Source organism: Notamacropus eugenii, chromosome 2 (assembly GCF_028372415.1).
Source record: "Notamacropus eugenii isolate mMacEug1 chromosome 2, mMacEug1.pri_v2, whole genome shotgun sequence".
In the NCBI taxonomy this organism is placed as follows: domain Eukaryota; kingdom Metazoa; phylum Chordata; class Mammalia; order Diprotodontia; family Macropodidae; genus Notamacropus; species Notamacropus eugenii.
In genome coordinates this window covers 377,047,304-377,119,392 of record NC_092873.1, presented here as the reverse complement: position 1 = coordinate 377,119,392, position 72,089 = coordinate 377,047,304, and the positions used below count along the sequence as shown (strand labels likewise).

At 40.4% G+C, this 72,089-nt stretch overlaps 1 long non-coding RNA gene across 2 annotated transcripts; it reads left to right on the top strand.

The window, feature by feature from the left end:
* Positions 1-14,340: 14,340 nt before the first annotated feature.
* On the top strand, positions 14,341-39,402 carry LOC140528814 (uncharacterized). Of its 2 annotated transcripts, none has more exons than XR_011975310.1 (5): positions 14,341-14,458; positions 21,310-21,721; positions 34,606-34,915; positions 35,733-35,866; positions 38,694-39,402. It is a non-coding gene; the product is annotated as an uncharacterized lncRNA (long non-coding RNA). The 2 variants fall into 2 exon arrangements; XR_011975311.1 differs by having other exon boundaries at positions 14,410-14,536; positions 35,783-35,866.
* The last annotated feature ends 32,687 nt before the right edge of the window (positions 39,403-72,089 follow it).

The following is a 72,089-nucleotide window of genomic DNA, read 5'->3' as shown; positions in this document are numbered from 1 at the left end:
TTCAAATCCCAATTTTACTACTTGCTGTGAGTATGATTTACTACTTATGTCCTCACTCCAGGCCCAAGTTTCATCATCCATAAATTGTAGAGTTTGGAATATGTGATCTGTCTTTCTAGCTCTATATCCTATGATTCCAATTAGTTTCCTCTGTTCCCAACCCTCCAGCAAGACTGGAGTTAATCTGATTTAATAATGTCTAAGATGCAAGATTCCAGATTTCTGTAGCTGTCATTATTGGGATCCAAGGTGTCATTAGCCAAGACCAGTAGAGGAGACTCAGGCATGTTCATGACATTGCTGTTCTCATCCCCATTAACTAAACATAGCCTTTGTTCAGATCATAAAGGTTCCCAGACTCCTCTGAATCACTCACTCTGCCATGCCCTGTCTATATACGACAGGGCTGTGTTTCTGATAAAACCAAATGGTGCAGAATGCGGTCCTTCCCGTTTCACTACAGGATGAGATGCCAGATGTATTACAGGATGCCCCATGTGACTGCAGCATTTATGAATTCCCTGGGGGGAGATTCCACCATTTTATGTAATTCTCTCTCTCTCTGTCATATTAGAGTACCATTTTTTGAATCAGAAGGCTTTGAGAAGAGATCCATAGGAATCAAAATTAGAGCTAGGAAGGACTTCAGATCTTAGTCTAATCCAGGGGTGGTTAACCTGAAGCCTTGAGACCACATGTGGCCCTCCAGGTCTTCAAGTACAGCCCTTTGACTGAATCCAAACTTCACAGAACAAATTCCCTTAATAAAAAGATTCGTTCTGTAAAACTTGGACTCAATCAAAAGGCAGCACCCAAGGACCTAGAAGCCCACATGTGGCCTCGAGGCTGCAGGTTCCCACCCCTGATTTAGTCTAAGATGATCTGAGGGCCTTCCTAACTCTAACTATGATTCCTACAGGTCTCTTACTAGCATTTTAATATCGTGCACATAGCAAACACTCAATAAATCTCTTTAATTGAATGAATGAGTCCATTTTACAGATGAAGACACTAAGACCCAGAAAGGTGGTTTGCCCAGTAGTATTCAGATGCACACAAGAAGTCAGTAAGGACTTAAAGTTCAACTTCTTGCTTTTACATAGGAGGAAACTGAAGCACAGAGAGGTTTAGTTACTTGCCCAGGGTTACACAGCTAGTGTCTAAAGCAGTATTTGAACCCATGTTTTCTTACTGGTAATGGATGGAAGGCTTTTGGTTTGAAGTTAGAGATTCATTCTCACACAATTACTTTGTGTTTATTGTGGCTCTGGCCTTCTCTAGACTCAGCCTGGTTCTCAGTGGGTTAGTCAGGCCTTGTTTGGTGGGAGGGAGGATCTGGGTGATCAAAATTTTAATCCAACAATTGGAAATTCCATTTGCATTCAAAATGTCTTTTTCTTACCTCTCTCCTTCATCTACCCTCCTTTCCTTTTCCTTCTATAACAGAATTTCCCCTGACTTTCTCCTTGGAAATAAAGGGAAGAAGAAACTGAGGCCTGAGACATAAACATTTTGAACCATTGATGGCCTGTTCTCCTGGAAGTCTGTCTATTCTATTCTAGAGTAGTTCAATTCCCTCCATGATGAGGGTGGAAGGGTAGAAATAGGATAATCAATTCAATTCCATACAGTCAAGTACCTAGAGTAGAAGTCAAACTTATACTTCAAAGGTGAGAAATGACATAGTCCTTGCCAGTCAGTCAGTGAACACTTATTAAGTGCCTACTATATGCCATGCACTATGCTAAGGCTGCTGTTGCCCTAGAAGATTCCAAAATAGGGTTATGATACCTGATAAATAGGTATAATATTAAATAAAAGTAGCACAGCAGGGGCAAAGGATCTCTGCCCCAGGAAAATTTGAGGAAGAAAAGATCACTTTTTTGACATGCTGTTTTGACTTGATTTCATTTCATGGGGAGTGCAAGTCATCAGTAATTGCCTTCCCTAATAAAACCTGGTGTTTTGGACCAAGAGGATGGTATAGACAGAGGAGGGCATCTCATGGATGAGGATATTGCAATTAAAAAAAAACTACACCACGGAATCTCAGAGATAAGTTTGGACTTCAGATGTCATCTAATTCCAGGGGTTCTTAACCTGGGCATGGACCCCCAAAGAATCTGTTGCATGGATTTTAGGGAGTCTGGTTTGTGAACTTAGATGAGAAAAATTACCCCTTTATTTTGGTATAATGTTTTTTTCTGTAATACTATGTATTTTATCCTATGCATTTGAAAATATTAAATGCATTAAAAATTTGTGCATTATTCTTAGGTATCCATAGCACACTGAGACTACCAAAGGGGAACCATGACACAAAAACATTAAGAATCTTTGATCTAATTCAATTCCTTCTAGAGTATCCCTAACACAGTCATTCTGTTCTTGTTTAATCGTTTTCCAGTTGTATCCAACCCTTTGTGACCCCTTCTCTGGATTTTATTCACAAAGATAGTATAGTAGTTTGTCATTTCCTTTTCCATCTCATTTTAGAGGTGAAGAAACTGAGACAAGCAGGGTTAAGTGACTGCCCAGGGTCACACAGCAGGTAAGTGTCTGAGGCAGGATTTGAACTTAGGGAGATGAATATTCCTGACTCCTGGCCTGGCACTCTATGCACTGTGCCACTTAGCTGCCCTACAGTCATTCAGCCTCTTCTTAAACCCAACCAGTGACACGTATGCTTATTTTTACCTCCCTACTGGACAATGCTGGACAACTACACTTGTTAGAAAGTTCCAGCTTTATTTGAGCTGAAATGTCTCCCCTTAACTTCCACCCATTTAGTCTCAGGTATCTTCTTTATGGGATAGGCAAAGGAAGTCAAATTAAGATAAATCAAGGAACAATTCTGGGCTTGCTGTCAGGCCCCCCCCCCCCCAGTCTTTTTTTTAATAGAGATACTCAATGAAATACTTGATGCCTTATGTGATGCCTTATAGTGGAACCACTCTCTTCCTCCGATTGGAGATCCTCAAGTCTTTTCTGAATGACCATTTGTCAGGTAGAGGAGATCCTTGTTCATATCAAACAGTAAACATTTATTAAGCAGCTATACTGTGCCAGGCTTGGTGGCCAAAAATGGCAATGGATCCCATTAAAAAGATTAACATTTCTAGAAACAGGATGGTCATATGTAGGTCCTTCTGTATTCTGCCCTCCTCAGACCTCACCTGGGGTGCTGTATTCATTCTGAGGTGCCATGGCTTAAGAGGGGCATTGAAAATGAGGGGTGGAGAGCTCCTGAATACTCCTGTAGAAGACTAGGGTGTGTGTGTGTGTGTGTGTGTGTGTGTGTGTGTGTGTGTGGTGTTCTGATAAAAAAAATATCCACAAACCCATAAATCTAAGAACAAAAGACAAATGAATAAGTTCAAATACCCAGCACCTAAAGTTTCACTCATCCTCAGAAATATACACATACTCGCTGCAGCTAAAAGTATTCTGGTATGCACTTTAACAATTATTTTCTATCTCAGCATCTTAATGTGTTTTGCAAATTGCTTTCCTGTATTTACATATCTATTTATTTGATGAGCATCTACAGTTGTGACGTCTGTGTGATTAAGATGTATATTCATTAATAAAACCTGCAAGCATGTGTAGGTCAGTCCCTCAGTCAATTTCCCTGGGGCTCAGGACAGGTCTCTTTAGCCAATCCCCTCTGCCATGGTACTCTAAGTCTCCATGATAAGAGACCACAATGGGGATAGTGAAGGACTCTGGATATGTGTACAATAGAGAACCCACTGATGTTAGATAGCAGGAGAGTTGGTACAAAGCACATGGTTGAGACCCACCGTGGAGGGAGTATTCAGAAATTTGGGGAGGATTTTTTGACAGCCTAATTATTCCTTTCCACATTGCCTTATCATAAAAGACTATCTTTCCCAGACTCATCTATGGGGCTCAACCTCATTCCTGCTCCCAAGGTATGAGAATATTATAGAAAGAGTTGTGAACCCAAGTCCCTGTAGGAACACATCAAAAAAAAGTTAGAAAGCATTTCATAGAGATTCGTAGTTCAATCCCCTCATTTTACAGATGAGAAAACCGAGACCCACAGAGACCAAATGAATTGCCAAAGAATCTACAGCTAGTTTCAGTGCCAAAAGTTTTTAAAATTAAATTTTATTTTTTTCAGTGAACAGAAATTTCTCTCCCATACCCCTACCCATTGGGTAGAAGGAAACCCCCTTATAACAAATACGCATTTTCAAGCAAAACAAATTTCTTCATTGGCTATGTCTATAAAATATGTTTTGTAAAATAAATTCTGAATCTTGACTTCATGACCTCTGTCAGAAATAGGTAACTAGAGACTTGATTTGCACCTATGACTCCTGACTCCAAATTCAGTACCCTTGTTATTATACCACAGTGCCCCTAGTCCAAGCTCTGCTAATCCTCTCTGGGCCTCAGGATCATATACTCTATATGTGAAAAGAATTTAAAGGCCTCTAATCCAATCCCCTCATTTTTCAGATGAGGATACTAAGGCCCACAGAGATCTGAAGGTTGCCTAAGGTTTGGGTAAGTGGTAGAGTTAGGATAGGAACTGAGACCCTCCGATACTGATCTAGTATTCTTTCTGCTGGTACAATGGAAAGAGATATGCTGCCTCAGTTTCTGTATAAGGAGGAGTCACCAACATTTAAAAACATTTACTTAGGTCTCTTCTTGCTCTGACATGCTGTGAGTCTTATGATTCTCTGCCTCCGAGTTACTAATATTATTCGTGTTTAGTTAGCAGCATCATGCCTTCAACCTGACCTGTAAAACATTTAATCCTGGGTCATGATTCTGCTTGATTCGTTGGTGATAGGATTGTCACTTTAGATCTGGGAAAGACTTTATAGACCAATTAGATTAATTCCTTCATATTACAAATGAGGAAACTGAGATCCAGAAAAAGGATATGATTTGCCTAAGATGGTCATGAGTAGCACAGCCAGGATTCAAACCTGACTATATCCTCAGACCCCAAATCCGAAGCTTTTTCACTCTTCCACATTGTCTTTTTCAAGTAAGGGCAACTCATGCCCATTTAGAAAGGAGACTGCCCCCTTCTGTCCTCCTTAAGGATGGATGGTATTGCCTCTTCAAAGGAGTTTCCATTATCTCGGAGCCATCTGACTTTGCAATCACAAATTCTTGTGATGGCATTCTCCTGCTGTTTATTTATAAAATACTCTTCTACTTTGGGCTGGGTAAGAGGTTATTAATGTCCTGGCCAGGTATAATTATTGTGCACAGGAGAGAGATGACACACAAAGGGTGTTTCTTTCCTTGAATCTCCTTTGATCTGACTCTTTGCTGGGAAAGTAGAAATTAGCTGATAGTTATCTTGGGCTTCATCTGCCTGGGAGAATAGGGAACTGCTCCTAGGCGTCCTCAGGCTCCAATTGCTGGTAGTTCTCCTCAAAGTCTCTCCTTCTCCCCACCTCAGTCCTGTAAGGATAATAGTTTTAGAGCTGAAACTGATCCAGTAACTTCTTTTTACGAATGAATAGATTCAGACCCAGGGGCTCTAGTGATTTTCTCCCAAGACCAAATTCCCACTGTACCATATTGTCTCAGAACTAACATGGAGAGAGTGGGAACTGACTAGCCAGTAACTGGTCTGGCCAGGGAAATGGGTCAGTGCCACTGTAGAGACAAATACTCAGACTTAAGTCAGGCTTTCCTGAAGTTCCTCTTGTCAGGGAAGTGAGATGGATAAATGACTTGCAGGTGCTGCATAGATATTGGGTAATTTACCCAACCCGGACATTCTGACATCCGTGGAAAGGTGTCTTCTCAGAGACTTAGGTGACACCCTTGAGGAGAGTTTAATCAAACAACCTCATAAAAGAGGCTGAAATGAGCTTCCTCAGAGTCCTTTATTTGGCTCAGGGTGTATGGGTGCTCAGGGAAGACTAGCATCAGTGGTATGAGGGCTTGCTGAATCCTTCTCAGGACTGCACCTTTGGGGTCCACCTTCACCCAGCACTCACCTGTGGCCACACCCTAGCCACACTTTGTAAATCATCTCAGCAGATGAGCTAAAACCAGGATTTCAAACCCATCAGTGAGTTAAGGGGATGTCTACTTCAAGCAAGTGAAGACTTCCCCTAGAAGAACAGACAGATGAGAACAATTTGTTCTGATGGCCACAAAGGCATCTGAAGCAGGTGCTGTCAAGTGCTTAGAGCTTGATCAGACATCAAAGATGCCGAGGTCATCCACTGCAAGCTGGGCCATCACCAGTTGTTCTGACTTTTGTCCTGCCATTGACTTCAATGACTCTGGGAGAGAGAGTGAGGCCGATTTAAGCAACTCTGCCTGACTTAAATCCAGTTAATTTGTATGTCAGGACAATGTCATTGTTCTTCAAAAATGAAGACTCAACAGCAATCCAACCAACAAACAACAAAAACAACAGTTCATTCACAGGGAAGTAGCCCAAGCAGAGTCTGCCCTTGTGATCCTTGGATAATAGATTTAGAGACAGAAGGAGCCTCAGAATTCATCTAGTTTAACCCATTCATTTTACAGATAAGGAAACTGAGTCCCCTAGAGGTACAGTGACTTACCCAGGGTCACTCATCTAGTAATCTGAGTGGGAACCAGGACTCCAGCTGATGGTTCTGACTCCAGGCTCATTGCTCTTGCATCTGGTACCTCAATGACTCTGTATTTGAGCTATAAGCAGCTATGTAAAGAGGAGAAGTTCTACATGGGACCACTATGAATACATAGATCAAGTACACTTTCAGAATGATGTACTCTCCATGAAACTTTGCTAATAAGGCAGGAATAGTAGCCAAGATAATCTTTTTTCTTAAACATTTCAATTTGCTATTAATTTTTAATATTTTTTCTTTTTAAATTTTGAGTCCTAAATTCTCTCTCTTCCTCTCACCCTCTTCCCCACCCATTGAGATGGCAAGCAATATGATATCAATTATATATGTGAAATCACACAAAATATATTTCCATATTACCCATATTGGAAAAAAACAAGAAAAATAAAGTGAGAAGATTATACTTCAATTTCCACTCAGTTCATTAATTCTCTCTTTTTCGAGGTGTACAGCATTTTTCATCATGAGTCCTTTGGTAATGTCTTGGATCACTGTATTGATTGGAGTAGTCAAGTCATTCACAGTTGATCCTCATTACAACATTGTTGTTACTGTGCCCAATGACCTCCCAGTTCTTTTCACTTCACTTTGCAACAGTTCATATAGGCATTGCCATGTTTTTCTGAAATTACTCCCTTCATCATTTCTTATAGCACAATAGTATTCCACCATAACTTATTCAACCATTCTCCAATTGATGAGTATTCCCTTGATTTCCAATTCTTTGCTAATACAAAAAGAGCTGCTGTAAATGTTTTTGTACAGATAGGTCCTTTTTCTTTATCTTTAATTTCTTTAGGATACACTTCTGGTGGTATTGCTGGGTCAAAGGGTATGCACAGTTTTATAGCCCTTTGGGCATAGTTACAGATTGTTCTTCAGAATGATTTGACCTGTCACTACTCCATCAGTAGTTCATTAGTGTACTTATTTCCCCTTCACCCCCTGCGGTATTTGTTATTTCTTATTGGTGTGAAGTAGTACCTCAGAGTTGTTTTGATGTTCATCTCTCTAATGAATAGTAATTTAGAGCATTTTTATATGATTATAGACAACTTTGATTTCTTCTTCTAAAAATCTGCCTGTTTATATCCTTTTGATTATTTATCAGTTGGAGAATGGTTCTTATTTCTATAAATTTGACCCTGTTCCATACTCAGTATGTATTTCAAAAATAAGATCCTCATCGGAGAAACTTGCCTATAAATTTTTTATATTACTTTATTGTCTATGGTATTTTTAACATAACATATTTTCCCCTGATTGTTTCTTTAAATTAGGTCAATTTTTGCTTTAGCTTTGTCTGAGACCATGATTGCTATTCCTGCCATTTTTATTTCAGCTGAAGCATGTTAGATTCTGCTCCAGGTCTTTATCTCTGTGTGCATTTTTCTGTTTCAAGTGTGTCTTTTGTAAATAACATATTGTTGGATTCTAGTTTCTAATTCATTTTGCTTTCTGCTTCTGTTTTATGGACGAATTCATCCTATTCACATTCATAGTCATGATTACTAACTTTCTTCTCCCATTTTCTTCTTTTCTTCCTCTCCTTTTATCCTGTCTCTCCTCAAAACCACTGCCTCTCTTAATCCACCTGCTGTTTCAATCAGCACCCCCTCCCCCTTTCTCTTTATCCCCTTCACCTTCTTTTTCCATATTGGATAAGTTACATTTCTATACACAATTGAATGTGTGTGTGTGTGTGTGTGTGTGTGTGTGTGTGTGTGTAAAATTGTTCCCTCTATGAATCAGTTCCAATAAGAATGAGATTCAGGAATTGCCCACCGTCCCCACTTTCCCTTCCATTATAAAAGGCTCTTCCTTAAGTGACTTTTATGTGTGATAATTTCTCCCATTCTATTTCCCCCTTCCCTCTTCTTTCAGTGTATTCCTCCTTCTGACTCCTTTTTTTTTGAGATCAGATCATTCCAACATAATTGACTCATACCCATGCCCTCTGTCTATATAAACTTCTTTTAACTGCCCTAATAGTGATAAAGTTCTCAGGAGTTACATGTATCATCTTTCCAGGCAGGAATGTAAACAGTTTAACTTTGAGTCTCTTATGATCATTCTTTCATATTTACCATTTTATGCTTCTCAAATCTTGTTTGAATGTCAAATTTCCTCTTCAGTGGTGGTCTTTTCATCAGGAATGCTTGAAAGACCTCTATTTCATTAAATATTCATTTTGCCTTGAGGATTACACTCAGTTTTGTTAGATAGATTATTCTAGGTTGGAGTCCTAGATCTTTTGCCTTTTGGAATATCATATTCCCAGTTGTCTGCTCTTTTAATGTGGAAGCTGCTAAATCTTGTGTGATTTGGACTGTGACTCCATGATATTTGAATTGTTTCTCTCTGGCTGTTTGAATTATTTTCCCTTTGATTTGGGAGTTCTGAAATTTGTCTAAAATATTCCTAGGGGTTTTCATTTTGGGATCTCTTTCAAAAGGGGATTGGTGGATTCTTTGGGTTTCTATTTTACTCTCTGGATCTAAGATATTAGGGTAGTTTTCCATGATAATTTTTTGAATATGATGTCTAAGCTCTTTCTTTGAGCATGGCTTTCAGGTAGTCCAATAATTCTTAAATTATCTCTCCTCAGTCTATGTTTTCCTTGTCAGTTGTTTTTGTGATGAGATATTTCATGTTTTCTTCTATTTTTTTCATTATTTTAATTCCATTTTGTTGTTTCTTGATATCTCATGGAGTCATTAGCTTCCACTAACCCAGTTTTAAATTTTAAGGAATAATTTTCTTCAATGATATTTTTTTAAGCCTCTTTTCCCATTTGGCCAATTCTGCGCTATAAAGAGTTTTTCAGTGAATTTTTGTGCCTCCTTTTCCATTTGATTTGTAAGGAGTTCTTCCCTTTAGTGGATTTTTGTGTCTCTTTTACCATCTAACCAACTCTATTTTTAGGTGTTATTTCCTTTTAACATTTTTGTGCCTCTTTTATCAAGCTGTTACTTCTCTTTTCATAATTTTCTTGCATCACTCATTTGTTTTTCCAGTTTTCCTCTACTAATCATCTCTTTCCTTAACTCTTCCAGCAATTCTTGTTGGGTTTGGATCCAAAATAGCATTATTCTTTGAGGCTTTGTTTTGGTAGCCGATTTCACATTATTGTCTTCTTCTGGGTATATGTCTTGGTCTTTCTTGCAACCATAGTAAGTAGCTTTTTATGTCCAAATTGTTGTTAGCTCATTTTCCAGCCTATTTTTTTACTTTGAACTTTATGATAAAGTTTAGCTCTGCTCATCTGGGGATGGGACACACTGTCGCAAACCTCAGGAATTTTTTTATGCTGCTGTTTTCAGACCTGGTTCTGGGGATCTGAAAATTTTTGGTGCTTCCAAAGTGGTGTGATCTTGGGAGAGGTGCAATCACTGTTTTCCTAGTCTGTCCTTGCATCTTTACCAAGGAAAGGCCCCTGTTCCCCTGTAGCTGCACATGCTAGTGTTCCTCTTTGCTTTGGTGCTGTGACCAGGATCCCTTCTCCCTTGTGACTGATCACAAGTGCTTCTCTACACTCTGGACCTACGTCTCAGAAATGTGTATGGTCAATAGAGTTGCCAATCAGTGCCAGCTATACCAGTGCCAGTAAATGGTCCCCTGTAGTCTCTTTTTGTGCAGTTGTCTGACCCACTTACTGACTCTGAGTTTTGAGTTCCCAAAGTTTCTGCTATTTCTGCTAGTGCCTCCGTTGTTGTTGCTGCAGATTGTGTGGGCTTGGAACAAGCCTTGATCCTGGTGCCACAGACTTCTGCTAGCCTCTTCAGTTTTCTTGGTCCAGAAAAATGTCTCCCTCTGACCTTTTCTGTTAGCCTTGCCTCTCTAAAATTTGACTTGAGGCATCATTTTTTAAATTGTTTGAAGGGGAATGTTGGGAGAGTTCAGTAAGTTGGTTGCCCCTAATCCACCATCTTAGCTCATTGATCTAACCTAGATAATCTGACACAACAAAGACTCCTTTTCTTACTTGGCTATGGAATGAATTGGACTGAATCTAATAAAAATTCTAAATAAAAAATTCTAAAAAAAAAATCTAATAAAAATAAATGTTAAACCTTTTACTTCAGTCCAAGAAACTTACTTCATAAGTATAAAAGAGAAGCATGGATGGATATCAGTTTGTCTGAAAAATTCATTGGTGTGTGTGTGTGTGTGTGTGTGTGTGTGTGTGTGTGTGAGTTAATGGAATGTAATTCTCCATGTGAATCAACAGAGAGGAGATAAGTACAACCAATAAAGCTAATGCAAGTGTGGGGCTGCCATTAAAGACAGTCATAACTTCCAGAAATGATGTGTTGATCCACTATATGCTGTTCTGGTCAAATCTCATCTAGACTATTGAGTCCAGTTCCAGGCATCAGAGCTAAAAAGATACTTATAAGTTGGTGAATTTCCAGAAGAATGAATCCAGGATATTGAAGGGAGCCTATGCCATAAAAGTATCGCATTGGGGGAATTTAGCCTAGAAAAGATGCAACTTGGAATGATTGTGGGGTGGGATTGATGAGTCATGATAACAAATAGTTGGGGTGGTGAGACCTGTCCTCTGTTTGGCCCTAGAAGGAACAGTGAATGCAAAGAGACCAAGTTAGGCTTGAAGTCAGGTAAAACTTCTTAACAAAGAGAACCATCCAAAAGTGGAATGGGCTATCTTGGGGAGCAGTGGGTTCTTACTCACTGGTATTTTTAAGCAAAATCTAGATGACCACTGATAGGTGTTGCTGTAGTAAGCATTCTGTTTTGGATATGGATTGGACTTGACAGTTTCAGAGATTCCTTTTGATTCTGAAACTGTGGTATTTTGTGGAATTTGGTGAATTCTATCATTCTCCTTCCCCAGTAATTGGTGTACTAAATTTAAATAGCTTGGGCTGATTTAACTGGGATTCATAGAGTCAGAGGATTTAAAACTAGAAAAAACAGACCTCAGAAATCTCCTTTTGCAGATAAGGAGACCCAGAGAGGGGAACTGAATTTGTTCAAGGAATCAGAGTTAAGACAGACAGAAAGCCAGGATTTAAGCTCTAGGTCTTCCAACTCCAAGTCCTGTGCTCTTTCATGCTGTGTCATTCCCAGAATGAACTTCAAGTGTCATGCAGTTTTGTGTGGTTTAGGAACATATCAAGGATGAAAGGAGGCTGAGGTGGAAATTTTCCAGTGGATAATACACTGGAGGGGAACATAACTGAGAATTACTTCCTGCCTATTGGTCATCTAGAGCCAATCCTGGAAGACAAGGTTGAATATGGAAAGGACAAGTTGACCCCAAGTAATTTGGCTTGTGCAATTTGGTTCATGAAAAAAAAGACAGAAAAAGGCATATTTTTGTTGCACAGCAGAGAAACACGTTTACTTGTCAGTTCATGGCTTCAGTTTACAGGTGGCCCCCAAGAGGGATAGAGATGGTGATGTTGGCAGTGTTGATGTTGGAGATCAATGTCCAGTTGTCCTTATTCTGGTGGGGGGCATGGTGGAAGAGGAGGAGGAGGGCATGGAGGAGGGGGACATTTTGGAGGAGGAGGACATGGTGGTGGTGGGCAGCACTTAGGTGGGCAAGGAGGAGGGCATGGTGGTAGGGGGCATTTAGGTGGGCAGCAAGGTTTAGGGCAAGGAGGAGGACATGGTGGTGGGCAGCACTTGGCTGGGCATGGTGGGGCGCATTTCTCAGAACATCGCTGTAGAAGTTTCTTCAGGCAGCTTGGTTGGCACCTGGGCTCACAACACTTCGGCTCACACTTAGGTTCAGTGCACTTGTTTTTGTCTTCTTCATTCGACATGGAGTTCTCCTTTTCTAGATTCTAGAAAAGAAGAAACATCAAACAGACTCATGTGAGGAGGACAAATTGGAAAGACTTTGTGCCGTTCTTATCTTTTGTCTTCTCTTGAAGATTGACCTCTTTCCTCTTTAGGTAAACCTTGTTTAGTTTCTTTTCTGAGCTGAGAAAGAAATGAGACCCTAAGGAGGTCTCTACAGAAAAAATAGAAAAAAATTTTTAGGCCCCCCCTCTCCCTTAACCCATGCTTTCTACAAACTTACAATGCTTCTATGGATTGCTAGACTCTTGTTCTAACTTCTGTACATTAGAATGCTTGATAATTTCAGCTTAGCTCTTGGGCAACTTTAATGCTACTGGTCACTTTTTGGCACCAGCCTATTTTTTAATGATAATATATGATAATGATAATAACCAGTTATCTATAATTTTCAAGATTAGCAGTGTTTCACATCTTATCTCATTTGGTCTTCAAAACCCTGTGAAATAAGTGTTATCATTATCCCTATTTTACAGAGGAGGAAATTGAGGCATAGAAAGTTTGTAGCTGAGCCTGTCAAGTTGGATCACACAGCTAATAAATACCTAAGGGAGGTTTTGAACTTGGGTCTTCCTGATTCCAAGTTCAGTGCTCCATCCACTGTTCTGCCTCACCTTGAAACTATTTTTGGCTCATTCTTCTCATTTCTATCACCCACTTGATTCTCTTTTTTTTCCATCCTATCCCCAATTCTCCAAGAAATTTGATGATGAAGTAGAAGATAGAGGGTAGGGACATAAGTTAATAGTCAATAGGAATCTGGTCCTGAAATATTAAGTAATTTATCCACCACCAATGCAGGGCAGGCTTCGGGAAGAAAGGAGAAAATGCCTTAGAGCTGTGGTTTGAGGGAGAGTATGAGATTGTTCTTCCTCTAAGATTGGGACCATGGTTGACAACACCAGTTGGTCCAACCCTAGCTGAAGTGCTTGGTGGAGGATAATCACTACTTATTGGAGAAGTTGTAGAGTTAATTCTATTAACGTATAGATGCAATCTCTAAGTTCTCTTCCAGCTCTGATATTCTATGATTCAGTGACTCTTCTCTTAATTCAGTTACAAACTTGATGATATGAGAAAACCAGAACAAGAAGAAATTATTTGGGGAATTCTAGTTACTCTGTGATGGTGGTCACTTAAGGGCTTTTTTAGGGTGGAGGGTATAAAATTTCACTGGTCAGAGCTAAAAGGAGTTCAGTTTTTACAAAAGTTTTCTCCCCACCTATGACCCTTGTCTGTGGTTCCAAGTCATTTTGTATGAACAAGTTAAATTTATCAGTGGTAGTGATGTCTAGTCCTTTTTGGCTTTACTGTGTGTCTTAGAATTAAATTCTTTTTTACTTCTAACTGATATTCAGAGAAATAAAAAAGAAAAAAAGAAAGGAAGAAAAGAAAGGAGGGAGGGAGGAGAACGAAAGAGAAGAAATACAAAAAGGAACCTTTAAATACTCAGTCCCACGTGACCCTAAAACTGAACAATGAGAAATTGTCCCGATTCTTAAATGGCTGAGAATCTGTGTGTTTAGTCAGAGTGGGACAACGTAATCTGTTACTCAAAACAACAATAAAAAGAAAACCCCAAAGTCAAATACACTTCAACCAAAGCCAAAATCATCTGAAATACATTCAGTGTCAAATATCTATTTTTCTGGAATACCGGACCCTAAACTCAGAAGAGGAGTCTAATATGAATGATTATTTCCAGTTGTCAAAATCCAACTTACTGTGATTTGGTGGCAACACCGAACTTGACAAGAAGTTGTGTGGGATAGATGGAAGATCTGACTGTGCCTGGGCTGATGGCTTTGCCCTCTGAATCCTCTACTCAGTCCTGCAAAAAGAGATTGGCCTTCGATTATGATATCATCACTGGCATCATCAATGGACAACTATTGAGTAAAGCCAGAGTTACCTGGCTCAGCTCAGGCCCTTGGGCCAGCGGAAGTTTATGTTCCAAGGAAGTAAAGCATAAAGACCAAGCTGTCTGATGCATTTGTGTATGTATGTATGTACTCATGGGACATGTGCATTGGTGCAGGGAAACTCCTACTAATTTAGGCTGGCATCTCTTTGAGGCAAGTACTGGTGATCATGGGTTTATCCTTTGGCCACTCTTTATTTCCTGCTTGATCTGCGAAGGAAGGCAGAGGTGATAGGATTTAAGATTATAGTATTTTCATATTTAAAAGTACTTCAGAGGCCAATTCAATCCAACTCCAACCAATGAGGAAATAGAGACCCAGAGAAGTGAAAAAATCAACCCAAGATTGCAGGGATTATAAGTAGCTGAGCCAGAATTCCAAATTGGACTACCTAATTTCAAGTCTGGTCTTCTTTTCCCATAATGTGCTTTGAAGTGGACTTGGGATAAAGATGGATTGGAACTGGGAGAATGGGATGAAGAAGCCTGTTTACAAACTGGAAATCTCTTCCTATGGAGATGTAGAATAGCAATAGTAGTAGAGTGCTGGACCTGGAATCAGGAGTACCTGGGTTCAAAGGCTGCCTGGGGCACACACACACACACATTAGCTATGTGGCTGTGGGCAAGTCAGCTAACCTCAGTGTTTAGTTTCATTTGTAAAATATTTTCTGTAGTTCCTCTTTTCCAGGGTTGTCATGGGGGTTCAAACAAGATAACACACAGAAAATATTTTTGCAGTCTTCAAAGTGCTAAATATAAGCCAGTTTTTGTCATCCTTTTGGGGAGCTATTTCTCCTTATTCTACTCTAGACCTACTTCTGGTGCTACCCCTTCCCCTGTTATCTTTTCATACATTTTTCATTCATCTTCTTTGAATTCTAATTATCTATGTTCTCACTTTTGGCATCCCTGTCCCCTTCCCTTGGCCTTCTCCTCCTTCTCCCCCTTCCCCCCAAACAGCACCAAGAAAATCAAATGAGCAAGAATCAGGTCATAAAACAATTTTTATTTGAGTTTTGAGAAAATGGATTGTAAGCCTGCCTCTGACATTGACTAGTAGAGAGACCTTTCTGAGCCTCATTTCTTCATCTCCAAAAATGAAGAGACTAGATTGCAGATGGATAGTCTCTAAGGTTCTCTCCAGCTTTTGAACTTTGACCTTATAATCTATAAGTGTTCATGGTGGGGAATATGTATGTGTATTTGTGCGTATGTGTGTGCATGTGTGTCCATGTGCATGTAACAGCTCCCTAACCATGCAGAAGAAAGTCCCTAGATGAGAGGGGGAATCAAAGAACCAGAATGCTAAGAAATGTCAGGGAAGGAGCCTAAGGGAGAGTTTTAAAGTCCTTTGTGATAGTTCCCTTGTTAGACTTTCTAAACCACATTTTCTCCCTCCAAAATTTGATCTTTTTTTTTGTTTGTTTTAGGAAAACACAGAAAGAACAGTGGGGAAGAATCAATTTCCTTTTAGCATTCTTGCATTGAGAGATAGGGATGGGCGTGGGGTAGGCATTAGAGAGATGGACCAGGAATTTTGGGGAATGGGAGCATGGAGTTAATAATTTGTAGAACTGGCCTTACATTGGCCACAACAGAACTGTAGACTAGAAGGAGAAGGAAAGGAATGTCTTTTAGCCTGAGGTGATATAGAAAAGCATGTTGTATCTGTCCAGATGCAGCCTGTCTTCCAAATTGAGACTGGAATTGGGGGAACTATAGACATGGTTAGGGTGAACTAATGGATAAAATGAAACGCAGCCAGATGGGCAGAAGATTTCCTGTTGGATCTGGTGAGTGTTTGCCTCTTCAAGAGGTGATGTTTGCTTCTATTCAAGAATGTAGCATTTCCTGGGGCGGGGCAGCTTCATTTTGTGGTTTGAGGTGGAGTGCATAGTTTCAGAAGATGTGAACTCTTTTGGGGTGGATATTTCTGCTCAAATGGGAGTGGTTGGGCAGATGGGCACTTCTGTGGGTTAAGTGGTGGGGGTCACTATGCTCTCTGGGAGGTCGGGTGGGCACTGCTCTGTGAATGAGTGGGCACTATTCTGAGAGCTTTGGAAGTGGCTGGCAGGGAGGTTTGTACTGATGCTGCTTCTACTGTTAGTGGAAGGGCATCTTCCTTGGCTCTTAGCAGACTGGTAAGAAACCAAAGAAAAGTATTTGATACCTAAACAGTTTAGAATGCAGCAGACCCTTAGGCCATAGTGTGATAGAAGTTCTCCGAAAGCTAATGTGGTTTGAATATACTTATAACAAGGAAAATGGAGTTGCACTGTACTGTGCCCTGGTCAGATACCCGTGGAGGATTGTATCCAATTCTGGGTATCACATTTTAGGAAAAGTATATTGACAAAACAATCTTGACCTAAGCAGGAACTTGTCAGGGTTGTAGAGGAATCCCTGTGGACTGACGCAGAGAAGACACACTTACCTGTATTTTACAAACCCAGAGATAGCAAAGACCATGAAGATAGCTTCTTCTGGGGACTTTTAATCCAGCCCTCCCTGCCCCAAGCTGGCAGAAAGGACAAAAAGTCCCAATCATGTTCCCAGCAATGGTGTTTCAGCTCTGGTTCCTGAAATGACTTGCCAAACTCACTCTTTGGATAGAAAACCCCAGTTTGGCAACTATCCAGTGACTAATGATAGTCATCTCTCTCCCAAAGTGACTGACTGGTCTGATATATACACATGCACAAATTGATGTTTTGTAGAAACCCTCTTCTTTTGAAATCAGTGGTGCTTTGTGTGAATTTTGTGTTGTTCTTGGGGTACAACATGAAAAGGCTGGCATGGTAGAGGACCTTGTGAGGGCCAGGAAATGGAGGTGGGTGGGGGGAGCTTATGGGCTTTTGATGCATAAGAATGAGCTTCGGGTCCATTTTTAGCACTTGCTGGTTAAATGTGACACCCTCTCCCTTATCCTGAGTCACTGGATGAGATCTAGCAACATTCCTTCTTTATGGGAGTGAGGATGGACATGGGTGGATTCATTCATCATGACCTCAGAAGCCTTGGTTGCCTTTCCTGGTTGCTTTCTGGAATTGGCCCTGAGCTTGTCTATTACATCATAGTCTTCCCTTTGTCTCATAATCTCCTTCCTGCCTCTGAACCAGAGGCTTTGTTCAAGTCTATCTTCTCTCCTCACTTGACCCATTGGCCTTCCCATTTTCCATCTTTTCCCCAGTTCTGAAACCCCTCTCTTTCAATCCTCACTGCTTCTAGGAAGTGCTCCTAGACAGCCAGGAAGGAAGGTGGAGGTTCCCCCCCCCCTTCAAATTCCCTCCCTTCATTATTTCTAGTTATTTTGTATATAACTTGCTTTTTATATATATTTGTTTATATGTTGTCTCTCCCATTAGACTACAAACTCCTTGGGGGCAAGGGCTGTCTTTTGCCTCTTTTTGTATCCCCAGCACTTAGTGCAGGGCCTGGAACATAGTAAATTCTTAATAAATGTTTTTGATTGATTGTTTGAAATTGACCCTTTCCAAATGCTTTCTCTTTCCTCCACTTGATGCTCTTCTGCCAAATGTACCAACCTGCTTTCCCAAGATATAATTCAATGGACCATATGTTAATTAATTAATACAATTCTCAATTCTTCTTGAAATGACAGTTTGATTCAAACCATGTGTACAAATATATTTATATTTCACAGAAACCTAGTCTAGTATCCTTGTGAAGAATCTAGTCTGGACTCAAGGCCTTGTGGTCTCCCAGGGCATCAGGTGCCTCCTTAGGACTGAGCCAAGGTCTCCTAGCCCATGGCCTGACACTTTCTCCTTTCATTACTCTCCAACCTTTAGAATCAATCTGTCTCAACATTCATCAACCCAAGAGCTGATTTACATCCTTAGCTTCAGAAATCTGTGGTACCCAAAGCCCAAGTCAGCTATTCCCAGCTCTTCTGCTGCCATTGCCAAATCTTGCCAACATTAATTATCTCCTTCCCTTCCTCTTTACCCCCACCATATGTTCCAGAGTGCACAAATGCCTTTTCTGATGAGTTTCTGGTGAGCCAACCAAAGTGAGTGAGGCCTTCCTCTTCTTTCTCCCAAAAGGTAAGGGAAAGGGTCAAGGGAGAAGCTATAAAAAACAATAATGCAATCATTACCTTCTCCTAGAATAAAGGCTGGTGAACTCTGACGCCCGGTTTAGTTCATCCCCCAAAGTTTATGGGAGACATTCTTTTCATTACATACCTCTATCCCTCTTAAAAATACAAGAGGAATCTCAGGATTTAGGTTTAAAGAGAACAGATTGGGGTTAGTAATGTCTCCTTTCTTTATCTGATATTTGCTCATTTTCTTCATGCCTCAAGAAGCTGAGTAATCCTTCATATGTCCTGAACTGAAGATAATAAAAGGAAAAAAAGAAATGTACATAGCAAATTATACATTTGCAATTTCATGTGCAATAATATTTTTATTATGCTATAGTAATGCTTGTTTTAGTCCATAAATTAAAAATAAAATAAATAAAAAAATAGTAATCTAATTTAACCTTTTAAAAAATTAATTTATTTTTAGTTTTCAACATTCAGTTCCACAGGCTTTTGAATTTTAAGTTTTCTCCACCTGCCCCCCCCAAGACAGCATGCAATCTGATATAGATTCTACATATACATTCATGATAAACATATTTTCACATTAGTCATGTTGTAAAGAAATATTAGAACGAAAGGGATGAACAACAAGAAAGAAGAAACAAAACAAAAGCAAACCAAGAGAGAGACAGAGTGACAGAGAGAGACAGTGACAGAGACAGAGAGAGACAGAGACAGAGACAGAGAGAGAGAGACAGAGAGAACAAATAATATGCTTCTCTGCATTCAGATCCCCTAGTTCTTCCTCTGGATGTGGATAGCATTTTCCTATCATGAGCCTTTTGGAGCTGTCTTAAATCGTTGTATTGCTGAGAAGAGCTAAGGCTATCAAAATCTGAGTAATCCAATCTTAGGAAAATTAACTTTTAATGAAAAGCCTGAGTTATCTACCAGTGGGCTATGGGGCTTTGGTAATGTTCTATGTTCATACTGTGCCTGACCTCCAAGATAATTTTAGGATTATAGAATTTAGTGTTGAAAGGGTTCTTAGAGGTCATTCTATCCAACCCCAATTATTTTACAGATGGAAAGACTGAAATCTAGAGGGATGAAGTGACATATGGTCAAGGTCACACAGTTGGGCTCAGATCCTTTAACTCTAAATCTAAGGCTCTTTTGACTGGAGACCATGATATAGCATTAATTATTAGCTTTACAGAATGGCCAAAGTGTAATTACAAGATCTCATTGTTGGAGCAGATCTCAGGGGACAAAGAGAGCAACCTATATCTGACCAGAAATCCCTTCTTCAACAAAAACATCTCTCCCAAGTGGTGGTCCAGCCTTCACTTGAACACTTCCAGGAATGATGAACTCAACCACCTTCCAAGGTAGCCTAGTTCACTTTTGGTCAGCTCTAGAAGGCAGGAAAATTTTGCCTCAATTTTCTTCTCTGTAACTTTCTTTCAGTGTGCATAGACTTTTCCCCATATGGGGCAGTCAGAATAAATCTATCATATCCTCTACATGACAGCTCTTCAAATATTTCCAGATATAACAATAATGATAGTTAGCATTTGTATAATGTTTTAGAGTTTCCAAAGTGCCTTATAGATATCTCATTTTATTCTTTCAACAAATCTGTCAGGCAAGTATTATTATTATTCACCTTTTATAAATGAGGAGGCTGAGGCAGACTTAAGTAACTTTCGTAGGGTCCCACAACTAGGAGGTGTCTGAGGCTAGATTTGAACTCAGATCTTCTTGATTTCAGTTCCGGTGGTCTATCATGGAATCTCCTCTTCAGATTACACAGCCTCATTCCCTTTAATGGAACATTGTTTGATGTTGTTTCCAGGTCTTTCTAATTGATTCCTTTGGACTTTATAGAGATGGTCAACTTTCCTCCTAAATGTGGCCCCCAGAACTGAATGGATTAAACATGATCTGACCAGGATACAATTGTTCTGTTGTTTTCAATTTTGTCTTCTTTGTGACACCCTCCTCCCATTTTTCTTTTAGTTTTCTTGGCAAGGATACTGGATTGGTTTACCATTTCCTTCTCCAGCTCATTTTACAGGTGGGGAAACTGAGGCAAAAAGGGTTAAATGACTTGCCTAGGATCACACAGCCTATAAGTGTCTGAAGTTGGATTTGAACTCAGGTCTTCCTGACTCTATTCACTGTACCCCCTAGTTGCCCCATACAGCAGGGCTGTCACATCCATCACTCTGGACACTGGACGTTTCTTTATCTGTTAGCTTTTTTGACTGCCCATGTCACAACATTGACTTATTGAGTTCACGGTTCACTTAAAACTTCAGATACTATTGTCTGGCCATGGCCCCCACCTGTACTTGCACATTGTTTTCATTCAAGTGTAGAACTTTACATTTATTCTCACTCAATTTATTTGCACCAAATTTGTCCCATCCTTCTAGGCTGCCGAGATTGTTTTGTAGACTGACTCTGCTATCTAATATGTTAGTTATCCTTTCCATGATTCTGCAAACATGGTTGATTTCTTGGGCTACAAAATTATTTGTTTTTGACTCATAGCATGTGGGTCTTTCTGATATCTTGACTGAGAGTAGAGTGGGAAAGAAGGGTAGTCTTTGCTGATGAGCTAACAGTTTTGCTTGGGAGGGGAGTGTTGCAGTGTGTGTGTGTGTGTGTGTGTGTGTGTGTGTGTGTATGGGGGGGGTACTATTTAAGATTTCTATACTTAGTAATGCCCTCTCTACCCTCATCCAGACTCCTTCCCCATCCTCTCAGGAAAGTTTAAAGAGAAGGCCTGGGTTAGACTTATTAAACCAAAGGAAGAGTTGAAAAACATCATAGAAGATAACTAGTCCAAATTTGCCATTTTACAGATAGGGAAACCAAGGCAAGCAAGAGGAATTGCTTCATCTGAGGTCACACATAGAAATTCAGAACTGGAAAGGACTTAAGAGCACATCTCATCCAGCACCTGAAAAGAGAATCCATTCTACAACTCAGCCAACAAGCCATCCAGCCCCTGTTTGAAGACTTCCAAAGAGTGAGGTCCCACTATCTCCCAAAAAGTCTTTTGTGCTTTTTGGACAGCTCTCCAGTTGTTGGGAAGATTTTCCTTCTGTCAAGCCTAAATCATCATCTCTGCAGCTTTCACCCAGTGGCTCCTACTTTTGCCCTCTGGGGTTAAACAGAACGTGTGTCCTCCCTCTTTCACGCGTCAGCTCTTCTAGGACCTGCAGATAGGTATCAGGTACATGGAGCAGAACTGGAACACGAACCCGGATCCAGGTAGGAGGCCCACACATATCTGCATCGGATTTACTGGTAATGATTCCTTTTGGAGACTGGCATCTATGCTTAGGCATTTAGTCAGCATATGTTCACTTCTAGTCATTGTCCATTAGGCATCTCTATTTTTCTCATTCCTTTTCATTCACCGTAGGTAAAAGACTCCAAGGCTATCAACATCTATTGAGGGCCCTTCTTGGTGCAGAGCACTGTGCTAATTGCTGAAAAGACAATCCCCGTCCAATTCACGAATTTGCCAAGCCTCTTCCAACTTTCCATTTATATATAACACTTGGAAGTTTACACAGCACTTTTATGTCTACTCTCTCATTTGAGTCCCATAACAGTTCTGTGATGTAGGAAAATGGTACTATCCCCATTTTACATAGGAGGAGAAACCAGGGTTCAGAGAGATGACTTGCCTGAAGTCATACAGAACAAGAACTCACACCTGGGCATTTCAGATCCAAGTCTAGCACTCTTTTCTCTACAGAATGATGCTTCCAAGTCTCCTGAGTACAGTTTCAGTTGTCATTTTTGTCCCTCAGAGTCAGCTCCAGGACTGAGTCACTGACACACATGCCTGTGATCTTGACCTAAATGATGTGCGAAGGTAAACAAAAGCTGACCCTTTTCTTCTCTTTTTTTCATCTCATCATCCTCGCACCCATTTATTCCACTTTCTTCTCTCCCTTTTTCCCTTTTATTTCTCTCTCTTATTCTGCTCTTTTCCCTTGATCTATTCTTTTTCCTAGTCTGTCCCTATGAGTTAACAGAATAGAGGGAGTATGCAATATGATTTAGGGGGGCACCTTGCTCCTAAATATCTGCCAGATCCTAAAATTCTACCTATCTAGGTGTCTTGAAGACTTCTGGTCTTCAACAGTCCATCATAAAATGCAAGTTTCCTTTGGGAAAAGTAATATTCAGTATTTGTTTTTCAGTCACATCCAACTCTTTGAGAGTCTTTTCTTGACAAAGATACTAGAATGGTTTGCCATTTCCTTTTCCAGTGTGTCCCCATTTTACAGATGGGGAACTGAGGCAAATAGGGGTTAAGTGACTTGCCCAGGGTCACACAGGTAGTAAGGGTCTGAGGCTGAATTTGAACTCAGATCTTCTCAACTCCCAGTAGGTGCTCTATCCACTACACCACCTAGTTGTTGTTGTGGTTGTTTAGTTTTCAGTCATGTCCAGTTCTTGATGACCCCTGTTGGGGTTTTCTTGACAAAAGGTACTGGAGTGGTTTGCCATTTCCTTCTCCAGCTCATTTTACAGATGAGGAAACTGAGGCAAACAGAGTCTCACACAGCTAGTAAGTGTCTGAAATCAAATTTGAACTCAGGTACTCCTGACCTAGGGCCAGTGCTTTTTCCACCATGCCACCTAGCTGCTCTACCACCTATAGCTTCTCACTCAGCACTTAGCCTCAGTTATTAGCTAATATTTTCTGGGGGATTAGGTAGTTGAGACTTTGTTCCTGTAGAAATAAGACATAGTTTACATGTGAAGGAGAGACTGAGGAGCTGGAAGGGGAGGTTGGCAGTCATTGCAGACCTCCTTCACTGTTTCTCCCAAAGGCCAGCTTTGCTTCTGATCTCTTTCTCCTCGTTCTAACAAAGTCCTGCATGAGCCTTTCAAAAGTTTTCTCTCCCCTCTAGTCATATTTTGGTTAAAGGGCAGCTAGGTGGTACAGTGGATAAAGCACCAGTGCAGGAGTTAGGAGGGCCTGAGTTCAAATTTCACCTCAGACACTTGACTCTCACTAGCTGTGTGACCTTGGGCAAGTCACTTCACCCTAATTTCCTCATCCTGGGTCATCTCCAGTCATCCTGATGAATATCTGGTCACTGGATTCAGATGGCTCTGGAGGAGAAGTGAGGCTGGTGACCTGCACAGCCCTCCCTCACTCAATACAAAGTCAAATGCAAGTCATATCATTACTTCTCTGATGGCATGGTTTTCTTCGGCAATGAAGGATGTACACATATTTTGGTTAGAGATCATTCTCATTTTCCTTTCTGCCCCTCACTCTGCTCTAATGCATATGCATTCAAGTACCATTTTTTAAAGGTTCATCCTCTTAAAAGTAACATGGCATTGGGAAAAATGTGCTAAATTTAGAGTCAGAAGATGTAGGTTCAAATATTGCTTCAGATACTTATTATATAACCACGGACAAACCAAACCTTCAGAGCCTCAGTTTCCATACCTATAAAATAGCAATAATCATACTTGCATGACTACTGTGATCTTTGAACTTCTGTAGCACATTGTTTGGAGAATCATTTGGGATTCCCATAAACTGCTTTGAATACCTCAACACTCTTTCCTCTCTAATCCATCTTTGACACAACTGTCAAAGTGATTGTTTCTATGTGTAGATCTCTGTCATTCTCTCACTCAGTAAACTCCAATGGCTTCATATTAGCTCTAGAATAAAATAAAATATAAATTCTTCTGTTTGGCTTTTAAAATTCCTCACACCCTGACCTTAGCCTGCCCCTTTCAGACTCAAAACATACTCCTCCTTCTCCCACACTCTACTGTTCAGCTATGTTTGCCACCCCTAACGTGTAACTCTGTCTCCCATCTCCACATTTGTGCACTGTGCACTCCCTCCTTAATGCCTGCTTGTAATGTAGCTTCCTTTAGTACCACCTTTTATGTAAAATCTTTCCTTCCCCTCTAGTGACTATCCTGCCTAAATTCCCTTGCATTTGTTTTGTTATTTTTATGTGCATATGTGTGTATATATAAGTATATATGTGTGTATTCATCTTGGGACAACTTGACATACATACATAAAAATGTAATCAATCAGTCAATCAACAAGCTTTTACTAAGAGCCTACTGTGTGCCAGGCCCTCTGCCAGGTCCTCAGAATATAAAGACAAAGTGAGGTAGTCCCTACCCTCAAGGAGACTGCTGTATTCTATAGGGCAAACACTTATTAAGTCTTTACTAAGTGCTAGTCACTGTGCTAAGAGTCGGTGAGGATGGAAGTTCCAGGGTGAACAGGCACAGAAGGTCCAGGTGAGATATCAGCTGAGGTATGGTAGCAAAATCCAGAAATTCAGAAGGAGAGCTGGGAGGAGAATGAAGGTTGACCTGCTTGGCCTTCTCAAAATTAAAGGGACAACATTCTCTCTCTCTGTTTGTCTCTGTCTCTGTCTCTGTCTCTCAGATCAAGCCTTCTCAAGATGAGTATGAGCTACTAAAGGCAAGGATTGTATATGATATTTCTTAATGTCATTTGAGCTGGATCTTAAAGGATGGATAGAATTTCTTTTTCAGAATAGAAATCAAATTTGTTGCAATAATAAATGTGTTCTGAATAAATGACCTGAATTATATCAAATGAAAAAAAATTACAAAAGGGATTCATAAAGAAACTCATGATCATAGTCTTTATTACAAACAGATATAACTAGTCAGAAACAGTTGCAGCTAGGGTTTCTCTCATACTCATTCTGTGATGTTGTCAGCTTTGTCTGAGGGCTTTCCAATGTTTTAAAATATTATATAGATTCACTCTGGTAAAAATTATTTGATGTTGAAAAAGGTTTGAATAATTACTGAATGCTTAGAATTCAATAGGTGGAAATGGAATGGTTTGGAGGAGAACATTCTGGCATGGAGAATGCTGAAAGTGAGGAAGTAGAGGCAGATGCAAGACAGTTTAGGGCGATGATTAGTGGTACAATTCAGTTTGTGGAGAGAATCTTTGGTTCCAGGCTGGGGAGTTGGGATTTTATTCAGAAAGCAATAGCAAGCCATTGAAATGTTTTGGACAGAGTCGTGCATGGTTGGTTCTATATAGAGACTGGGACTATGAGGCAACTCCTTCTATTCAAAGCAGTTCTATGTTTGCAACTTATAGTCTTAGGGAGTTGCCTAGAACACAGAGAGTTTTAAGTGATTTACATATACGTAGCTAGTTAGTATCAGAGGTGGAACCTAGGTTTTCCTGGCTCAGAGGTCAGTTCTATGTGGTACTCCATACTATAGATGAAAGAATAATCTGACAGTTCTTGATATAACATATTCCCAAAGGGATGCCATTGGTGGTGCCTGGAGTGGCAATCTCAGCATTGGAATTGGGAAGCATGATTCATGCTGGATACAGTATTGTGAACCTTATTCAACTGAATTCCATTCCATTCAACAAAGTTTGGTTAAGAAATTGCACTCGGTGCTAGCAACTGAGACTACAATGCCAAAACAAAAAGTTGTAAGCCCTCAAAGATCTTATGCAGTTTACTACTCAAAAAGTTTTTATTTGCTGAGCCCCTAAGATACATACCCATCCCTTTGCTAGCAACTGTGGTTTACACAAAGAAATATCACATATTGTTAGTAAATGCCCTGGAGAATAACCAGTCTAGACGGAAACACTTGAAATAACCATATATAAAGATGTCTAATGATATAAGTCAATGTATAAGAATACGATAGGAGTGTGTCTAGACCAGAGGTTTCAAACAGGAATTGCCAGGTATGGCCAGCAACATGCCTTAGTGCAACCCAAAACAGACTAAATCAATTGGAAAATATTAACAAAATAAATAAAAATACAATAAAACATAAAGAATGTTTCTTTGTGGTTTTCCAATGTGTGGCTAGCAGGGATCCTTGTGTGCAGTTTAGTGGCAAACTCTAACACTACTGATCTAGTCCAGTTTGGAAATTGAGGCTCAGAGAGGCCCAGAAAGAGGAAATGATCCATAAGGTCATACAAGTAGTGATAGACAGAATTAGGATTTGGACTCAAGTCCTCTGATTCCAAACTCAGTACCCTTTGTCTGACATCATAAGTTTCTTATTCCTTTGTGTCTAATCAATTGCTAAGTCCTATCAATTCTGTTTCTTAAATATGTCTCACATCTTCCCTTTTCTTTCCACTATCATTGCTATCACCTTTATTCAAGCTCTTTTTCACCATTACTACTGTAACATTAAGTAACTAAGTGGGCTTCCTAGATCCTTTCCTTCCTTTCTCCATCCATCCTTCACATCAGTGCCAGAGCCCAAAACATCATTACTTCTCTACTCAAAAACCTTCAGTGTCTTCCTATTGTCTATTGAATAGTATGGAAATAGCCTCACCCTCTACAATCTGTATTCAAGTTACCTTTCCAGCCATTTTGCATAGAATGGATTTGTCTAGGTTTCAGTCTAACCAGTCTACTCACTGTTTCTCAGTCTCTTGCTGTCCTCCCTTGCCTACATGCCTTTGAACACATTGACTCATCTGTCTTCACCATGATGTGAATTTGCCGCACTCTAAGAAGCTGATGATATTAATGAAATGGAGGATTCTGGGAAATCAACAATTAGCATCTTCATTGTGAAATTATAACTTTTCTTGTTAAAAGCTCTATGACCCTGTGTAAGTCATTTCATATATGTGTATGTATGTATGTATGTTTATATGTGTATATATATGTATATATGTATGTATGTATGTATGTATGTATGTATGTATGTATGTATGTATGTATTTGGTGAGGCAATTGGGTTAAGTGATTTTCCCAGGGTTAGTAAGCTAGTAAGTGTCAAGTGTCTGAGGCTGGATTTGAACCCAGGTCCTCCTGAATCCAGGACTGATGCTCTATCCATTGTGCCACCTAGTTGCCCCATGTCATTTAATCTTTCAGGGCCTCAGTTTTCTGTGTAAATGAGAGCATATGGACTAGATAAGCTCTATGGTTCCTACATCTTGCTCTGAATCTATGATCCTATCATTTTTAAAGGTGTGTTTGGCTTACAACCTCAGGAATTTTCGAGACTGTTTTGCTTATTTCCCTGGGTTTTATAACTTTTTATTTGCACATTTTGAAAAGTATACATTCAAATTATTAAAATCATTTGAGCAATGCCCCCCCCCCCCACACAAATCAAAGGGTGGTACATTTACTCCATCTTACTGTTTGCCAGAACCTTGGCTTTGTATTTTGCTCCCTGGAAGTTGTTTGACCAACATAGAAGTTCTCGTCATGCCTCCAAGACCAAAAACAGCAATGGCAGGGACATGGAAAGTCTTTATTCCTTCATTTTAATTCTCATAGCTCTTTATTCTCTGGATTTTGAAAGGAACAGTGCAATCTTTTAATCCAATCTCTGTGCATCTTATATTATCCATGAGATGTCAGCAAAGCACTTAGCACAGGGTGCTTGACCCCCACATAGTAGGTGCATAATAAATGCTTCCTCCCTTACAATGTATAACATGGAAAAGAAGACAAAGAAGGCGGCACATGTGGGATAATGTACCATGCATAGTGGCAGGACAGATTTCATTATGATTTCCTTACCTGCTTCTCTTGTCCACTTGTTTGGAATGTAGTGCAGTTTTCCTCTTGACTTTCTGCCTTCTTCAATCAAGACATAGTCCCTGGGGCACACCATCCATGACTGAGCCCCCAGAAAAGATGTTCCATATTTGAGACATTCTGTGGTTCAACACTCATTCACAAAACTAGAACTCAGAGCCACTACTGATGTGTTTCTTTTATAGGTTAGCCCTAGGATTCATGCGTTCAAAACAAAAGATGTTTTAGAGCTGGAAGGGACTTTGGAAACCATACAGTAAGTGCAACACCCTCATTTTATAGATGAGGAAATTAGAGGAGTTAAGTAACTTACCTAGGGTCACATAGATTACTAAAGACAGATATTGGATTTGAATCTAAGTCCTCTGACACTTCCATGAATGGGACTTTAGCATAGTTCTATGATTAAGATCTAGTGATCTGTCCACCGAATCAGGCTTAGTCAATAAGGGTAATGAAGGAATAAGAGAAGATCCACTTATTCAGACATGGACTACATTATCCTATAGATCACTACACAATCAGTAGGGAAGAGCATGCACAATGGGAAAACATTTGGCCAGAGAATGCACATGGAAGGCCTGCATCAAAGGAACATATGTAACTAGGAAATATAGGTGAAAAGATGTATGCCAAAAACTCACATGACCAGAGTGCATGTGAGGAGGGCATGTACATCAAGCATGTTGAGTTTGGGGGCTGACTAGAATACATGGAGTTGCCATATTTCTGCATCTCAGCTACATCAGTTTTGTGTGAAATATTTGCAGAGTAAACAGTAACTCATGGAATGTATTCACATTCCCTCAGTGGCTACTCTGAGTGCCCTTTTATTTAACTTTGGCCGCCCCCCCCCCCATTTTTATGACACGATCCTCCTTTCCAAAGTTAGAGGCAAAACAAGGGGAAGTTTGTTCTGTCTCACTGTAGCATGGGTTTGTTTCAGTTTAAGAAAATAGTGGTACAGTGGATAGAAGACTCATCTTCCTGAGTTCAAATCTGGCCTCATATACTTACTAGTTGTGTGATTCTGGGCAAGTCACTTACCTCTGTTTGCCTCCATTTATTCATCTATAAAATGAACTGGAGAAGGAAAGGTCAAACCACTCCGGTTTTGCATTGCCAAGGAAACCACAAAGAGGGATCATGGAGAGTCAGATATGACAGACATGAGTGAACAAACACAGCAAAAATAAATGAAAATCCAAATGGAAACAAAAACTCATTTATTTTTAAAAAATCTTAACAGAGGAATTCACTCTGGGAATCTTTAAAATATCTACCTAGTGAAACTAAAATATGATTTATTTAAAATATTATATAAACAGAAGTGTGATTCTACTTGATGGTTCAGGAATGATCCAGATGCAGAAAGCAAGGGTCACCTTTACATCCTCACAGAATCTCAAAATTGGAAAGGACTACACAGATCATTGAGTTAAATTATAGTCAGATAGGAATCCCCTTTCCACTATCGCTAACAAATGGCGATTCAAATTTTGCTTAAAGATGTCTGGTAAAGAGGAGCCCTGTCACCTCAGGCAGCTCATTCCCTCTTGGAGTAGTTCTAATTCTTAGGAAGTTGTGTGTGAGATTAAACCTAAACTAACCTCCTTGTGGCTTCCATCCTCTGATACTGTCCTCTGGGGCCAATCTGAAAAGGTTGAATTCTTCTTCCATGTAACAGCATTTAAAGTATTTGAGGACAGCTACCATGTTATCTCCCGAGCCTTCCAGGCTAAACATCCTCATATTGGTAGTTGATTTTGGTACTTGGTACTTGGGTATTTCTGTGAGTGAAGGATCTCTTCTGTAAGGATAGTCCTTCTGAGAAGTAGATTTTAACCTTGTAAATGTAGCATAGAAGTTTTATCCAATATCTTGAAGGTGTTTCCCTAGTTGTTTTTTTTGTATATATCAAAGGGACAAGAGTGTATCCCTTGGGTCTAGCCACTCTGCCATCTCTCATTCTTCCTATGTGATCACCTCATGTTGTTTTCTCACATACACAAGCAAACATGACATGTTCCTTTTACTCGTTATATGTAAGCCATCAAAGCCATCTCTGGTAACAGTTTTTTCTTCAAAACAAAGAGACCCGTAGTCCACCAAGTACATGGAAAGCAGTAAGGTTTAAGAAGGCTAGAAAGGTAGGAAGGGGCAAACCTATGAAGGGTTTATAATGCAAAGCAGAGGATTTTATATTTGATTCTGAAAAGGATAGGGAACCACTGGAATTTATTGAGTAGGGGGTTAATGTAGTTTGACCTGCACTTTAGAAAAATCACTTTGATAGTTGATTGGAAGAAGAACTCAAATCTAATACCAGTTCACTGTATTATCAGAAATACCTATCCTAGATATGGATTTTGATGGACTTACTCAATGAGTGGTTCATGCAATTGCATTGCATGGTGCAGGAGTAGGGAACCTGTGGCCCTGAGGTCACATGTGGTCCTCTAGGTCCTCAAGTGAGGCCCTTTGACTGAATCCAAACTTTACAGAACAAATCCCCTTAATAAAAGGATTTGTTCTGTAAAACTTGGACTCAGTCAAAAGGCCCGCACCCAAGGACCTAGAAGGCCACATGTGGCCTTGAGGCCGCAGATTCCGCTCCCCTGGCTCTGGACAATATGAAACCTCTCTGTCACCATTCTACAGCCTGACGAGACTATCTGAGATCTACTTAACTTTGTATCTCTGTGCTTTTGCACTGTCTGTACCCCTTGTCCACAATGCTTTTCTTCCTTACTTCTGCTTTTTGGGGTGGTATCTTTTTTCCAGTCCCTAAAACTGAAGCAGAGGACTCCAGTCAGAAGCAAAGGTTGGCTTTGGAAGCAAAACTCAACCCCACGTTAAATCAGAACCACATGGATTCTATACTGTGGATAGGAGACTTTCAGAATGATTTGAAATCAAATAAAGGCAAAGGACTCCAAGTGTTATGGAGTCATGGAGGGGAGATGATTGACACCTGGGACATTCTACACAAAGCAGAACTGATATCACATTTAATTCATGGGATTTCAACAGAAATTGCCATTTTAGGAGGTAGATTAAGAATCTGTCCCAGTTCTCTCTGGCACTGCTGCCTGAGTTTAACTTCCTTAATCCACCCTAAATCTGCTCCAGATCTGCAGATGGGAGGGTGAAAGGGACAAAGTCCATACTGTCCCTCCTAGGTACAGAGTATGAGATTTCCAAGGTGATAATTAATTACCCTTTCAGGTATTAGACCAATTTACTCACCCCTCCTCTCCAAGTCTTCTATGCTCTGACTCCCCACTCCCCAATTTAGTCCAATTTGGATGCACCATAGTTGCTAATCCTAACATACCCAGACAAGAGCAACATTTTGAGGTCTCTCTTTGAGTCAGTTTGGAAAAGGGGCTTTTGGCTTAAGAAGATGGTTGGGACTGTAAATGCCTGACTCTTCTTTCCATAAGTGGGGTGTGTGTGTGTGTGTGTGTGTGTGTGTGTGTGTGTGTGTGTGTGAAAGAGAATGAGAGAGAGCATATGAGAGTGTGTGTGAAAAAGAGAGAGAGAGAGTCTTAAACTCTTAAGTTTTATATTCTTTTAAAAATGTTGCCTGGACTGAAGTAGTGTCCTTGGAGGTACTAAAAAACTGGCTGTCTACTTGAGAATATTGTAGGTAAGACATGACACATTCATCGAGGTATGACAGTGGATGGAATGCCATAGCCCTGGAGTCAAGGGGACCTGAATTCAAATCTAGCCTCAGACACTGCAACTCCAGGGAAGTCCCATAGCTTCTCTTTGCCTCAGCTTACTCATCTGTAAAACAATAACAGTTAGAATTTAAGTTGCTCTACACAGTTGGCAAAGTGCTTTACAAATACCTTGTTTTTGTCCTTATAACAACCCTGGAGGTTCGTGCTATTATTATTCCCATTTTGTGGAGGAGAAAAGTGAGGCAGACATACGTTAATAATAGCACCTGCCTCCCAGGGTTATTGATAAAAATGAGACAATGTTTATAAAGCACTTCACCTCAAAGCACTATATGACTGTTAACCATTATCCTTATTCAAACTTTGGAAAACAAGTTGGACTGGAAATGACCTTTCAAGTTTCTTCCAGTTCTGAGATTCTATGATTCTATGACTGTTAATAATTGGTCACCAGTTCATATTTCACAGAATCACAGACTTGTAAGGATCCTTAGAAGCCCAGACTCTACCTGAGTCAGAATCCCCTCTCGAACATTTCCAATGGATAGTCATTCAAGGCCCTGCTTGAATATTCTTCTTCGTCATCATCATCATCATCATCGTCATCATCATCATTGTCATCATCATCATCATCATCATCATTGTCATCATCATCATCATCATCATCATCGTCGTCGTCATCATCATCATCGTCATCATCTGTAGCAGCAATTGGGTTTAAGTGACTTGCCCAGGGTCACACAGCTAGTAACTGTCTCAGGCTGGATTTGAACTCAGCTCCTTCTGACCTGAGTTGCCCAGCTGCCCTTCTGCTTGAATATTTTTAGTGAGAAGCAGCATGGGGTATATAGTGTAAAATTCTAGGCATGGTGCTCAAAACTGAGTTCAAATCCACTAGCCTACATTTACTTGTTCTATGAATTTTCTTCAAGCTTCTGATTCTTCATCTGTAAAATCGGCCTAATAACAACTGTGCTACTTACTTCACAGACTTGTTGATCACAGACTGAATGAGATAATCAAAGGATGTAATGTGTTTTGCAAACTTAGAAGAGCTGTCTAAATGTCAGCTATTATTAGTGTCGGGAAGCTCACTGCCTTCTGTGGTAGCTTATCTGTTTTATTAAACGGCACATAACTAGTAGGAATTCAGACCCCTGATTTTATAATTTAGGACATTAATTAGGACATTTGGCCCAGATAGCTTCAGTGACTTTCCCGAGGTCAATGAGAGTCAAAGGCAGGATTTGAAACCAAGTCCTTTGACTCCTGCACCAAGATAAAAAGTTTTTCACCCCTAATCTCCATCTTAGCCCCTATGTTTTAGGAGACAGTGGAAAGTACATTCCACTCTATTTCCCTTTGGAAATTATTCAAATTGTGAATCTTTGGCAGCCATTTATTTTTAATCTGAAGGAGGTTTTTCCCAACTGCCAAGTAGCTTCCTGGGTTTTTTGCTGGCTTCCCAGATGTTCAGCAATTGGAAACCAATGTTTTAAGGTACAGAAAAAATATATATATAGTTAAAGACACAATGAAGCTATTGGAAGGCAGGGACTGTCTCTGATTCATACCCAACAGAGTCCAACACTGAGTCCTAACACTGACCCCGAAAGGGAAGGGAAGGGAAAGGAATATACTTTTGTATAGCACCTGGCATGTGAGTGCTAGATAAAGCACTCTAGCAAGTGCTTTACAAATATCTCATTTGAATCTCAAAACACATCTGGGAGGTATGTGCTGCTATTATCCCCATTTTACAGTTTAGAAAACTGAGACAGACAGTGGTTAAGTGATTTGTTCAGAGTCATGGAGCTTGTAAGTGTCTGAAGACTGAATTTGAGCTCTGATCTATCTTGACTCCAGGTCCAGCCCTCTATCCTCTGAGCCACCTAGATGCCTCTAGGAATATGGAAGACAATCATTACATGTTTATTGAATCAATAAATGAACAATCAAATGAGTGAATGAATGCCCAACTAGATAATAAAAAATATTAAGGAACTAGGGTCATATTCTGGATGGACAGAAAGAGGAAAAAGAGGGAGTTTTAAGAAACACATCACAAGCCCTGTGCAAAGGCATGATAAAATGATGATGTAATTATTGAGATATCTTCTTGAGTTCTCTCCCTACCAAGAACAGATGAGGTAATGACTTCTAGACTTGTTTAATGATAATTTAATCTTTCAAAAAGTGGAGGAATGCACACGGGTATACCAGATTTCATTCTGACTGCTACAGAGGCAGCCATTGCTGACATGGAAACAGTGGGAGGTTTGGAAGGAAGTGACTGCTCCATGCTGAAGTTTGGGACAGAGAAGGTTAGGAAATCTGGGATTAACCTAACAGGCACCCTCAGTTTCGGGAAAACATGTTTCATGAAGTTCAGGAGGGAAAATAGGCATAAGATTTCATGGAATAATATGCTTCAGGGAAAGTCTGCTCAAAGAGAATGATAAAGAATGAAATTTGGAAGGCACAAAAGGAAAAGTAAACCCTACTTAGGAGAAAATCTGGGATTGGTCTGAAAAGAACAATGTGTATGTTCAGACAATTCACCAACCAACTTAAATGCTAAAGAAAGATGTAGAAAATGGAAGTGCAGGTAATAGAAGATGTGTATAAAAGGGAAGTCTAGTCCTATAGAAGTAGTGCAGGCATGCCAAAGCTCAGAATGAGTTGAAGATGGTGAAGGGAATGTAAGGGCAACAGAAAGGGTTTTTGTTCTGGGGACACTGGAAGAAAAAAAGGGGGGATCAAAGAAGAGACAGGACATTTCCTTGGGGTGGAAGAAATGATGATAACTGTCAACAACAATAATCAGAATCACTCAATTTGTATTTCATTTTTTCAGCTACGGAGAGTGACCTTTACACCAAAAATGACAGACAAAAGTGTTTCATTGAATATCTTGGATAGCCAAGATAAGGAAGGAAATAATTTGAGAACACCGAATTGCCCTTGAAGAGGAACACGGAGAGAGTGAAGTGCCTTGAATCTATGACAAAAGAAGATTGAATTAAGGGTGTTGACATGGACTTAACTCTTTCATCCCATTGGTGTAGAAATAGGAGCAACACAAAAAATTTGCAAAAAGGCAACTTTAGGCTTCACATGTGGAAAAATTTCCTCACAATCAAAATAAGAATGAGCTGCTGTGAGAGGTAATGGATTCCCTTTCCTGGAAGGTCTTCAAGAAGAGTTTGGATGCCACTTGATGAGCATGTTAGAGTGGGGCTTCTTTTTTTTTTAAATTTTTTATATGTTTTTTAAATTTTATTTTTTTTATTTTTAGTGTTCTACAATCACTACCATAAAATTTAGATTTTAAACCCCCCCCCCCCCCCACCTAGCCTCCACACCTCCCTCCCCAAGATGGCATGCAATTCTATATAGGATCTACATATACTTTCCTATTGAATACAATTTCACTATAGTCACACTATGTAGTCAGACTAAAATAAATGGAAGAAATCATATAATAAATCAAAACATAATACACACACACACACACACGCACAAACATGATCTGCTACATTCTGTGAATGCATCCCATAGTTCTTTCTCTGAGTGTGGAAGGCATTTTGCCTTAGAAACCATTGGGATTTTTTTTTAAGTTCTTGCATTATTGAGAAGTTCCATAGGGCTTCCTTTAATGTGTAGATTGAGCTAGATGGTCACTAAAGTCTCTTCCAACACCAGTGTCTTTTCCATGTCAAGGCATGGATCTTCTTATCTTGAATAACTGGTACTTCTAGGTCATGCACTGCAAAACTTAGATATGCCAATGCTTTCAGCAGTGGCAAAGATGGGTTAAATTAAGTTAACTCTGTGTCTTCCAATCAAGGCAGGGACTCCTTGGGGAATTACTCATAGGTAGGCAGCTGCCCCAGGGAGGCTTGCAATAGAGGGAGGTTCTGGTCATGAGGGTGAGGGTGGTAAGTCATTTTCAGAATTGCAGGTAGATTATGTTTTATTCAGGAGATAATTGGGATTGCTGAGATGGGACTGTCCCTACTTCCTCTGGGCAGGACTTCCCAGCTCTATAAAAGCACTCTGGCTGACACTACAGCCATCCACCAGCCACCTGGCCTTCATCTGCGTTGGAGAATCTGGTGAGTCTGAGATTTTTCAGGGTTACTCTTGGGGCTGGGATTTCTCTCAGAGCTTCACAGGCAGAGGAAGAAGTCTGGTGGAGTGGAGAGTCTGGCCTGGGTTCTGGGTTTTAGTCCTTGCTCTGCCTCTAACTGGCTACAGAACCTTGAGGAAATTACTTACTCTCTTTTGGTCTGAGTTTCTTCCTCTGTATAAGGTTGTTAGTAGTCTATTAGTGATCTTGAAGGTCTCTTTGGGTACTGGAAGATCAGAGAGTACTTCTCCCCTCTCTCTGTATTTACCAAATGCTTACCAAATTATTTGGCACATAGTAGGCATTTAAATGTTTATCAATTGACTGTTCGTTGTTTCTATGAAATATCATAACTAGATCATTTCATATTAAATATGTAAGATGTCCTTGTGGAACACTTTTGATTTGTCCTAGCTTATGCTGAAATTAGCAAAATCGATTAAAGAGAACTGCTCAGAAAGGAGGAGACCCGAATTTATATCTTAATCTGTTATTAATCAACAATGTGACCTTGGTCAAGTCACTTTTGTTCTAGGCCTCAATCATCTTTTAAATAATCAAAGGTGAAAAGGGCAGCTAGGTAATGCAGTGGCTAGAGAATGGTCTGCAGTAAGGAAGAATCATCTTCATGAGTTCAAATCTAGCCTCCAATACTTACTAGCAGAGGTATGACCCTGGGCAAGTCACTTACCTCTGTTTGCCTCAGTTTCCTCATCTGTGAAATGAGCTAGAGAAGAAAATAGGAAACTACTCTAGTATCTTTGCCAAGAAAACCCCAAGTGGGGTCACAAAATGTCATGTGTAACTGAAATGATTGAACAATGACAAGAAAAGGTGAGAAAGCCTTTTGATAATCTCTAAACTCTCTTAGCTCTGTCGTAAGAGATTCTATTGTTCAAACCCCTTATTGCTTTTTTGAGCTCCAAGATAATTTCTAAACCTACAATTTTATGATACATGTTATGGAGGCAGCATGGTAGGGTATGGCAAAATTTAGAGTCAGAAGACCTGAGTTCAAATCATGTCACTTACTACCACCTGTGTGATCTTTGGCAATTTACTGAGCCTCAGTTCCCTTACTTGTAAAAAGGGAGGAGGATTAGACAACGTCTAAAATCCGTTTTTGCTCTGAATCTCCAACCTTTGTTCAATGAGGACCATGCTGTTGGTTGTCTGGTTTGGGGCATTCATGAAAGGGTTGTTGAAAGGGTCTTAACAGGCTGTTTTTGTTGACTTACCTATGGGTAGTCTTCAAACATACTCTGTACAAGAAGTAAAGAGACCCAGGAGACATCTAGGAAGGGCCTTGAACTGAAGGATGCTTTAGAAGGTGATGAAAGCCCATCCTCTTTTAGGAGAGTCCAATGGTCAGAGCAGAAGCTCCCCTTGGGCCATCAGAGTCACTCTTCTGAGGGGGAGCTCCTGGGGCAACGTGGGAGCCTCTGACACTGTCTCCAGACAGCTTGTGACATATAAGGACTCATGGTTGTGGTGATGATGGTATTCATCATGAATTAGCCAGAATTTCAGTGACTCTAGTTCCTTTCTGCTCAAGAATTTATTGATGCTCACAAACTATTTATAAAATCATACAGCCATTGAGCATTCATTCAGCAAACACTTATTTGTAGTTCTCTTAGAGGTGTTAGGGACCTTGCATATCATCTCAATCCCCTCCATATTCTGACAAGGACACTGTGGCTCAGAGAAACCTTCCCCTCTATGGTTACTTTCCTTAGACTGTGTGTGTATCCTATATATACCAATGTGCACACCTCTTTTCTCCCCCATTATAATGTGAGCTCTTTGAGGGCATGGATGTATTTCTGGTTTCTTTGTATTTATAGTGCTTAGCCCATTTCCTGGTATACAATAAGAGCTTCCTCGATGCCTCTTGATTGATTGACTGAGACGCATGTGTTCTACCTTCCAGACCAGTTTCTTCCTCTGTCTTAACATGACCATCTTTCTCATTTTATAGAAGGCAAAACAGATCCAGAGAAGTGAGAGAAATTACTGACTGTTCTTATAGGTCACTTGTGATATTTGTTACCACCATGAGCTGGGGGTTCCTAAAATATTTAGAAAATGAAATGAGGACAGAGAGAAATTACCTAGAGAGGGAGCAAGGAGCAGATGAGCCCTGAAGAGCTGAAGGCAGGGGAATGCTGCTGGAATAGTAATAATGATAAAAATCCCCCAGCATCAACAATGTGATTGATCTGAGGATTCCCTCCCACATGTTCATACCTCAATCCATGGTCTCTGTGAGTTGCTGTAGTTTCCAAAATTTATCATCTGAAAAAACTGAGCTTCACTTGGCAGGTCACCGATAAATCATCTATTGCTTGTCCTGAATTAGAATCCCTTCCAGCTGGGAAGAACCTGTCAAACCTTGTGCTCCTCATTAGGCATTGGGAATCCAGGATAACTTTTCTGTGATGCCATGTTGGGGGTTGTGAGGGGAGAAGGTATGATATCACCTACTTTACAGCACTTTAAAGTTTATATGGAACTTTCCTTATTTAACAGCACCACAACGTAAGTAGATGAATAGGGTGGTGTTATTATGCTTACTTTGGAGATGGAAAAACCAAGTCTAAGAAAAGTTAATTTACTTGCACAAATCATACATCTAGTGATTGTGAGACCCAGGATTTGAATTTAGGTTTTCTAACTCCCAGTCTAGTGGCATTTGAAATCCTAAAATTTAGCCCAAGATTTCTAAGATCATATCTAGTTCAACAGGAGGGTCCAGGCTATCCTGCCCTTAAAAGTGCCTGAATGTGAACACTGACTTCTGTTTCTTTCAGAGTCACTGAGATCCAGGAAAGATGTCCTACCAGTATCAGCAGCAGTGCAAACAGCCTTGCCAACCTCCTCCCAAGTGCCCACAGCCTTGCCAGCCCAAGTGCCCTGAACCATGCCCTCCCAAGTGCCCACCACCTTGCCAGCCCAAGTGCCCTGAGCCATGCCCTCCCAAGTGCCCACCGCCTTGCCAGCCCAAATGCCCAGAGCCATGCCCACCACAGCGATGCCAGCAGAAATATCCCCCATGCCCTCCACCTTGCCAGCAGCAGTGTCCACCCAAGAGGAAGTAACAGGCCTTCCTGCTGGCAGCACCATGAAACAGGGAGCTTGAACAATCCTGTGGACGTCTGAGCTCCCAATCCCTGTCTTTGTGTCTCCACTCTTCTCTTCCTTTGTTCTTCCCTGAAAGGAAAGTCAAGGAGAAAAGTTTTGTTCTTAGAGCTGCAGTCATGGCAGAAATGAGTTCTCTGCCTCCCTCTCATTTTCACCCCTCCTGGGATGAGAGACTGTAGAGAAAGTACCAACCTGCTCAACTCCTGGCTTCCTGGAACCTCAATGGAAGGATGACCCTGAAGACCAGACTCCCTAGTCGCCTGACACTGTATGGTCTCTCCTCTGTGCTACAACCTGGGTGGTGACTTCCATTCCCTGAGCCCTTGTAACTCTCCTTCCAATGACTCAAATAAAGCATATGTTTTATGGTGACATAAACCTGAGTTGTTTTTCTTGCCCTCCTAGTCCTCATCTTCACATTTTCAGCTGGTGTCAGATTTGTCCTGGTGAGTGTTTTCCATCTCTGTTTCATAATTTTATCTAGGCTTTCTCCATCAGTGGGAACAACAGGCTCATTCCCCTTGTGTGGGGCACTTTTTGGCTTCTATTCCTTATGCTATCTCATTTATTCTTGACAAGCTGGCACTGTCATTTTCATTTTTCAAATAATAAAACCGAGGCACTATGAGGTTGTATGACCTCTTCAAGATCACACAGTATGCAAGGGTTTAATGTAGAATGCAAATCTCAGTCTTTTTTTCTTGCTGTCCAGTGGTCTTTTAAGATACTATTCTTCCCTACTACTAACTGACTTTGGTTTACTCTCATCTTTCTTAGTTTCATATACGTATACATACATACATGGGACAGCTAGGTGGTGCAGTGGATAGAGCACCAGTGCAGGAGTCAGGAGGACCTGAGTCCAAATTTCACCTCAGACACTTGACACTCACTAGCTGTGTGACCTTGGGCAAGTCACTTAACCTCAGTTGCCTCATACTGGGTCATCTACAGTCATCCTGATGAACTGGATTCAGAAGACTCTGGAGGAGAAGTGAGGCTGGTGACCTGCACAGCCCTCCCTCACTCAAAACAAAGTTAAATGCAAGTCATGTCATCATTTCTTTGATGGCATCGTCTTCTTTGGCAACGAAGGAGGAACACACACATTCATATATGAATTTATACACACACACACACACACACACACACACACACGGTTGGTTTAGTTGATGTCCTTCATTCTCAAAGAGGACTAAAATGACATCACTATGTAACAAAATGTCCAACTGTGGCTCATCAGACCAATATGAGTTCAGAATTTGGGCCCAAATAGTCTATGAGAACATTTGGTGTGGACTCTCTATTAAGTTTGCACCTCTAGCATTTCTTTTGAGCTACTTCAATTGTGCTTTGCTCATACAGCACAGCATTTTCTCTGACGAGGGCATGTCATGCTCGCCAGTCCCATGTCAGTATCTCCCATGTCACACAATCAATTCCAAAGTTCTTAAGATAGACCTTGAGAGTGTTGTTGTATAGCTTTTTCTGACCACCACAGTAGCCTGTCCTGTATGAGTTCTACATAAAACAGTTTTTTCTCTTTTTGTTCAGGAAAGATACAACTTTAATTCAATTATGCACAAGTCCCCTTGCACTGGAATTTGCTAGGATGCTATTACAAGTCAGAAGGGATGGTGACTCAAAGGGAAGTGGGATATCAGTCAAATCTGAAGGGAGAACAATATTTGTGGAACGATTTTTTATACCTTCTTAAGTAGACATGAAACTATATCAAAGATTAGAGCTTCAGTCCCCTGAACCAACTAAGTCCTTTTTTCTTTTTTAAAAAACTTATTTATTTTTAGTCTTCAATGAACATTTCCACAAGATTTTGAGTTCCAAATTTTCTCCCCATCTCTGCCCTCTGCCTACCCCAAGAGAGCATGCATTCTGATTACCACTTACCCCAATCTGACCTCCCTTCTATCACATCCCTCCCTTCCCTTATCCACATCCCCATCTTGTAGGGCAAGATAGATTTCTATACCCGATTGCCTGTAAATCTTATTTCCCAGTTGCATGGAAAAACAACTTTTTACATTCATTTTCAAAACCTCGAGTTTCAACTTCTCTCTCTTCCTCCCTCCCCACCCATCCCCACTGAGAAGGCAAGCAATTGGACACTTGTTATACATGTGTAGTTATGCAAAAACTTCCATAAAAGTTATGTTGCTAAAGACTAACTATATCTCCCTCCCTCCTATGCTGCTCCCATTTATTCTATTTTGTCTTTTGACCCTATCCCTCCTCAAAAGTGTTTACTTCTCATTACCCCTTCCTCCCATTTGCTCTCCCTTTTATCATCCCCCCAAACCTCACTTATCCCCTTCCCCTCTATATTCCTGTAGTGTAAGATAGATTTTCATAGCAAATTGAATGTACTTGTTATTCCTTTCTTAACGCAAATTTTTCCCTCTCACCTTCTTCCTCTTTCCCTCCATTGGAAAAGCTTTTTCTTGCTTCTTTTCTGTGAGAGATAATTTGCCCCATTCTATTGCTCTCTTTCTCCTCCTAATATATTCCTCTCTCATCTCTTAATTTTGTTTTTTTAGATATCATTTCTTCCTATTCAACTCACCCTCTGCCCTCTGTCTGTATGAATATAATGCTTCCAACTACCTAAATACTGAGAAAAGTCTCAAGAGTTACAAATATTATCTTTCCATGTAGGAATGTAAGCACTTCAACTTTTATAAGTCCCTTATGATTTCTCTTTCCTGTTTACCTTTGCCTGCTTCTCTTGAGTCTTGTGTTTCAATGTCAGATTTTCTATTGAGCTCTGGTCTTTTCATCAAGAATGCTTGAAAGTCCTCTATTTCATTGAATGACCATTTTCCCCCCTGAAGGATTATATTCAGTTTTGATGGGCAGATGATTTTTGGTTTTAATCCTAATTCCTTTGACTTCTGGAATGTTGTACTCCAAGCCCTTCAGTCCTTTAATGTAGAAGCTGCTAGATCTTGTGTTATTCTTATTGAGTTTCCACAATACTTGAATTGTTTCTTTCTGGCTGCTTGCAATATTTTCTCCTTGACTTGGGAGCGCTGGAGTTTGGCTACAATATTCCTAGAAGTTTTCCTTTTGGGATCTCTTTCAGGGGGTGGTCAGTGGATTCTTTCAATTATTTTACCCTCTGGTTCTAGAATATCAGGGCAATTTTCCTGGATAATTTCTTGAAAGAAGATTTCTAGGCTGCTTTTTGACCTTGACTTTTCGGTTGTCCGATAATTTTTAAATTGTCTCTCCTGGATCTATTTTCAGATCAATTGTTTTTCCAGTGAGATATTTGCATTGTCTGCTATTTTTTCATTCCTTTGATTTTGTTTTATATTTTCTTCCTTTTTCTTGAAGTCATTAGCTTCCATCTGCTCCATTCCAATCTTTAAGGAATTGTTTGCTTCAGTGAACATTTGGACCTCCTTTTCCATCTGACCAGTTCTGCTTTTTCGCACATGCTTCTCTTCATTGGCTTTTTGGATCTCTTTTGTCATTTGACTTAGTCTATTTTTTACAGTGTTATTTTCTTCAGTCTTTTTTTTTAAGTCTCCTTTAGCAAGTAGTTGGCTCATTTTTCATAATTTTCTTGCATCAGTCTCATTTCTCTTCCCAATTTTTGCTCTACTTCTGTTACCTGATTTTCAAAATCCTTTTTGAGCTCTTCCATGGCCTGAGATCAATTCACGTTTCTCTTGGAGGCTTTGGATGGTGGAGCTTTGACTTTGTTGTCTTCTGTTTGCATATTTTGGTCTTCCTTGTCAGCAAAGTAAGATTCTATACTTTGATTCTTTTTCTAGTTTTTGCTCATTTCCCCAGGCTTGACTTCTGAGCTCTTTGTCAAGGTAGATCTCTGCTTCCAGTTGATTTGGGGGGTGTACTGTCAGTTGCTAGATTCCCCCTGCAATCTGTGAACTTAGAACTCTAGAAACAGCTCCTGCTGCTGCCCCTGCTGCTACTGGGACTGATGCAGGTTCCTCCACCCTCTTCCCCTTCTGTTGCCCTGTGGCCAGGGCCAGACCACTCCACTCTCCTACATTGGTCCCACAGGCTTTTTCCACTGACCTTCACATTTGTCTTCAGGGTTTTTGCGTTGTGAAGTCTGAAAACTGCCACAAATGCCCAAGATTCAGTCTCCCTGAGGCCTACTCAGGCCTCTCTGGACTGCATGACCTATAGTGGACTGCACTCTACCCCCAGCATGGAGCAGTTGGCACCTCCTGGTGACCTTCCAGGCTGTCTTGACCTGGAGATACTTTGGGTTCTGGAGCTCCAGATTTTGTTAAGAGCCATTTTTTACTGATATTTGACTGTGGTATGGAGGAGAGCTCTAGGAAGCGTTGGCTCTGCCATCTTGATTCTGCCTCAAAACAACACATAAAATAGTCTTTTTTGGCAAATATATGTGTGGTGTTCAAACAGTGTGGACAGACCCTCAGAGTTGTGCTCTCTGCAGTAGAGTTTGAATGCTTGACAGTTTGAGAAAAGATCTCAGTGTCTGGTACCTTATCCTGCCAGGTGATCTTCAGAATCTTTCTACAACAATTCAAATGGAAGTGGTTCAGTTTCTTGGAATGGTGCTGCTAGACTGTCCAAATTTCACAGGTGTACAACAATGAGATCAGCAAAACAGCTCTATGTACATCCCTAGAAAGCACACAGCCAAGGTAAGTGAACTTATCCACAGCATTTAAAACTTCTCCATTCACTATAACTGAAGGTTCCAAACATGGATGGTGTGGTGGTGGCTGATGGAGCACCTGTGTTTTCTTGGTATTCATTGGTAGGCCAACATTAGCACAAACAGCAGAGAATCCATCCATACTTTGTTGGATTTCTGCTTCAGCAGCTACACAGATGAAATTCAGTATCATGGTGGTAGTTACAACCCAAAGTGCTTTTGTGATGCCCTGAAGGCTATTTTTGGGCCAAAGACCTATGGCACATCTCAACAGCTCAGTGCTGATGGAGCCACAATGATCAGTGATAAGGATGTGATCCTTGAGAGATAGGCTGAACACTTCCATAGTGTTCTCAACAGAATATCATCAATTGATGTTGAAACTAGTAACCATTTACTGTAAGCCAAAATTAATCCCTCCCCAACTGAAGTTCCACCTGAAGAAGAGGTTTTGAACACCGTTAGGCTCCTCTCCTGTGGCAAAGCACCTGGTGCTGATTCTGTTCCAACTGAAATTTACAAGGTGAAGGATCCATTGCTCGTTCAAAAGTTAACAGAAACTTTCCAGTTATATGGCAAGAAGAGGTTGTCCCCTAGGAGTTCAAGGACACCTCCATTGTCCACTTCTGTAAGGGTAAAGGAAATCGATTCTCCTGTGACAATCACAGGAAGAGTTTCCTCTCTTAGTCATGGCTGGCAAGATTCTTGCCAGAGTTCTCAGAGTCCTTCTTAGTAGGTTAATCCTTCACCTTGAAGATGGTCCTCTACCTGAGGGCTGGTGTGGCTACGGAAAGGGCAGAGCCACAGCTGATGTGGTATTTGCTGCTCAACAGCTCCAGGAGAAATGCCAGGAGCAGAGCAGAGGTCTGTACACAATGTTTGTTAGTCTGACCAAGGCCTTTGATATTGTCGGTTGTGAGGGCTTATGGAATTTAATCCATTCTATTTCCATTTTATGGATGAGCACTTTCCATCCACATTCAAAGTTATAATTACAAGTTGTGTATTTCCTTTCATCCTATTATCATCACTGTTTATCCTTCTCTCGCTCTCTTTTTACCTTATATTTTCTCAAATGTCTAATTGACTTCTACCCATGGTCTCTCTAATCTGCACCCCTTCTAAGAATCCCTTCCTTATATTCAACCCTTACCCTCCTGTTTGCCCTTCTGAGAGTCCTTATCCTCTTCTCCTTTTAAAAATCCCTCCCTTATCCTTTTGCCTTATTCTCTTATTCCTTGATTTCTCCACCCTTCTAAGTGTTTCTCCCATAGCCTCTCCCTTCACCCTCCTATTTCTCTGTAAGTTAAGAATACTTTTATACGCTTTTAGATGTTTATGTTGTTCTCTCTTTAATGCTGTTCTGATGAAAATGATCCTAATACTACTAGCGTCTCAGTCTTCCTCAGATCAGCAGTTGGGTCCATGGTCACCCAGTCCATGAAATGAAAGTTCTGAAAGCAGAGGCTGCTACCCTGACAACAAGCTCCCACGGCTTATCGTTTGTTGATTCAGTGTTTTTTGCCCGGAAGCATTTGCATCTCAATCACATCAAACAATGACTGTGGGAGGTTGGGGTTTTCCTAACTTTCTCCCAATCCACTTTAGGGGACAACTGTTTTATCCCAACTTTATTTCTGCCACTCAAAATTCACTTTGAGGCATTATTTCATATTGCTTTAGGGGGAATTTAGGAGAGCCAGGTAACTTTCTGCCTTATTCTGTCATCTTCCCAGAATCTTCTCCCTTATGTGTAATTCTAGTCACATCACTTACTCAAAAATCTTCAAAAGATCTCTATTTCCTACTAAATTCAGTAAAAGTTTATTAGCCTAGTATTCAAAGTATGGTCAGAGCTTTAACCTCCCTTTTCAACCTTTTTTTCATATATTTTCTCTCCAAGTATTTCATCTTCTTGCCAAACTGGACTAAGTACGTTTCCCCATACTTGTCATTTCTCACCTTTACACACCTGCTTCTGCTTTCTATAACGTGTGGAATGGTCCCATATACTACTTTTAAAATCTTTTCCTTGCTTCAATACCAAGCTCAAGTAGTACCTCTATCACTCACCCTTTCTTTACTGATTCCCCATTAGTGACATTTCTTACCTCAGATTTCTTCAAGCAATTTGTTCTTAGCCATCTCTGCATAAACCCCCTGAGGGAACTGAGCCCTGTGTGGTGGCTCTGCCTCCACCTGAGCACCTGAACTTAATCTCACACTGAATAGCAGCCCTGCCCCTGCCCAAAGCCCTGATGCTGGGGAGCAGCATTTGAATCTCAGACCCCAAGCGCTTGCTGGGCTGATCTGGAAGTGTGGTGGGTATGGAAAGAAATTTCAGAAGTCAAGTCACTGGCTGCGAAAATGCCCAGAAAAGGGGAAAAAAATTAAGACTATAGAAGGTTACTTTCTTGGTGAACAGATATTTCCTCCCTTCCTTTCTGATGAGGAGGAACAATGCTTACCATCAGGGAAAGACACAAAAGTCAAGCCTTCTGTATCCCACACATCCAGAATAAATATACCATAGGCTCAGGCCATGGAAGAGCTCAAAAAGGATTTTGAAAATCAAGTAAGAGAGGTGGAGGAAAAACTGGGAAGAGAAATGAGAGAGATGAAAGAAAAGCATGAAAAGCAGGTCAACACCTTGCTAAAGGAGACCCAAAAAAATGCTGAAGAAAATAGCACCTTGAAAAATAGGCTAACTCAATTGGCAAAAGAGGTTCAAAAAGCCAACCAGGAGAAGAATGCTTTGAAAAGGAGAATTAACCAAATGGAAAAGGAGGTTCAAAAGCTCACTGAAGAAAATAGTTCTTTCAAAATTAGAATGGAACAGATGGAGGCTAATGACTTTATGAGAAACCAAGAAATCACAAAACAAAGCCAAAAGAATGAAAAAATGGAAGATAATGTGAAATATCTCATTGGAAAAACAACTGACCTGGAAAATAGATCAAGGATAGGCAATTTAAAAATTATGGACCTCCCTGAAAGCCATGACAAAATAAGAGCTTAGACATCATCTTTCATGAAATTATCAAGGAAAACTGCCCTGATATTGTAGAACCAGAGGGCAAAATCAATATTCAAGGAATCCACAGATCACTGCCTGAAAGAGATCCAAAAAGAGAAACTCCTAGGAACATTGTGGCCAAATTCCAGAGTTCCCAGGTCAAGGAGAAAATATTGCAAACAGCTAGAAAGAAACAATTCAAGTATTGTGCAAATACAATCAGGATAACACAAGATCTAGCAGCTTCTACATTAAGGGATCGAAGGGCGTGGAGTATGATATTCCAGAAGTCAAAGGAACTAGGACTAAAACCAAGAATCACCTACCCAGAAAAACTGAGTATAATACTTCAGGGGGGAAAATGGTCTTTCAATGAAATTGGGGACTTTCAAGCATTCTTGATGAAAAAACCAGAGCTGAAAAGAAAATTTGACTTTCAAACACAAGAATGAAGAGAAGCATGAAAAGGTAAACAGCAAAGAGAAGTCATAAGGGACTTACTAAAGTTGAACTGTTTACATTCCTACATGGAAAGACAATATTTGTAACTCTTGAAACTTTTCAGTATCTGGGTACTGGGTGGGATTACACACACACACACACACACACACACACACACGCACACACACAGAGAGACAGAGAGCACAGAGTGAATTGAATAGGATGTGATCATATCTTTAAAAAATGAAATTAAGGGGTGAGAGAGAAATATTTTATTTTTTTATTTAACTTTTAACATTCAATTTAACAAAATTTTGGGTTCCAAATTTTCTCACCTTTTGTCCCCTCCCCCCCAAAACATCGAGCATTCTAATTGCCCCTATTATCAACCTGCTCTCTCTTCTATCATCCCTCTCTGCCCTTGTCTCCATCTTCTCTTTTGTCTTGTAGGGCCAGATAACTTTCTATACCCCTTTACCTGCATTTCTTATCTCCTAGTGGCAAGAACAGTACTCAACAGTTGTTCCTAAAACTTTGAGTTCCAACTTCTTTACCTCCCTCCCTCCCCACCCCTTCCCTTTGGAAGGCAGGCAATTCAATATAGGCCAAATCTGTGTAGTTTTGCAAATGACTTCCATAATAGTTGTGTTGTACAGGACTAACTATATTTCCCTCCATCCTATCCTGTCCCCCATTACTTCTATTCTCTCTTTTGATCCTGTCCCTCCCCATGAGTGTCAACCTCAAATTGCTCCCTCCTCCCCATGCCCTCCCTTCCATCATCCCCTCCACACTGCTTATCCCCTTATCCCCCACTTTCCTGTATTGTAAGCTAGGTTTTCATACCAAAATGACTGTGCATTTTATTCCTTCCTTTAGTGGAATGTGATGAGAGTAGTGAGAGAGAAATATATCGGGAGGAGAAAGGGAGAAATGGAATGGGGCAAATTATCTCTCATAAAAGAGGCAAGCAAAAGACTTTTCAGTGGAGGGAAAAAGAGGGGACGTGAGAGAAAACATGAAGTTTACTCTCATCACATTCCACTAAAGGAAGGAATAAAATGCACAATCATTTTGGTAGGAAAACCTATCTTACAATACAGGAAAGAGGGGGAGAAGGGGAGAAGCAGGGTCGGGGGGGAGGATGGAAGGGAGGGCAATGGGAGGAGGGAGTAACTTGAAGTCAACACTCTTGGGGAGGGACAGGATCAAAAAAGAGAATAGAAGCAATGGGGGGCAGGATAGGATGGAGGGAAATATAGTTAGTCTTACACAACACAACTATTATGGAAGTCATTTGCAAAACTACACAGGTATGGTCTATATCGAATTGCTTGCCTTCCAAAGGGAATGGGTGGGGAGGGAGGGATGAAGAGAAGTTAGAACTCAAAGTTTTAGGAACAACTGTCGAGTACTGTTCTTGCTACTAGGAAATAAGAAATACAGGTAAAGGGGTATAGAAAGTTATCTGGCCCTACAGGATTAAAGAGAAGATGGAGACAAGGGAAGGGAGGGATGATAGAAGAGAGGGCAGATTGGTGATAGGGGCAATTGGAATGCTCGGTGCTTTGGGGTGGGGGGAGGGGACAAATGGGGAGAAAATTTGGAACGCAAAATTTTGTGAAAATGAATGTTAAAAGTTAAATAAATTAATTTTAAAAAAAGTTTGTTCAAGATTAAGACTATGGGAATGGGAGAAAGCTTGTGCTTGAATAATGGTATCATCACACAAACACTCAATTTCCCTGAGTGCACATGAACAAAGACAGCTTTATGGCATACCCCAAACATGTTTCCTAAAAGCTACTTCTTATAATTTATGGTATGATTTACTAGGAACAAGGAGCCTAGATGACAATGTCACTCACCAATGTTGGCTGCAATGGCATTTCTTCCTGGTGAGGCCTCTCCCTAGAAGGCAATCCCCTCTTCTGATACAAAAGGTTATGCTCCTGCCAAGATAACACTGTCCAGATATAGATAATAAGACAACTCATTTCAAGATTTTCCTGCCTTCCTCCCTTTTCTCATGCTGTTCTACATACTTGAAATAGGATCCCATATTAAATAATGAAAGTTTAGAATAGACAGAAAAATAAGAGAGTTAGTGAAAAGAATGAGGTAAAGAAGTACTTCTTTGAAAAGGGTAAAGGAAAAAAGAAGGCATATCATAATATATCATTCTCAGTAATCCATATTTGAAAAAGTCTTGCTGGTTGAAATTCACAATTGTAATCAATACAAGTAAGTACAAAGTATAATAAATCTTTGTTGAAAGAATGAATTAATGAATGCACAAATGTTGAAATTTTCCCTCAAATTTTCCCCCAGAACTTCCTAGTCAAGGATGTTTCAATACTTTCCAAACCCTTCCTTTTACAACAGAAAAATTGAGGCACAGAGAAAAAGTGACTCGAACAAGACCAACAGATAATAGGATTTAAATTCAGGTCTCCTCATTTCTGACTAAAGTTCTTTTAGCAATATCATTCATTTCAGTGGCAATTATGACACATCAAAAATGCCCACAAGGATATTTCAAGAGTGCAATGTGAAATGATCCACTTAAAGTATCTCATAGAATGTCAAAACAGAAAAGGGCTCTTGAAGATCATCAATAGGCCAAGAATGACCTTTAAAGAGGGGAAAACCAATGCCAAATGAATTAAAGTGACATCCTGAAAGCCCCACAGTCCATTAGATGGAGAACACGAACTAGATATCAGATCCTAAGATTTATGATTCCCAGACCAGGGTTCTCTCCACTCCACCAAACTGCCCCCTCTGTCTTTCAGTCTTCACAACAAATCCGAATCCCAAGATTAGCCTTGAAGTATCTCTGATTCACCAAACGTTCCAGCAGAGATGAGGAACAAGGTGGTCAGTGAGTGTGGTGTGGCTGTGTGTGTATGTGCCAATGGCTGTGGTATCAGCACAAATCACTTTACAGAGCCAGGAAGTCCTGCGCAGAGGAAGCACCAGCAGTCCCAAACTCTGCCAACCCAACTGTTTTCCCAACAAAATGCAATCCACCTGCAATTCTGAAAATGAGTTGTCACCCTGGCTCTCATGACCAGAATTTCCCTCTTTTGTAAGCCTCACTGGGGCAGCTGCCTGACTATGAATAATTCTTCCAGAAATTCCTGACATGATTAAAGTCACTTTCCCTTGTCATGGAATCAATTGGAGTTAATCCATTCTTCCTAAATGGAAGCTTTGTATTACTTAAGATTTTGAAGTAAGTACGTAGCTGGAAACATTGAGCTAGTTAAGATTTTGAAGTAATTGGTACACAGTTTTTTGTTGTTGTTTTGGGATTTTTTTTGATGCATATTTATTTATTTGGAGTTTTCAACATTCCCTTCCACAAAATTTTGAATTTCAAATTTTCTCCCCATCACTCCCCTACCCCCACCACAGGACAGCATGTATTCTGATTGCCCTTTCCTCTAATCTGCTTTCCCTTCTATCACCACCCCCATCCACTTCCCTTCTATTTTCCTGTAGGGTAAGATAGATTTCCATACCCCATTGCTTATAGTATATAGTTTTTTTAAGCTATTAAAAGAGTGATGAGCAAGACAGGACCCTCAAATAGAAAGAACACTGGTCTGAGTCTGAGAGAATCCCAAAATCTGAGAGGTAGAACAGACTTCAGTGGTCACCTAGGAGTCTGGATTTCCTATCCTTCTTCATCACAAACTCCAGGATAAAGCGGTCACTTCCTCCCATGCTTGTCAACATTTCCGCCTCAGCTCTCCAACCTAGAATTTACCTGACGTTTCCTCCAGTTTTTGAAAGCTAAAATTATCACTCCCTGTGACTTCCTTTTTCTCCATCTTCCTATTTATCGAAATCTCTTTCAGAAGTGCTCATTTCCAGGATATTCTTTGCTTTTCTCAGATATTGCTCTGCTTTCTGCACATTCCAAAGCTATTTCCAAAAGTCCTGAACAAAAGTGTCCCACAACTGAAGAGATCCCTGCTTTCTTCTTGTGTGCCCTGTTCCTCTTACTAACAACAATTGTGGCAAACATCAATAAAGACTCTTGCGCTGGGCCTCAGTTTTTATTTTCTAAGTGGCAAAACCTGATCTTGAATGCAGGTACCCCCACTCCAAGACTAGTGCTTGTAGAGTTATGCCTTGGATGTTGAAAACTAAAAATAAATTATTTTTTAAAGGAATATATTTTTAAAAGGAATATAGTTTAAAGGAACTATACCTTAGATGACTTGATCTTGGATGGTATGTTGTGTGAAATGTGTTCAGAATAACTTGAGGCAATGGGATAGGATAGGAGATAGAGCACTGGATTTGGAGTCAAGAAAACTCAAGTTCCAACTTTGCATTAGGCACTTAGTAGCTTTGTGACCCTAAGCAAGTCATTTAACCTTTTTCAGCCTAAAACAAGATAACAATAACACTTACATCCAAGAGTTGGGAGAATCAAACAAGACCATATATGTAAAGACCTTCAATAATCATTAAGTGCAGCATGAATTCTATCTCTGTTTCACCTGAAAAATGGCAGCATTACAGTGCTGACTTTGGGTCCACTTGTTTATTCTCCTCTTAGTACCCCCAGATCATCTTCTGCCAGACGTTTTATTCCAGAACACTGGGCTTTGCAACAAAGTTCCTCATTCTCTTTGATGAATCCTTGTTGGATATTTCCCCCCTCACTCTTTATCACACACATGATAGTATCCTTTTTTCTTCAGTATATCATCTAGCTCTCTCAGGTCACTTCACCTCTGGTATCTGGAATTTTATTTCTCTCATCCTGGGCTACTCTCCAGTTTTGACATCACCTGCGTATTCAACCCAGCAAGCTCTTTCATCCTTCTCCCCAACGTACCAATTCTGAGCAAAGTTCTTCTTTTGGTAAGTTTCAAGTGCTGCTCAAAATTAAAAATAGTGTTTTAGTTTGTGCCAATACTGTTTGCAAAGCTCATTCACTACAAAATGAACACTTTCTTCTAGGACCAGTTTGGTCACATCTACTCATGATCACAAACATCAAGTTTCTTCTTACTGCCCTCCTGTGGCAGAGCCTTCTTAATGCATATTTGTCTAATCAGACACAGTCAGAAACACTGTACCTTGACCCCAGCGTAATGATGTCATTTTGGTCCACTTTGAGAATGAAGGACCACAAACATTTCCATTCTTAGTTCACAGGCAAATTAATTTCCAAGGCCCTTACCTTACTGACCCTTGGTTTTTCTCCTTCTGCTTCTTTTATAAGAGATATCTCCCTCATCTGATCTTATAGGATTCTGTAGAGATTATACAGACCTTAAAAATTATCCAATGAAATCTCCTTATCATACAGGTGAAGAAACTGAGATCCAAAGAGGCTAAGCAATTTGTCCACAGTAATTTTGGTAATAAGTGTAAGCACAGAAATTCAAAACTAAGAGGTCTAATCCTTGTTAAGAACTTATTTTGACTTCATTATTTTTTTAATTGAATTGAACAAAGCTGACTCCAACTGAACTGAATTAAAGAAGCTATAGGGTAAAGCAGCAAGAACATTACATTTGAGCCTGAGATCCAGTCCTGAGTCTGCCATTCATTGTCTGTATGTTTGTCCAGTCATTTTTCAGTTGTGTCTGACTCTTTGTGATCACATTTTGGTTTTCTTGGCAAAAATACTGGAGTGGTTTCCTATTTCCTTTTCCAGCTCATTTTACAAATGAATAAACTGAGGCAACAGGATTAAATGACTTGCCTAGGGTCACACAGCTAGTAAGTGTCTGAGGCCAGATCTGAACTCAGGAAGAGGAGTCTTCCAGTTCCAGGCCTAGCACTCTATCCATTGTGCCATCTAGCTGCCCATCATTTTCTGTATGACACTGATAAAAATCATTTTCCCTCTCTGGTTCTCCATTTCCTAGTGTCTCAAGATAGTTTTAACTAGATGACTCCCCCTGCCCCGCCAAGCCAAATAAAGAGAAAGTTAGAGGACAGCTAACTACCCTTAATGAATTCAAGTTACCTGATTCAAGTGAACTATATCCTTAGATACAGAAAGATCTGACAGATTCAATATATTTAAAAGATCATGGAGAACTATGATTCCTGAGAACTCATAAAATAAAAACATGCTACTAACCTCAGAACAGAAAAGTAAAGAGATGAGTACCGAAAATCCCGGGAAAAAAAGTGACAGTCTCTGAGGGGTACCATGACATCATAGAAAATAGAACCATGTTAGAATAATTCATTGTCTGTTTTCACACCATTGGTCAACTAGCAAATCATGAGAATACTATAGATAAAGCTGAGATCAATTTGACAAAGAGTTTGACAAAGTATAACATACTACCTTTATGGACCAAATGAGATTTGAAGGTTAGATAATGGTACATTTAGGTGAATCCAGAAGTGGTTGAATAGGCAAATTCAAAAAGTAGCTACCAATGGTTCAATGGAAGAATGATTCCAATACAGAACCCCAGAGATCTATGATTGGCTCTATACTATTTAGTATTTTTATAATTGGCTCACTTAAACACAGGTCTCATATTTTTTCAAATTTGCAGATGATACAAAGTTGGTAGGGAGAAATGTAACACTAGTTAGAAATCAGAATTGAAACACAATTTGTCAAATTGAGCTGAATCTAGGACACATGAAATATAATAGGCAGCAGTATAGTCTTGGTCTCAGATTCAAAAAACTACTTTGCAAGTACAGGATGGGTGAGACATGATTCCAAAGCCATTTGTTTGAAAGACATCTGCAGGGTATTGATGGACTTTGAGTTCTATATAATCAATGGTGTGGCATGGAAGGCCCCAACTACTACAATACTATGAGGTATTAAGAAAGGGAGTTTTCAGGGATGAGGTGCTCATTCCACTGTACAGTGTCCTGGTTTAATTAAATCTGGAATAGTGTGTTCAGTACAGAGCTCCACAATTTAGGAAAGATCAACAATGCAGAGAGCATCCAGAGGAGAAGTTCCATGGTGGTAAATGCTATTGAGACCCTAGTAAATGAAGATCAGGGAAAGGAATTGGGAAATTTGACCTAGAGAAGAGTCTCAGAGGGTTGAGGTTATCTGTCTTGAAGGGAGACTACACAGAACAGGAGTCAGATTCATTGTCTGGCCCAAGAGAAAAGAACAAAGAGGAACATGGAGAAGTCAAAGAACCAAATTAAAGTGGGATGTCAAGAAAAGCTTCCTAAAAATTGGAGTGGAATGGATTGCCTCAGGAAATCTTGGGTTCCCCATCACTGGAGATCTTCAATAAGAGACTGGATGGCCACTTGTCAGCTATGTTGTTGTGGGAATTCTTTTTCATTTATGGATTGAATTTAATGGTAGTTGGGTTCCCTTTCAATTCTCATAGATTTCAAAATTGAAAGGACTTTAGCGGTCATTATTCCAGAACCTTCATTTTATAGATGAAGTAACCAAGGACAAGAGAAATAAAGTGACTTGTCCCAAATCACATATAGTTAGGGGACAGAGTCAGAATTTCAACACTTACAAAATCTAGCAGCCTTTCCATTACATGACTGCCTCCATGATGCAATATCAGGACAATCTCATTGCACTTAACAATTTTGTTCCCTGTGGGCTAGTTCTACATGTGTGAGTTCTCTCACTTCAGTTAGAATCCCTAAGTTTTCTATGAGTAGGGAGGTTCTCTGTTTCTTAGAGATGCTTTATCTCTACCCACAGCTTCCCCCATTTCAGTATTGACTAAAACTCTCTGTACCCACAGACAACTATTTTTGACCTTTGAATGAGAGTTAAACCAATGCGATCTTATTCTAGAATTTCTTTGATTCCATCTGGATTTGTCTGGAATAGGATTTTGTCATTTGGGTGATCCCAGACAAATAATGATCATAGCATGATAGATTGAGAGCTGGAAGGGACCTTAAAAGTTAGTGATGATGTATAGCTAAGAGTGTTCCTATTTTTCAAAAGCTGTCTTGGAAACAGGGTGTGGACATTGAGTCACTCAAACATAACTCCACCCAATGAAGTAGGTCTCTTTATCCGTAGGGATTAGTGACTTATTCATGACATCAGTTTTTGCCATTATCTTTCCATAGACCCTGAAGCATCAGGCTTAGGTATCAGGAAGAAGAAAACTAGTCTCTTCCTCATCCTGAATTTTTAGGCAATGAATTGCTATGAATCCCAAGTGACTTTGATGGGGGAGAGAGGAGTATTACAAACCAAGGTTTCCTTATTCTAGGGAAAAATACAACTTCTTTAGCCTAATATCTAATGCCCTCTACAATCTTATGTGATATTACTCCAGTTCCCACATTCTCCATTATAATCATGCTGGTATACTGGTCATGTCCCATACATTATGTTCCTCCTGCCACACCTGTACCTTTGCATAAGTAATCCCCTCTGTTTAGAATACACTCCCTCCTCATCTCTTCCCCTTAGATTTCCCAGATTCCTTAAAAGCATAACTCATGTGCTAACTTAAATACCAGTCTTTTCCTGATGGTCCCATTTATTAGCATTCTCTACCTTCTCGTCAATCAATAGATCAATAAACATTTGTCAAGCAACTGTTATGTTCTGAAAATACAAAGAAAAGTAAAAGATGGTACCTGTCCTCAAGGAGTTCACAAAAGGGAGACAATATGCAAACAACTATCTACAAAAAAAAAAAAAAATCCTACAGGCAGGATAAATTGGAAATAATCAACAGAGGAAAGGTACTAGAATTAGGCAGATTAGGTAAGGCATCTGGTGAAACCCGTTTAAACCAGAACTTGAAGAAAGTCAGGGAAGTCAGGAGTCACAGACAAGGAGGGAGAGCATTTATATCATATCATTCAAGTGTAATGAAAATTCCTTGAAGGGAGAAATTATTTAGCTTTATTTTTTATGTTCCCAGAACTTGGCACAGACCCTTGAACTTGGTACATAAAACATTCTTAGCAAATGTTTACTGAATTAAGATTATTTGAGCCCTGACCCATAATAATAGAAATGTAGTATCCAGAATGAGGAAGGTAATAATTCACCTCTACACTACCTCAATCAGGCTATATGTGAAGGAATTTGTCCAGTTCTATGCACCATATTTTAGAAAATATATTGAGAAACTGAAATACATTCATATGGAGGCAAGCAAAACTCCAAATCATTTCTAATGAGGAATGGTTAAAAAAAAAAGAAGTAGGGATGTTTACCCTGAAAAAGGCAGGAAAGGCATAAAGATTATCTCAGTCTTTAGGGAGTGTGATGTAGAAGACTGATTCTATGAATCAATGAGTTATCAGAAGGTAGGACAAACAGAAATGGATAAGATTAAAAACGACAGATTTCAGTTCCGTAGAAGAAAATAATCCCAATAATTAGAACAGTTGAACAATACTAATGATTTCAGCCTTGAGTCCATCAAAAGAATTTACAAAGAGCCTACAGTTTGTCTGGCATTGTGATAAATCTTAGGAATTCAAAGGAAGATAAAAGACAGGCCTTCTGTCTGCGGGAGCTTACAATCTAATGAGAGAGACAACTTACGAACAATATGCAAAAATAAAATATATACAAAACAAAACAAAACTGCTTCTTCCATGGCAGCTCTCCAAGTCTGTCAACTAAGGCACAAATGGGTTACAATCTGCACTGAGTAAAGGAGTGCTCAGGCTAACAAAATTAAATATTGTTGAGCGTAAATACTGAAGCCCATGCAAGTAACTGTGTTAGACAATGAGAGGAAAGCAAAAATTTACAAGGAAACCCATGAATCTGAGAACATAGAAGATATAAGATGTATACATTAATAAGCATGATGCAAAATAGATTATGCCAAAGGACAATGGGAAAATGGCTAAGAACAAATTGCTTGAAGAAATCTGAGGTAAGAAATGTCACTAATGGGGAATCAGTAAAGAAAGGGTGAGTGATAGAGGTACTACTTGAGCTTGGTATTGAAGCAAGGAAAAGATTTTAAAAGTAGTATATGGGACCATTCCACACGTTATAGAAAGCAGAAGCAGGTGTGTAAAGGTGAGAAATGACAAGTATGGGGAAACGTACTTAGTCCAGTTTGGCAAGAAGATGAAATACTTGGAGAGAAAATATATGAAAAAAAGGTTGAAAAGGGAGGTTAAAGCTCTGACCATACTTTGAATACTAGGCTAATAAACTTTTACTGAATTTAGTAGGAAATAGAGATCTTTTGAAGATTTTTGAGTAAGTGATGTGACTAGAATTACACATAAGGGAGAAGATTCTGGGAAGATGACAGAATAAGGCAGAAAGTTACCTGGCTCTCCTAAATTCCCCCTAAAGCAATATGAAATAATGCCTCAAAGTGAATTTTGAGTGGCAGAAATAAAGTTGGGATAAAACAGTTGTCCCCTAAAGTGGATTGGGAGAAAGTTAGGAAAACCCCAACCTCCCACAGTCATTGTTTGATGTGATTGAGATGCAAATGCTTCCGGGCAAAAAACACTGAATCAACAAACGATAAGCCGTGGGAGCTTGTTGTCAGGGTAGCAGCCTCTGCTTTCAGAACTTTCATTTCATGGACTGGGTGACCATGGACCCAACTGCTGATCTGAGGAAGACTGAGACGCTAGTAGTATTAGGATCATTTTCATCAGAACAGCATTAAAGAGAGAACAACATAAACATCTAAAAGCGTATAAAAGTATTCTTAACTTACAGAGAAATAGGAGGGTGAAGGGAGAGGCTATGGGAGAAACACTTAGAAGGGTGGAGAAATCAAGGAATAAGAGAATAAGGCAAAAGGATAAGGGAGGGATTTTTAAAAGGAGAAGAGGATAAGGACTCTCAGAAGGGCAAACAGGAGGGTAAGGGTTGAATATAAGGAAGGGATTCTTAGAAGGGGTGCAGATTAGAGAGACCATGGGTAGAAGTCAATTAGACATTTGAGAAAATATAAGGTAAAAAGAGAGCGAGAGAAGGATAAACAGTGATGATAATAGGATGAAAGGAAATACACAACTTGTAATTATAACTTTGAATGTGGATGGAAAGTGCTCATCCATAAAATGGAAATAGAATGGATTAAATTCCATAAGCCCTCACAACCGACAATATCAAAGGCCTTGGTCAGACTAACAAACATTGTGTACAGACCTCTGCTCTGCTCCTGGCATTTCTCCTGGAGCTGTTGAGCAGCAAATACCACATCAGCTGTGGCTCTGCCCTTTCCGTAGCCACACCAGCCCTCAGGTAGAGGACCATCTTCAAGGTGAAGGATTAACCTACTAAGAAGGACTCTGAGAACTCTGGCAAGAATCTTGCCAGCCATGACTAAGAGAGGAAACTCTTCCTGTGATTGTCACAGGAGAATCGATTTCCTTTACCCTTACAGAAGTGGACAATGGAGGTGTCCTTGAACTCCTAGGGGACAACCTCTTCTTGCCATATAACTGGAAAGTTTCTGTTAACTTTTGAACGAGCAATGGATCCTTCACCTTGTAAATTTCAGTTGGAACAGAATCAGCACCAGGTGCTTTGCCACAGGAGAGGAGCCTAACGGTGTTCAAAACCTCTTCTTCAGGTGGAACTTCAGTTGGGGAGGGATTAATTTTGGCTTACAGTAAATGGTTACTAGTTTCAACATCAATTGATGATATTCTGTTGAGAACACTATGGAAGTGTTCAGCCTATCTCTCAAGGATCACATCCTTATCACTGATCATTGTGGCTCCATCAGCACTGAGCTGTTGAGATGTGCCATAGGTCTTTGGCCCAAAAATAGCCTTCAGGGCATCACAAAAGCACTTTGGGTTGTAACTACCACCATGATACTGAATTTCATCTGTGTAGCTGCTGAAGCAGAAATCCAACAAAGTATGGATGGATTCTCTGCTGTTTGTGCTAATGTTGGCCTACCAATGAATACCAAGAAAACACAGGTGCTCCATCAGCCACCACCACACCATCCATGTTTGGAACCTTCAGTTATAGTGAATGGAGAAGTTTTAAATGCTGTGGATAAGTTCACTTACCTTGGCTGTGTGCTTTCTAGGGATGTACATAGAGCTGTTTTGCTGATCTCATTGTTGTACACCTGTGAAATTTGGACAGTCTAGCAGCACCATTCCAAGAAACTGAACCACTTCCATTTGAATTGTTGTAGAAAGATTCTGAAGATCACCTGGCAGGATAAGGTACCAGACACTGAGATCTTTTCTCAAACTGTCAAGCATTCAAACTCTACTGCAGAGAGCACAACTCTGAGGGTCTGTCCACACTGTTTGAACACCACACATATATTTGCCAAAAAAGACTATTTTATGTGTTGTTTTGAGGCAGAATCAAGATGGCAGAGCCAACGCTTCCTAGAGCTCTCCTCCATACCACAGTCAAATATCAGTAAAAAATGGCTCTTAACAAAATCTGGAGCTCCAGAACCCAAAGTATCTCCAGGTCAAGACAGCCTGGAAGGTCACCAGGAGGTGCCAACTGCTCCATGCTGGGGGTAGAGTGCAGTCCACTATAGGTCATGCAGTCCAGAGAGGCCTGAGTAGGCCTCAGGGAGACTGAATCTTGGGCATTTGTGGCAGTTTTCAGACTTCACAACGCAAAAACCCTGAAGACAAATGTGAAGGTCAGTGGAAAAAGCCTGTGGGACCAATGTAGGAGAGTGGAGTGGTCTGGCCCTGGCCACAGGGCAACAGAAGGGGAAGAGGGTGGAGGAACCTGCATCAGTCCCAGTAGCAGCAGGGGCAGCAGCAGGAGCTGTTTCTAGAGTTCTAAGTTCACAGATTGCAGGGGGAATCTAGCAACTGACAGTACACCCCCCAAATCAACTGGAAGCAGAGATCTACCTTGACAAAGAGCTCAGAAGTCAAGCCTGGGGAAATGAGCAAAAACTAGAAAAAGAATCAAAGTATAGAATCTTACTTTGCTGACAAGGAAGACCAAAATATGCAAACAGAAGACAACAAAGTCAAAGCTCCACCATCCAAAGCCTCCAAGAGAAACGTGAATTGATCTCAGGCCATGGAAGAGCTCAAAAAGGATTTTGAAAATCAGGTAACAGAAGTAGAGCAAAAATTGGGAAGAGAAATGAGACTGATGCAAGAAAATTATGAAAAATGAGCCAACTACTTGCTAAAGGAGACTTAAAAAAAAAGACTGAAGAAAATAACACTGTAAAAAATAGACTAAGTCAAATGACAAAAGAGATCCAAAAAGCCAATGAAGAGAAGCATGTGCGAAAAAGCAGAACTGGTCAGATGGAAAAGGAGGTCCAAATGTTCACTGAAGCAAACAATTCCTTAAAGATTGGAATGGAGCAGATGGAAGCTAATGACTTCAAGAAAAAGGAAGAAAATATAAAACAAAATCAAAGGAATGAAAAAATAGCAGACAATGCAAATATCTCACTGGAAAAACAATTGATCTGAAAATAGATCCAGGAGAGACAATTTAAAAATTATCGGACAACCGAAAAGTCAAGGTCAAAAAGCAGCCTAGAAATCTTCTTTCAAGAAATTATCCAGGAAAATTGCCCTGATATTCTAGAACCAGAGGGTAAAATAATTGAAAGAATCCACTGACCACCCCCTGAAAGAGATCCCAAAAGGAAAACTTCTAGGAATATTGTAGCCAAACTCCAGCGCTCCCAAGTCAAGGAGAAAATATTGCAAGCAGCCAGAAAGAAACAATTCAAGTATTGTGGAAACTCAATAAGAATAACACAAGATCTAGCAGCTTCTACATTAAAGGACTGAAGGGCTTGGAGTACGACATTCCAGAAGTCAAAGGAATTAGGATTAAAACCAAAAATCATCTGCCCATCAAAACTGAATATAATCCTTCAGGGGGGAAAATGGTCATTCAATGAAATAGAGGACTTTCAAGCATTCTTGATGAAAAGACCAGAGCTCAATAGAAAATCTGACATTGAAACACAAGACTCAAGAGAAGCAGGCAAAGGTAAACAGGAAAGAGAAATCATAAGGGACTTATAAAAGTTGAAGTGCTTACATTCCTACATGGAAAGATAATATTTGTAACTCTTGAGACTTTTCTCAGTATTTAGGTAGTTGGAAGCATTATATTCATACAGACAGAGGGCAGAGGGTGAGTTGAATAGGAAGAAATGATATCTAAAAAAACAAAATTAAGAGATGAGAGAGGAATATATTAGGAGGAGAAAGAGAGCAATAGAATGGGGCAAATTATCTCTCACAGAAAAGAAGCAAGAAAAAGCTTTTCCAATGGAGGGAAAGAGGAAGAAGGTGAGAGGGAAAAATTTGCGTTAAGAAAGGAATAACAAGTACATTCAATTTGCTATGAAAATCTATCTTACACTACAGGAATATAGAGGGGAAGGGGATAAGTGAGGTTTGGGGGGATGATAAAAGGGAGAGCAAATGGGAGGAAGGGGTAATGAGAAGTAAACACTTTTGAGGAGGGATAGGGTCAAAAGACAAAATAGAATAAATGGGAGCAGCATAGGAGGGAGGGAGATATAGTTAGTCTTTAGCAACATAACTTTTATGGAAGTTTTTGCATAACTACACATGTATAACAAGTGTCCAATTGCTTGCCTTCTCAGTGGGGATGGGTGGGGAGGGAGGAAGAGAGAGAAGTTGAAACTCGAGGTTTTGAAAATGAATGTAAAAAGTTGTTTTTCCATGCAACTGGGAAATAAGATTTACAGGCAATCGGGTATAGAAATCTATCTTGCCCTACAAGATGGGGATGTGGATAAGGGAAGGGAGGGATGTGATAGAAGGGAGGTCAGATTGGGGTAAGTGGTAATCAGAATGCATGCTCTCTTGGGGTAGGCAGAGGGCAGAGATGGGGAGAAAATTTGGAACTCAAAATCTTGTGGAAATGTTCATTGAAGACTAAAAATAAATAAGTTTTTTAAAAAAGAAAAAAGGACTTAGTTGGTTCAGGGGACTGAAGCTCTAATCTTTGATATAGTTTCATGTCTACTTAAGAAGGTATAAAAAATCGTTCCACAAATATTGTTCTCCCTTCAGATTTGACTGATATCCCACTTCCCTTTGAGTCACCATCCCTTCTGACTTGTAATAGCATCCTAGCAAATTCCAGTGCAAGGGGACTTGTGCATAATTGAATTAAAGTTGTATCTTTCCTGAACAAAAAGAGAAAAAACTGTTTTATGTAGAACTCATACAGGACAGGCTACTGTGGTGGTCAGAAAAAGCTATACAACAACACTCTCAAGGTCTATCTTAAGAACTTTGGAATTGATTGTGTGACATGGGAGATACTGACATGGGACTGGCGAGCATGACATGCCCTCGTCAGAGAAAATGCTGTGCTGTATGAGCAAAGCACAATTGAAGTAGCTCAAAAGAAATGCTAGAGGTGCAAACTTAATAGAGAGTCCACACCAAATGTTCTCATAGACTATTTGGGCCCAAATTCTGAACTCATATTGGTCTGATGAGCCACAGTTGGACATTTTGTTACATAGTGATGTCATTTTAGTCCTCTTTGAGAATGAAGGACATCAACTAAACCAACCGTGTGTGTGTGTGTGTGTGTGTGTGTGTGTGTGTATAAATTCATATATGAATGTGTGTGTTCCTCCTTCGTTGCCAAAGAAGACGATGCCATCAAAGAAATGATGACATGACTTGCATTTAACTTTGTTTTGAGTGAGGGAGGGCTGTGCAGGTCACCAGCCTCACTTCTCCTCCAGAGTCTTCTGAATCCAGTTCATCAGGATGACTGTAGATGACCCAGTATGAGGCAACTGAGGTTAAGTGACTTGCCCAAGGTCACACAGCTAGTGAGTGTCAAGTGTCTGAGGTGAAATTTGGACTCAGGTCCTCCTGACTCCTGCACTGGTGCTCTATCCACTGCACCACCTAGCTGTCCCATGTATGTATGTATACGTATATGAAACTAAGAAAGATGAGAGTAAACCAAAGTCAGTTAGTAGTAGGGAAGAATAGTATCTTAAAAGACCACTGGACAGCAAGAAAAAAAGACTGAGATTTGCATTCTACATTAAACCCTTGCATACTGTGTGATCTTGAAGAGGTCATACAACCTCATAGTGCCTCGGTTTTATTATTTGAAAAATGAAAATGACAGTGCCAGCTTGTCAAGAATAAATGAGATAGCATAAGGAATAGAAGCCAAAAAGTGCCCCACACAAGGGGAATGAGCCTGTTGTTCCCACTGATGGAGAAAGCCTAGATAAAATTATGAAACAGAGATGGAAAACACTCACCAGGACAAATCTGACACCAGCTGAAAATGTGAAGATGAGGACTAGGAGGGCAAGAAAAACAACTCAGGTTTATGTCACCATAAAACATATGCTTTATTTGAGTCATTGGAAGGAGAGTTACAAGGGCTCAGGGAATGGAAGTCACCACCCAGGTTGTAGCACAGAGGAGAGACCATACAGTGTCAGGCGACTAGGGAGTCTGGTCTTCAGGGTCATCCTTCCATTGAGGTTCCAGGAAGCCAGGAGTTGAGCAGGTTGGTACTTTCTCTACAGTCTCTCATCCCAGGAGGGGTGAAAATGAGAGGGAGGCAGAGAACTCATTTCTGCCATGACTGCAGCTCTAAGAACAAAACTTTTCTCCTTGACTTTCCTTTCAGGGAAGAACAAAGGAAGAGAAGAGTGGAGACACAAAGACAGGGATTGGGAGCTCAGACGTCCACAGGATTGTTCAAGCTCCCTGTTTCATGGTGCTGCCAGCAGGAAGGCCTGTTACTTCCTCTTGGGTGGACACTGCTGCTGGCAAGGTGGAGGGCATGGGGGATATTTCTGCTGGCATCGCTGTGGTGGGCATGGCTCTGGGCATTTGGGCTGGCAAGGCGGTGGGCACTTGGGAGGGCATGGCTCAGGGCACTTGGGCTGGCAAGGTGGTGGGCACTTGGGAGGGCATGGTTCAGGGCACTTGGGCTGGCAAGGCTGTGGGCACTTGGGAGGAGGTTGGCAAGGCTGTTTGCACTGCTGCTGATACTGGTAGGACATCTTTCCTGGATCTCAGTGACTCTGAAAGAAACAGAAGTCAGTGTTCACATTCAGGCACTTTTAAGGGCAGGATAGCCTGGACCCTCCTGTTGAACTAGATATGATCTTAGAAATCTTGGGCTAAATTTTAGGATTTCAAATGCCACTAGACTGGGAGTTAGAAAACCTAAATTCAAATCCTGGGTCTCACAATCACTAGATGTATGATTTGTGCAAGTAAATTAACTTTTCTTAGACTTGGTTTTTCCATCTCCAAAGTAAGCATAATAACACCACCCTATTCATCTACTTACGTTGTGGTGCTGTTAAATAAGGAAAGTTCCATATAAACTTTAAAGTGCTGTAAAGTAGGTGATATCATACCTTCTCCCCTCACAACCCCCAACATGGCATCACAGAAAAGTTATCCTGGATTCCCAATGCCTAATGAGGAGCACAAGGTTTGACAGGTTCTTCCCAGCTGGAAGGGATTCTAATTCAGGACAAGCAATAGATGATTTATCGGTGACCTGCCAAGTGAAGCTCAGTTTTTTCAGATGATAAATTTTGGAAACTACAGCAACTCACAGAGACCATGGATTGAGGTATGAACATGTGGGAGGGAATCCTCAGATCAATCACATTGTTGATGCTGGGGGATTTTTATCATTATTACTATTCCAGCAGCATTCCCCTGCCTTCAGCTCTTCAGGGCTCATCTGCTCCTTGCTCCCTCTCTAGGTAATTTCTCTCTGTCCTCATTTCATTTTCTAAATATTTTAGGAACCCCCAGCTCATGGTGGTAACAAATATCACAAGTGACCTATAAGAACAGTCAGTAATTTCTCTCACTTCTCTGGATCTGTTTTGCCTTCTATAAAATGAGAAAGATGGTCATGTTAAGACAGAGGAAGAAACTGGTCTGGAAGGTAGAACACATGCGTCTCAGTCAATCAATCAAGAGGCATCGAGGAAGCTCTTATTGTATACCAGGAAATGGGCTAAGCACTATAAATACAAAGAAACCAGAAATACATCCATGCCCTCAAAGAGCTCACATTATAATGGGGGAGAAAAGAGGTGTGCACATTGGTATATATAGGATACACACACAGTCTAAGGAAAGTAACCATAGAGGGGAAGGTTTCTCTGAGCCACAGTGTCCTTGTCAGAATATGGAGGGGATTGAGATGATATGCAAGGTCCCTAACACCTCTAAGAGAACTACAAATAAGTGTTTGCTGAATGAATGCTCAATGGCTGTATGATTTTATAAATAGTTTGTGAGCATCAATAAATTCTTGAGCAGAAAGGAACTAGAGTCACTGAAATTCTGGCTAATTCATGATGAATACCATCATCACCACAACCATGAGTCCTTATATGTCACAAGCTGTCTGGAGACAGTGTCAGAGGCTCCCACGTTGCCCCAGGAGCTCCCCCTCAGAAGAGTGACTCTGATGGCCCAAGGGGAGCTTCTGCTCTGACCATTGGACTCTCCTAAAAGAGGATGGGCTTTCATCACCTTCTAAAGCATCCTTCAGTTCAAGGCCCTTCCTAGATGTCTCCTGGGTCTCTTTACTTCTTGTACAGAGTATGTTTGAAGACTACCCATAGGTAAGTCAACAAAAACAGCCTGTTAAGACCCTTTCAACAACCCTTTCATGAATGCCCCAAACCAGACAACCAACAGCATGGTCCTCATTGAACAAAGGTTGGAGATTCAGAGCAAAAACGGATTTTAGACGTTGTCTAATCCTCCTCCCTTTTTACAAGTAAGGGAACTGAGGCTCAGTAAATTGCCAAAGATCACACAGGTGGTAGTAAGTGACATGATTTGAACTCAGGTCTTCTGACTCTAAATTTTGCCATACCCTACCATGCTGCCTCCATAACATGTATCATAAAATTGTAGGTTTAGAAATTATCTTGGAGCTCAAAAAAGCAATAAGGGGTTTGAACAATAGAATCTCTTACGACAGAGCTAAGAGAGTTTAGAGATTATCAAAAGGCTTTCTCACCTTTTCTTGTCATTGTTCAATCATTTCAGTTACACATGACATTTTGTGACCCCACTTGGGGTTTTCTTGGCAAAGATACTAGAGTAGTTTCCTATTTTCTTCTCTAGCTCATTTCACAGATGAGGAAACTGAGGCAAACAGAGGTAAGTGACTTGCCCAGGGTCATACCTCTGCTAGTAAGTATTGGAGGCTAGATTTGAACTCATGAAGATGATTCTTCCTTACTGCAGACCATTCTCTAGCCACTGCATTACCTAGCTGCCCTTTTCACCTTTGATTATTTAAAAGATGATTGAGGCCTAGAACAAAAGTGACTTGACCAAGGTCACATTGTTGATTAATAACAGATTAAGATATAAATTCGGGTCTCCTCCTTTCTGAGCAGTTCTCTTTAATCGATTTTGCTAATTTCAGCATAAGCTAGGACAAATCAAAAGTGTTCCACAAGGACATCTTACATATTTAATATGAAATGATCTAGTTATGATATTTCATAGAAACAACGAACAGTCAATTGATAAACATTTAAATGCCTACTATGTGCCAAATAATTTGGTAAGCATTTGGTAAATACAGAGAGAGGGGAGAAGTACTCTCTGATCTTCCAGTACCCAAAGAGACCTTCAAGATCACTAATAGACTACTAACAACCTTATACAGAGGAAGAAACTCAGACCAAAAGAGAGTAAGTAATTTCCTCAAGGTTCTGTAGCCAGTTAGAGGCAGAGCAAGGACTAAAACCCAGAACCCAGGCCAGACTCTCCACTCCACCAGACTTCTTCCTCTGCCTGTGAAGCTCTGAGAGAAATCCCAGCCCCAAGAGTAACCCTGAAAAATCTCAGACTCACCAGATTCTCCAACGCAGATGAAGGCCAGGTGGCTGGTGGATGGCTGTAGTGTCAGCCAGAGTGCTTTTATAGAGCTGGGAAGTCCTGCCCAGAGGAAGTAGGGACAGTCCCATCTCAGCAATCCCAATTATCTCCTGAATAAAACATAATCTACCTGCAATTCTGAAAATGACTTACCACCCTCACCCTCATGACCAGAACCTCCCTCTATTGCAAGCCTCCCTGGGGCAGCTGCCTACCTATGAGTAATTCCCCAAGGAGTCCCTGCCTTGATTGGAAGACACAGAGTTAACTTAATTTAACCCATCTTTGCCACTGCTGAAAGCATTGGCATATCTAAGTTTTGCAGTGCATGACCTAGAAGTACCAGTTATTCAAGATAAGAAGATCCATGCCTTGACATGGAAAAGACACTGGTGTTGGAAGAGACTTTAGTGACCATCTAGCTCAATCTACACATTAAAGGAAGCCCTATGGAACTTCTCAATAATGCAAGAACTTAAAAAAAAATCCCAATGGTTTCTAAGGCAAAATGCCTTCCACACTCAGAGAAAGAACTATGGGATGCATTCACAGAATGTAGCAGATCATGTTTGTGCGTGTGTGTGTGTGTGTGTATTATGTTTTGATTTATTATATGATTTCTTCCATTTATTTTAGTCTGACTACATAGTGTGACTATAGTGAAATTGTATTCAATAGGAAAGTATATGTAGATCCTATATAGAATTGCATGCCATCTTGGGGAGGGAGGTGTGGAGGCTAGGTGGGGGGGGGGGGGGGTTTAAAATCTAAATTTTATGGTAGTGATTGTAGAACACTAAAAATAAAAAAAATAAAATTTAAAAAACATATAAAAAATTTAAAAAAAAAAGAAGCCCCACTCTAACATGCTCATCAAGTGGCATCCAAACTCTTCTTGAAGACCTTCCAGGAAAGGGAATCCATTACCTCTCACAGCAGCTCATTCTTATTTTGATTGTGAGGAAATTTTTCCACATGTGAAGCCTAAAGTTGCCTTTTTGCAAATTTTTTGTGTTGCTCCTATTTCTACACCAATGGGATGAAAGAGTTAAGTCCATGTCAACACCCTTAATTCAATCTTCTTTTGTCATAGATTCAAGGCACTTCACTCTCTCCGTGTTCCTCTTCAAGGGCAATTCGGTGTTCTCAAATTATTTCCTTCCTTATCTTGGCTATCCAAGATATTCAATGAAACACTTTTGTCTGTCATTTTTGGTGTAAAGGTCACTCTCCGTAGCTGAAAAAATGAAATACAAATTGAGTGATTCTGATTATTGTTGTTGACAGTTATCATCATTTCTTCCACCCCAAGGAAATGTCCTGTCTCTTCTTTGATCCCCCCTTTTTTTCTTCCAGTGTCCCCAGAACAAAAACCCTTTCTGTTGCCCTTACATTCCCTTCACCATCTTCAACTCATTCTGAGCTTTGGCATGCCTGCACTACTTCTATAGGACTAGACTTCCCTTTTATACACATCTTCTATTACCTGCACTTCCATTTTCTACATCTTTCTTTAGCATTTAAGTTGGTTGGTGAATTGTCTGAACATACACATTGTTCTTTTCAGACCAATCCCAGATTTTCTCCTAAGTAGGGTTTACTTTTCCTTTTGTGCCTTCCAAATTTCATTCTTTATCATTCTCTTTGAGCAGACTTTCCCTGAAGCATATTATTCCATGAAATCTTATGCCTATTTTCCCTCCTGAACTTCATGAAACATGTTTTCCCGAAACTGAGGGTGCCTGTTAGGTTAATCCCAGATTTCCTAACCTTCTCTGTCCCAAACTTCAGCATGGAGCAGTCACTTCCTTCCAAACCTCCCACTGTTTCCATGTCAGCAATGGCTGCCTCTGTAGCAGTCAGAATGAAATCTGGTATACCCGTGTGCATTCCTCCACTTTTTGAAAGATTAAATTATCATTAAACAAGTCTAGAAGTCATTACCTCATCTGTTCTTGGTAGGGAGAGAACTCAAGAAGATATCTCAATAATTACATCATCATTTTATCATGCCTTTGCACAGGGCTTGTGATGTGTTTCTTAAAACTCCCTCTTTTTCCTCTTTCTGTCCATCCAGAATATGACCCTAGTTCCTTAATATTTTTTATTATCTAGTTGGGCATTCATTCACTCATTTGATTGTTCATTTATTGATTCAATAAACATGTAATGATTGTCTTCCATATTCCTAGAGGCATCTAGGTGGCTCAGAGGATAGAGGGCTGGACCTGGAGTCAAGATAGATCAGAGCTCAAATTCAGTCTTCAGACACTTACAAGCTCCGTGACTCTGAACAAATCACTTAACCACTGTCTGTCTCAGTTTTCTAAACTGTAAAATGGGGATAATAGCAGCACATACCTCCCAGATGTGTTTTGAGATTCAAATGAGATATTTGTAAAGCACTTGCTAGAGTGCTTTATCTAGCACTCACATGCCAGGTGCTATACAAAAGTATATTCCTTTCCCTTCCCTTCCCTTTCGGGGTCAGTGTTAGGACTCAGTGTTGGACTCTGTTGGGTATGAATCAGAGACAGTCCCTGCCTTCCAATAGCTTCATTGTGTCTTTAACTATATATATATTTTTTCTGTACCTTAAAACATTGGTTTCCAATTGCTGAACATCTGGGAAGCCAGCAAAAAACCCAGGAAGCTACTTGGCAGTTGGGAAAAACCTCCTTCAGATTAAAAATAAATGGCTGCCAAAGATTCACAATTTGAATAATTTCCAAAGGGAAATAGAGTGGAATGTACTTTCCACTGTCTCCTAAAACATAGGGGCTAAGATGGAGATTAGGGGTGAAAAACTTTTTATCTTGGTGCAGGAGTCAAAGGACTTGGTTTCAAATCCTGCCTTTGACTCTCATTGACCTCGGGAAAGTCACTGAAGCTATCTGGGCCAAATGTCCTAATTAATGTCCTAAATTATAAAATCAGGGGTCTGAATTCCTACTAGTTATGTGCCGTTTAATAAAACAGATAAGCTACCACAGAAGGCAGTGAGCTTCCCGACACTAATAATAGCTGACATTTAGACAGCTCTTCTAAGTTTGCAAAACACATTACATCCTTTGATTATCTCATTCAGTCTGTGATCAACAAGTCTGTGAAGTAAGTAGCACAGTTGTTATTAGGCCGATTTTACAGATGAAGAATCAGAAGCTTGAAGAAAATTCATAGAACAAGTAAATGTAGGCTAGTGGATTTGAACTCAGTTTTGAGCACCATGCCTAGAATTTTACACTATATACCCCATGCTGCTTCTCACTAAAAATATTCAAGCAGAAGGGCAGCTGGGCAACTCAGGTCAGAAGGAGCTGAGTTCAAATCCAGCCTGAGACAGTTACTAGCTGTGTGACCCTGGGCAAGTCACTTAAACCCAATTGCTGCTACAGATGATGACGATGATGATGATGACGACGATGATGATGATGATGATGATGATGATGACAATGATGATGATGACGATGATGATGATGATGATGACGAAGAAGAATATTCAAGCAGGGCCTTGAATGACTATCCATTGGAAATGTTCGAGAGGGGATTCTGACTCAGGTAGAGTCTGGGCTTCTAAGGATCCTTACAAGTCTGTGATTCTGTGAAATATGAACTGGTGACCAATTATTAACAGTCATAGAATCATAGAATCTCAGAACTGGAAGAAACTTGAAAGGTCATTTCCAGTCCAACTTGTTTTCCAAAGTTTGAATAAGGATAATGGTTAACAGTCATATAGTGCTTTGAGGTGAAGTGCTTTATAAACATTGTCTCATTTTTATCAATAACCCTGGGAGGCAGGTGCTATTATTAACGTATGTCTGCCTCACTTTTCTCATCCACAGAATGGGAATAATAATAGCACGAACCTCCAGGGTTGTTATAAGGACAAAAACAAGGTATTTGTAAAGCACTTTGCCAACTGTGTAGAGCAACTTAAATTCTAACTGTTATTGTTTTACAGATGAGTAAGCTGAGGCAAAGAGAAGCTATGGGACTTCCCTGGAGTTACAGTGTCTGAGGCTAGATCTGAATTCAGGTCCTCTTGACTCCTGGGCTATGGCATTCCATCCACTATCATACCTCGATGAATGTGTCATTTCTTACCTACAATATTCTCAAGCAGACAGCCAGTTTTTTAGTACCTCCAAGGACACTACTTCAGTCCAGGCAACATTTTTAGAAGAATGTAAAACTTAAGAGTTTAAGGCCGGAGCCAAGATGGTGGAGTAGACAAACGCACATACACTAGCTCCGAACCCACAACCCATAGAATATCTGTAAAAAACGAACCCCTGGCGAATTCTGGAGCAGCAGAAGCCACAGAACAGTGGAGCAGATGAGATTTCTCTTCCAGAGAGCCCTGCAAACCTCTCGCAAAAGGTCCGTTGAGCTGCGGACCTGGATCAGAGCCCAGCCCTGCCGTGGCGCAGCACCGAGAGGCGCGGATCCGAGTAGGCTTCAGGGACGGATTCCCCAGTGGCCACGTGGGTCCCTCCACCCACAGGTCCCTCCACCCACGGGGGTTGGTGAGAGGGTCTCTTTGGCAGGTCAAGAGGGGTGTCGGGTGCCCCCATAACTCAGGCGCCCTCGGGAGGCAGCAACAGAGGCAGGAAGAGACAAGGGCTCCCCAAGCAGGCAGGAGCCCAGATCCATTGTTGAAGGTCTCTGCTTAAACCCCCTGAGGGAACTGAGCCCAAGAGGCAACCCTGCCCCACCTGAGCAGCTGAACTCAATCTCACACTGAATAGCAGCCCTGCCCCCGCCCAAAGCCCTAAGGCTAGGAAGCAGCATTTGAATCTCAGACCCCAAGCACTGGCTGGGAGGTTCCAGAGGCGAGAGGGGTGTGGACAGGACATTCAGAATTCAAGTCACTGGCTGGGAAAATGCCCAGAAAAGGGAAAAGAAATAAGACTATAGAAGGTTACTTTCTTGGTGAACAGGTTTTTCCTCCCTTCCTTTCTGATGAGGAAGAACAATGCTTACCATCAGGGAAAGACACAGAAGTCAAGGCTTCTGTATTCCAGCCCACTCAATGGGATCAGGCCATGGAAGAGCTCAAAAAAGATTTTGAAATTCAAGTTAGAGATGGGGAGGAAA